At 45.6% G+C, this 71,496-nt stretch overlaps 3 protein-coding genes across 4 annotated transcripts in view; all 3 read left to right on the plus strand.

Moving 5' to 3' along the window:
- Positions 1 to 8,703: 8,703 nt before the first annotated feature.
- LOC135827972 (uncharacterized) lies at positions 8,704 to 17,539 on the plus strand. Its single transcript, XM_065340409.1, has 14 exons — positions 8,704 to 8,819; positions 9,628 to 9,780; positions 9,928 to 10,040; positions 10,254 to 10,449; positions 10,666 to 10,759; positions 11,054 to 11,164; positions 11,465 to 11,607; positions 11,844 to 12,061; positions 12,312 to 12,445; positions 14,910 to 15,055; positions 15,208 to 15,305; positions 15,559 to 15,896; positions 16,909 to 17,095; positions 17,325 to 17,539. Exons 1-14 carry the CDS (start codon positions 8,704 to 8,706, stop codon positions 17,537 to 17,539), a joined length of 2,262 nt encoding a protein of 753 aa, XP_065196481.1.
- Positions 17,540 to 30,884: 13,345 nt separating this feature from the next.
- On the plus strand, positions 30,885 to 43,070 carry LOC135828214 (E-selectin-like). Its single transcript, XM_065340668.1, has 8 exons — positions 30,885 to 31,090; positions 33,135 to 33,236; positions 33,915 to 34,211; positions 35,536 to 35,718; positions 35,867 to 36,022; positions 36,679 to 36,855; positions 38,709 to 38,885; positions 42,403 to 43,070. The coding sequence occupies exons 2-8, from the start codon at positions 33,149 to 33,151 to the stop codon at positions 42,687 to 42,689; spliced, it is 1,365 nt and encodes a 454-aa protein (XP_065196740.1). The 5' UTR covers positions 30,885 to 31,090; positions 33,135 to 33,148; the 3' UTR covers positions 42,690 to 43,070.
- A 2,254-nt stretch (positions 43,071 to 45,324) lies between these two features.
- The window catches only part of LOC135828315 (sushi, von Willebrand factor type A, EGF and pentraxin domain-containing protein 1-like), a 28,794-nt gene continuing 2,622 nt past the window's right edge, over positions 45,325 to 71,496 (plus strand). Inside the window, exons 1-17 of one of the 2 annotated variants that reach the window (XM_065340761.1) lie at positions 45,325 to 45,583; positions 47,824 to 47,924; positions 50,108 to 50,401; positions 50,968 to 51,150; positions 52,771 to 52,926; positions 53,484 to 53,660; positions 54,339 to 54,515; positions 54,977 to 55,153; positions 56,763 to 56,939; positions 62,754 to 62,930; positions 63,286 to 63,462; positions 63,889 to 64,065; positions 64,888 to 65,064; positions 65,905 to 66,081; positions 66,545 to 66,721; positions 69,078 to 69,254; positions 70,793 to 70,984. In XM_065340761.1, the coding sequence (XP_065196833.1) occupies positions 45,582 to 45,583; positions 47,824 to 47,924; positions 50,108 to 50,401; positions 50,968 to 51,150; positions 52,771 to 52,926; positions 53,484 to 53,660; positions 54,339 to 54,515; positions 54,977 to 55,153; positions 56,763 to 56,939; positions 62,754 to 62,930; positions 63,286 to 63,462; positions 63,889 to 64,065; positions 64,888 to 65,064; positions 65,905 to 66,081; positions 66,545 to 66,721; positions 69,078 to 69,254; positions 70,793 to 70,984 (2,875 nt within the window). In that variant the 5' untranslated portion in view covers positions 45,325 to 45,581. The remainder of the gene's footprint in view (positions 45,584 to 47,823; positions 47,925 to 50,107; positions 50,402 to 50,967; positions 51,151 to 52,770; positions 52,927 to 53,483; positions 53,661 to 54,338; positions 54,516 to 54,976; positions 55,154 to 56,762; positions 56,940 to 62,753; positions 62,931 to 63,285; positions 63,463 to 63,888; positions 64,066 to 64,887; positions 65,065 to 65,904; positions 66,082 to 66,544; positions 66,722 to 69,077; positions 69,255 to 70,792; positions 70,985 to 71,496) is intronic. The other variant, XM_065340762.1, reaches the window with a different exon arrangement.

Consider the following 71,496-nt stretch of genomic DNA (forward strand, 5'->3'; position numbering starts at 1 on the left):
CTGAGATTGCAGCAGAACTGTTACTACCGCCATTGGCACTGCTACTGCCACTGCCACTGATACTGCCACTACTGCTGCCACTACTGCTGCCACTGCTACTGCCACTGCTACTGCCACTGCTGATGCCACTGATACTGCCACTGATACTGCCACTACTGCCACTACTGCTGCCACTGCTGCTGCCACTGCTACTGCCACTGCTGCTGCCACTGGTGTTACCCACACCAGCCTGGGTGGACGCGTCAACGTCACTGGGACTACTATCCATTGTGTAAGGCCTTTAAGGAGTACGTGTTAACACCAGTGGACCGTTGAGACAAGAAACACACCGAGCGTCAACTCGAGGAGTGTGCGGTGAGCTAGCGATAGATGTGCTTCTTTGTTCGGGGTCCCCAATGTGGGATAATAGAGAGGTTCCGCACTACGTAAAGTTGAGCAACTTTACGTTAGTGGGCGGGAAAACCCCGTGAATTTGCAAGTTTGCACTCCACTTACCGGGAAAGTTGTCTACGGAGAGTACGTAGATAGGACTCTGATAACGTAGCTGGTCCGTAAGTGGATTGGGGTACAAATTTATGACTCTCTCCCCAGGTCGATCTGGTCGTACACTGCCGCGTTCGGAGTTGCCAAGGGCAGCTACGTGATTTGAAAACTCCGTATGACGGAACCCAGATCCGCATGCAGTTTCCGTAAGACTTTCCGTAGATCGACTACGTTTTTTACTAACGTAATTACGTTATGCAGAACCTCTCTAATGAGGTAACAAACCGGGAGTTTTAGACGGTTTCGCAACCTGAGACCACTAAATTCCAGAGGAGGAAAAGTATTGTTATTCTGGAAGGAATTCTTGAGTAACTGCCAGGGAAAAACTAGGACCGGGAGAGAAAACCAAAAAGAGGAGAGAAGAAAACGGCAACCGTAAAAGGGATGATGCGCTACGGTTTTTTATTTATTTTAAAATGCACTACGGTACAACGTTACCGTAAAATGTGTAGTAGTACCAGCGGTTGGCAGTTGGCACTTTGGGCAACTCATTAGTCCGGCGTGCAATGCAAATAAGGCAACGATAAATATAGTGAGAAAAGCAGTTGAAAACAATAAATTTGATTGCCGGGGTCCTGTGACTGAGTGGGTACGCCACACGAGTTACAATGAAATAGCGGTCGATCGCAAGACGCAGGTGCATAACTTAGAATATACGCGCAATGGCCTGATGTTGGGTGGTGCTATCATGTTTGTCAACCAGTGCCTTTCTGAAGGAAACTTCTCAGATTTCAGTATCGACTCTAACATCACTGCCGTTAGAAAGCAAATACAAACTTCACTATCTCGGCAACCCTACGGCTGGCCTGACTGTAAACGCAACGCACAAGGTGTAAACTTTGGCGAACTGCTGAAATCTAAGACCAGATTTCCACTGACTTGTACGTAAATGACAGAGCCCGATAGCAAATTCGAGATGTGCGTGTGTGTGCGTTTGGACGAGTGGGTGCATGTGTAGTTTATTGGCCTAGTGTGATATGTACGTAGGGAGGTGTGTGTGTGTGTGTGTGTGTGTGTGTGTGTGTGTCTGTGTCTGTGTCTGTGTCTGTGTCTGTGTGTGTGTGTGTGTGTGTGTATGTGTGGCGAGCGGGAGCGCTCCTGCGAGTGTGCGCGAGAGAGAGGGAGAAAGGGAGAAAGGAGAGAGAGAGAGAGAGAGAGAGAGAGAGAGAGAGAGAGAGAGAGAGAGAGAGAGAGAGAGAGAGAGAGAGAGAGAGAGAGAGAGAGAGAGAGAGAGAGAGAGAGAGAGAGAGAGAGAGAGAGAGAGAGAGAGAGAGAGAGAGAGAGAGAGAGAGGGAGAGAGAGGAAAGAGAGAGGGAGAGAGAGGAAAGAGAGAGGGAGAGAGGGGAAAGAGAGAGGGAGAGAGAGAGAGAGAGAGAGAGAGAGAGGGGGGGGGGGGGGTAACACCTTTTTGTATTACTTTGTTATTTGAATTCTCTCTAAGATGTGAAGAAGTATTTATCATTGTAAAGATATTATTATTATTATTATTATTATTTAAATAACCGACGAGGAGACAACAGTCGTAAAATAGCAATGAAAAATATCAATTGTGCACTCATAATCATGTATAAACAATTAAAATGAAACAATTCCAGAACGTTTTCGTGTGACCATCATCAGTGGAACATCGTCACATAGCAAGAATCACTAAAACAACCAGTTATATAGCTAGAGTAACATGAAAAGAAGCGTGAGAATGCAGCACAGCTAGCGGTTATGCATAACGCGTGTAGTGTGAACCTTTGCAGTGTATCTGAGAATGGTAGCAGTAGATGAATGTGGCAGCTGTGAGTGCGTGTGAACAAAAACTGGTGAGTGTGTATTATTTAAAAAGTGTGAGTGCTACAACATTTTCTTTTTGCTTGCATAGAACAGGGTCACGTGTGCGAATATATACAGCTTCCAACACCTGCAACTGCTTAAAGAAACGCGCGCGACAAATAACACTAAACCAGGAATCGTCAAACAACTTACGACAATCCGGACTGGACACCAAATGCTTGTAGATGGCAGACTTGCTCTTGTCGATGTCGAACTCCTCCTCGTCCGTATCACTCTCATCCTCCACTTCCTGCTCCCGCTCACCCTTGCTTTCCTCCTGACCATCCTGTTCATCCCCATCATCATCCTCCATCTCCATCTCCTCATGCCATCGCTTCTTTCTCCTTGACGTGTTCACTGCTGCGCCCGTACTTTCACCTGCCACTACTGGTTCCGCCTTCTCCATTTTTCTCAGTCGTGTCTCCGCTAGTCTCTGGCTTCTCCTCAGATTCGTTTTTCCTCCATTTTCATTTCGTTCTCCTGGTGATCTTTCCGTTACCGCCGTCAGGTTTGTTAACGAACGATCGTCCGGTGGTCTCCCATGCCGTGTTGTTGTCGTCAAGAGTGACACCAGATTCGTGTGTTGCGCTACTGTTGAGTCCGGTGTTGTATCCGTTTCCGGTTGTGTTGTAATACTGACAGGCGTAGTAGTAGGCAACGGGTGTTTTCTCGGCCTCCCACGCTTTGGCCTGCCTGCCCTGGCCGCTTTTGACAACAAGGACAATGGGACGTGTTGTTTGATACGTTCGGACAAGTGTTGAAGCGTCCTGCCAACATACCGACTACCGCACTGTCGGCATTCAAAATGATAAATGAGGTGACTCAAATGATGGGTCGGCAGGACGTCCTTCAACACCGTGAACGAACGTATCGTGGTGAAGACAGTTACTACATTCACTGCATAGTACGTCTTCTGGACAATAGACTTGACAATACGACTGACCTTTGTCGACTCCGCGCCTTTCCAAGGCAGGCACAGGAAGACACGACAAGGAGCCGGGCCGATTGTCAGTTCCTTACGGGGCGCATTGTTCAATGATGATGACATTGATCTTCCATGGTTACCGGAGACAGCATTTCGACGTTTGATGCTGATGGTGACGAGTGGCGTAGAGTTCTCGTTTGGTGATGTTATGTATAAGCAGACAGACGGTGTGGCGATGGGGTCTCCGTTGGGCCCGGTACTGGCAAATGTCTTCGTTGGATATTGCGAATCGAGAATGGACAAAATAAAGTGGCCTCAGTTGTACGTTCGATTTGTGGACGACTCATTTACCTATTTCGAAACAAGACGTGACAGTGAAGCCTTTCTAGATGAGTTGAATGATGTCCACCCTGCATTACGCTTCACATGTGAACACGAGGATTGCAACAAATTGTCGTTTTTAGATGTACTCGTGGAAAAGACATGTGAGGGTGTTGTGACATCGGTGTATCGTAAGCCTACATTCACTGGTCAGTATATTATGTACGATTCATATTGCTCTTCGCAATACAAGACCAATCTAGTCCGAAACTTAGCTGACAGGGCAAGACGCATTTGCTCCGAGAGTAAACTGCAAGCAGAACTTGATTTCCTTCGCTCTGTCTTTCTTAAGAACGGGTATCCAGGATCACTGTTAGCGAAACTACTCACGAACAATGCGCCCCGTAAGGAACTGACAATCGGCCCGGCTCCTTGTCGTGTCTTCCTGTGCCTGCCTTGGAAAGGCGCGGAGTCGACAAAGGTCAGTCGTATTGTCAAGTCTATTGTCCAGAAGACGTACTATGCAGTGAATGTAGTAACTGTCTTCACCACGATACGTTCGTTCACGGTGTTGAAGGACGTCCTGCCGACCCATCATTTGAGTCACCTCATTTATCATTTTGAATGCCGACAGTGCGGTAGTCGGTATGTTGGCAGGACGCTTCAACACTTGTCCGAACGTATCAAACAACACGTCCCATTGTCCTTGTTGTCAAAAGCGGCCAGGGCAGGCAGGCCAAAGCGTGGGAGGCCGAGAAAACACCCGTTGCCTACTACTACGCCTGTCAGTATTACAACACAACCGGAAACGGATACAACACCGGACTCAACAGTAGCGCAACACACGAATCTGGTGTCACTCTTGACGACAACAACACGGCATGGGAGACCACCGGACGATCGTTCGTTAACAAACCTGACGGCGGTAACGGAAAGATCACCAGGAGAACGAAATGAAAATGGAGGAAAAACGAATCTGAGGAGAAGCCAGAGACTAGCGGAGACACGACTGAGAAAAATGGAGAAGGCGGAACCAGTAGTGGCAGGTGAAAGTACGGGCGCAGCAGTGAACACGTCAAGGAGAAAGAAGCGATGGCATGAGGAGATGGAGATGGAGGATGATGATGGGGATGAACAGGATGGTCAGGAGGAAAGCAAGGGTGAGCGGGAGCAGGAAGTGGAGGATGAGAGTGATACGGACGAGGAGGAGTTCGACATCGACAAGAGCAAGTCTGCCATCTACAAGCATTTGGTGTCCAGTCCGGATTGTCGTAAGTTGTTTGACGATTCCTGGTTTAGTGTTATTTGTCGCGCGCGTTTCTTTAAGCAGTTGCAGGTGTTGGAAGCTGTATATATTCGCACACGTGACCCTGTTCTATGCAAGCAAAAAGAAAATGTTGTAGCACTCACACTTTTTAAATAATACACACTCACCAGTTTTTGTTCACACGCACTCACAGCTGCCACATTCATCTACTGCTACCATTCTCAGATACACTGCAAAGGTTCACACTACACGCGTTATGCATAACCGCTAGCTGTGCTGCATTCTCACGCTTCTTTTCATGTTACTCTAGCTATATAACTGGTTGTTTTAGTGATTCTTGCTATGTGACGATGTTCCACTGATGATGGTCACACGAAAACGTTCTGGAATTGTTTCATTTTAATTGTTTATACATGATTATGAGTGCACAATTGATATTTTTCATTGCTATTATTATTATTATTATTATTATTATTATTATTATTATTATGGTGTAGCGATTATTATTATTACTTTTATTATTATATATGAGTTACGAAGTCTGAAGAAAATGTTGAACGGCCTCTGCTGGGATGACGACTACACCATAGCTCAGTGGTTAGAGCATCGCTGGCTACAAGCGAGAGTCCCTGGTTCGAGTCCTGGTGGTGACAGTCAATTTTTTCTTCAGACTTTTCCCGTTTGTCTCTTTCCCTCAAACCAGTTAATATTTTATGACTTGGGGCTCCCCGCGTGCTAGTTTGTACGTGAAGTGTGTGGGTTACAGTGAGGGCTGCGTCCCACCCGCCTGTGTGGATTCACAGGAAGTGTGAGTTACGAAGTCTGAAGAAAATGTTGAACGGCCTCTGCTGGGATGACGACTACACCATAGCTCAGGGGTTAGAGCATCGCTGGCTACAAGCGAGGGTCCCTGGTTCGAGTCCTGGTGGTGACAGTCAATTCTTTCTTCAGACTTTTCCCGTTTGTCTCTTTCCCTCAAAATAGTGAAGATTTTATGACTTGGGGCTCCCCGCGTGCTAGAGTGTACGTGAAGTGTGTGGGTACAGTGAGGGCTGCGTCCCACCCGCCTGTGTGGATTCACAGGAAGTGTGAGTTACGAAGTCTGAAGAAAATGTTGAACAGTCTCTGCTGGTATGACGACTACACCATAGCTCAGTGGTTAGAGCATCGCTGGCTACAAGCGAATGTCCCTGGTTCGAGTCCTGGTGGTGACAGTCAATTTTTTCTTCAGACGTTTCCCGTTTGTCTCTTTCCCTCAAACCAGTTAATAATATTATTATTATTGTTATTATTATTATTATTATTATTATTGTAGATAGACTCCAATACACGCAAATACCTTTGACTACGTGAACGAGACCAAACAGAAAAACAATCATCAGCATAACTAGAACGACAATCACTATTCTGAACAAGATGGTTGGCAACAGAAGATTCATACACCCTAACATCTTGTTCAGAATAGTGATTGTCGTTCTAGTTATGCTGATGATTGCTTTTCTGTTTGGTCTCGTTCACGTAGTCAAAGGTATTTGCGTGTATTGGAGTCTATCATTCTACATTTTTACCACCAAGCCGATTTTGTGTAGGCAGAAAAAGAATTATTATTATTATGTCTCCTTTATTCACTTCTTTCGAAGGCGATAAGCCAGACCCACCCGTTGGTCCGAAGCCGTGCCCATTCCCGATGCTACCGCAGCGACCACTGCCATGGCATTTGTGTCGACATGGGTTGCTCGTTTTGGCGTGCCGTCTGTCATCACGACTGACTGTGGTTCGAATTTCGAATCGGCTCTCTTCCAGCAGCTAATGCATCTTCTTGGTACTCATCGCTGTCGTACTACTGCCTATCATCCGCAGGCTAACGGCTTAGTCGAGCGCTTCCACCGCCAACTGAAGGCCAGCATCAAAGCGCAACCACAGCCGCACCAGTGGGTCGCTGCACTGCCTCTCGTTCTCCTCGGTGTCCGGTCATCTCTCCGGACTGATCTCAGCTGCAGCTCTGCCGAGCTCGTTTATGGTTCAACGCTCCGTCTCCCAGGCGACTTCCTCGCTCCCGCTCCCAACGACGACTGGGTGCCTACTGCTGAATATGTTGCGCGTCTTCGGGACACGATGTCTTCTATCCGACCAGCTCAGCTTGACACTCGCCTTCAGGCCCGACCGGTCCCTTTTGTCTGTGCGGACCTCTCCGCATGCACTCATGTTTACGTCCGCGTTGATGGACACCGTCAGCCACTCCAAGCTCTATATACCGGTCCTCATCGTGTTCTTTCCTGTTCGGCCAAGTCTCTGGTGGTTGAGTTGAATGGTCGAGAGGACACCATCTCCATTGACCGCGTGAAACCCGCGTATGGAGCTGCCAGTCTCAGTGCTGCGGTTGCTTCTTCCATTGCTGCTCCTAACTCTCCCCTTTCAGCTGCTGCTAAACTATTTGTTCGGCGCGTTCATTTTTCTGTTTAATGTTTTCTCGGCTTTTCCTTTTCCGTGTCGTTCCTTTTCTTATCGTGTACCGCTACTGCTTGTACACTGGCGGTGGAGTATCTGTAGTGCCTGCACGGATTTCTTGCGATTTATCTTTCGTTCCGCGATTTTGTAGTTTTGTACATTTCTCAAGCTTCTGCGCGGCAACATTTTATTTACAGGATGTAGCCTTTATCATGTTGCCATTGTCGGCTACGTAGAGTACCATGCTACACATGACCCTCGGAACGTTGCGCAGATGTACCACTTCCTGCGAACTCTGCTACATGCTTATGTACTCTACCATATTTGTATACATTTGCACGTGTATTGTTGTTCCACCAAGTATCCTTTACGAGGATCTAGCTCTGGCATTGAAAGTCGGCTCAGGCTTTCTTCTTCTTGCTTTTCCACTTCTGGACTTCTGGCAGTAGTTTGTGGTTTGTCTCTGCACGTAGAGTTCTTCCCTTTTTGGACTATCTCCTTGCCATTTCCTGTGTGCAATATACCGATTCTCGCTGACTCGATACTGGGAGTTAATTGTTAAAAGAACATTGTCTGCTGTACGCGTGATTAGAGGCACGTTTCCAAACCCTCTAAAATACTGTATTTTATTTCGTATGATTCCTTCAAACCGACTCAGCAGACACAAGGTAAGACGTTCGAATTGCACCGTGCCGGTTGCGCTTGGTCTGACCCCCGGGACCCCCCTGGGTTTGACGTTTGACCCTGCCATGACATAAATATCAGGAGACCCGCGCGTCGCACCACTCTCAGACACAAGGTACCCCGGACCCCCCAGGGTTTGACTTTTGACCCTCCCATGCCATAAATGTCATCCTTAAGGTTCTTGTGCACGTTCGGTGCGTTCGTTGTATTTGCGCATGCTACTGTAGCATACATGGAAATCCAGTCGATTGGCCAGGCCGCCGGGCCGGCGCTCTCAGAAGTCAGCGCGTACAGAACGCTGGGTGCACACGGCTGTTTCGCGGGCGAAAGGCTAAAGGGACAAGCTTATCTATTTTTGCGGATTTTCCATCATAAAAAAATAAACGTCACAGCCAAGCCTTCGTACGTGGCCGTGTCGCACGACCGCGATACCGATCGGAAGCTCCGGGACACTTGGCCGTGGCCATTGCAGGGTCGGACAGATGACGGATACATTTCAGCTTGCAGTCGCGTACACGTACATACATACATTGTACAACAATACACATTGTTTTATGACCTGAAACTTGAAAGGTCATTGCGGCGGGAAGGGAAGAATACCGGTAGTGACAGACAACGTTTTGGTTTTTTGGTTTTGTTTTTTTAGATGGACACGTTTTGGTTTTGGTTTTTGTCCTGATCATGATCCGATATGATGGCAAACGAGGTTAGAGTATTAGATGGAGCGGAGGAATTGGAGGATTTCCTGAAAGTTGCCCTACCACGCGCTAGCTTTGTAACGAGGACCACAGAAAAACCGTTCTCAAACAGGTAAGACCCACCAAAACGAAGCACGAAAATGCTGTCTTCATCGTGTTTATGTTGGTTCCAAAGGAGCAGTGAGTCGTATAATTCATAGGTTTTGAAGAGAAGAATATGCAGTGTGCATTGCCCTACAGTAGTGCACAGTGCGTTACAGCCCTGCTAGCGGATAGACGTAAATGCATTCACACTTGCATAGAGCGGGACGATTATAAATTAGTTTTGATATTCACTGCACCCATCCCACATACTGTAGTGTCGCGTATAAAAGGCATGACCTGTATCGAAGCATGACTCGAATAGAAGCCGATTTTTTTGAAGCCCGCTGTAACACAGTTGGTTTGAATAGAAGCCGCTCCCTGTAAAGTACATGTGCGAGTACATGCGTGGCAGTATCCACTGCACAGTGCAGAATGATGTTGACGTAGAAGCATATTTCGAATAGAAGCATAACTTGAATAGAAGCATGGTTTGAACCCCGGTTTGCTGTTATACGCGACATTACGGTATTAGAAACATTGGAACGAAATATGGCAAGGATGCATCAAAAAATTGATGGTCATGCTGCCTGTTAGTTCGTTCAGCAGGGTACGAAACCTTACACCCAGGGTGCTGAATCATGTTTTGGGAATCAGGCTCTAATTTGATTCCCTGTTGAGCAAGAAGACCTCACATCCACTGTATTCCAACACATAACTAACCATATTCCAACGCATATCTGTGCAGTGTACATAGCGTCGTCACTGGATTAACAGTAATGACTGCTGGTATATATTGTCTCGTACATGTATGTGTGCTATGTCCACAAATGTTGCAGTGTTGAAGAGATCTTCAAGGAGGCCATTCTGCGTCCAAAGGCCTTCATATGGAGCCAGGAACGTGGCACGAGCTGTGCACCGATTCCTTTTGATGGAGCTCCGTTCGTCTGCTGTGGCTTTCGCATACTAGAATGTCAATTTGGGAAGCACAGGTAATGGAATTAAATGGGCAGGAAGAATCTGAATGTGATCTATTTCATGCAATTGCTAGTTATCAATGAGAACAGTTGTACTATCTCTTCATTCTTTTGCATCACCTTTGTCAGTGACCAAGTGTTGTTGTGTCGGTAACATTACAGGTGCCACACCACAAAATCCACCGAGTCCTCTGATGATGTAACGAGTTCAGCATCTGATCATTCTTACCCCAAAGCCTCAGCTGATAAGAAGAAGAAGAGAATAAAACTCCAAGGTCAGAAGCATACCCAGAGTCATGGTTATCTTTTTGGTGCACATTGCTGTAAAGCTAGGCATCGGTTTTTTTTAAATTGTTCTACATGTCATCATGTCAACTGCTATACAAATGTACGAATAAGCAATCTTTGCCACTATCCAGCTGTAATGCACCCAGCTTATAGTTTACCGCATGTTGATGTCACTGTGGTATGCCCTGTAATTCTTATAGGGACAAGAAAAATTGGATGTGAGGCATCGTGCAACATTCGTCGCATTCTGCGACTCCCCGCTTATTCGGTTGACTCAACTGGTCTTTCTGCTTCCGCCTTGGTAAAAGCAAAAGCGGGTAAAGTGAAGGAGCTTAAGATATCTATTTTGGCTGCTCTCGATGCTGGCGACGTGTCCAAACTCAATGTGTGCGATCGGTGAGTTATACTAACATTATAACATACCTTTTTATGTCATAGTGCGAAAGTAATTGATTGTGTACAGTGATCGGTAGTTCATGTATGAATGCCACACTTGCCATGTAAGGTACGTAGGCCAATTAACCCAGTTCTATGGTACCATAGTATGTGTAATGTACGTAGCTCTGCAGAATCACCAATAAAATGTCTTTCACGTACGTGCATGCCCACTAGGTTTGTCGTGAGCTACCCAACTGAGGGTAGTCACAGTGGTCATGATGTCATTACCGAGAAAGGTAAACTCGCCAGCGAGCTCAGCCATAACTCAGTCAGTCGGTTATCGACCGAATTCTCCAACTCGTCGAGAGTGGTCTAGGAGATGCCCGGGCTATCCAGACCATGTTCAAAGTGGAGTATAGGCATATAAGTACTTCCATAGAGAACAATCTTCAGTGCTCAATCACCCAATAGTCACTTGATAGCTTTCTGTACACATTCTTGTTGCTGTGCACTGACCATTGTGGTTAGACGGTAGTTTATGCACGTGATAACTTTCTGTGATAAAAGGAAGGCAATCTCCTTTAATACGACCTATGTCGGATATGCATTGTCTACTGCCTAGGAATTTGGCCGGGCGTACCACCCAGAGCTAAAGGACATCCGCTCCCACATAGCCCTGGCTACCCATAAGCTGCAGCAATCTAGGCTGGACCAGACTCAGATGGCCCACAAGGTGAGTATGGACACGAAGAGAAACGGTGTTCGTGCATTCTGTTATCAATTCTAACCTGCTTGGGTTTCATCAGACATTTCCCAATTCAAGCGATACTACAATATTTTGGCGAAGAATAAAATCAATACTGGAAGACCTGATATTTTAACGTCAATTAAAGTTAGCGATCTCTGGATTTTGTTGGTCAACGAGGTGAAATGTAATGACTGCATACGTACATTTTTGCACATAACCTTAAGTGTTCGTTAACATTAGTGGTCTTACAGGAGTACCGATCCACCTGTTTTCTTTTCCTTCCAGGTGAAGGCATGGTCTGAGTCCCCCCGCCCACCTGCGCTTCTGCAGTTCCGGCCATATGTGCCAGATTCAGAACCATCAGAGTGCAGTGCTGCACCAGCTCTTTCCTTGGAAGCTGAAAGTGACTTGGAAGCCAGTGATGGAAGGTACATTATAATAATTATATGCTATTTTATATGCTATTTAGTATCTATTTAATATGCCTGCAACTGCTCCTTGCAAGTGCTGATTGTAAGTGCGTGGGCTCGGAGCAGTACCAAAATTAACAACAGCCGGAATGCCCTAACAAAGCTTTGTTGGCCACTGACATTGGTAAACGACTTTTCCCTTTCTAACAGAGACTTGTTGTAAACCTTGTGATGTTGTAAATTTTCTGACACAGATATAAGGGCAGCGGCGGCGGTGATGACGAACCGCTAGTGGATCCCGTGCCAGCCTCTTCACGCCTCCTGGTAATACACCAGGAGGTATGGCAAAGAGAGCTTCTAGTAAAGTATGGCGAGCTCGTTCTTATGGACGCTACATACCGCACAACGTGCTATGACCTGGCCTTGTTTTTCCTGGTTGTGCACACTAATACAGGCTACATCGTTGTGGCAGGTAAGTGGCTTGGAATGATGGCGAATACAAGACTTCAATTACTGTTCACGATTCATGGTTTCTCTCAGTTGTCTTTTTGGCTTGGAATGATGGAGAGCACAAGACTTCAATTACTGTTCATGATTCATGGTTCCTCTCAGTTGTCTTTTTGGGCTTGGCACCCTCAAAGAACATGAGTCTTCTTTCACCATTTTTAAGTCTTGCAAAGGAATAGCAGTTTTCCTGTCTGGTTTAATTTCACTGTGTGTAGAATTCTGTGTGCAATCGAAGAAACACGCTGATATAGCTGAAGCTCTCACTATAATCAAGCAACGGACTCCGTCTTGGAAACCTAAATTTTTTATGACGGATTATTCCCAGGCTGAGATGCTTGCACTGGAGGAGGTAATTAGATTGATTTATTTAGAACTTTTGGAGGTGTGTGCATAATTAAAGGGGAAGTTAAGGCAAAAATTAAAATTTCACCAGTTGTAGTCTTCGGGGTGCTGAGTCGAATGGTCTTGGTCCGAGGAAGCTGAGACGCTCCCTTCCTACTTGAATCCCAATCGAACTCGCGCACTTCCACCGAAACTGGGTGACTGCGCCCTACGAGATGGGGATTTGTATGCAAAATGTCACTAAAAGCGCCATTTCGTTCTTATAAAAGCACGGATGACCGCGATTGGCCCATATGTTGTAGTCTTTTGGACGCCGAGTCGACTGGTTTTGGTCCGAAAAGGCTGCGATGTAGCGTTCCTCCTTTATTCCCAATCGAACATGGTTGAACAAGCGGTCACGTGCTCCTGCGTACACCAGTCACCTGGTCACCGTGCCTGCAGGGTACAACTTACTAGCCTGTTTGACCTTTTTTGGGTGCACTCCTGTCACTCGAGTTGAACTCGAGTTGAACCTTGGTGTGAAATTTGTCGCCTGCTGGCGTGGTGACCAGGTGATTTGGGCACCCAGGAGCACGTGACCGCTTGTTCAACCATGTTCGATTGGGAATAAAGGAGGAACGCTGCATCGCAGACTTTTCGGACCAAAACCAGTCGACTCAGCGTCCAAAAGACTACAACATATGGGCCAATTGCGGTCATCCGTGCTTTTATAAGAACGAAATGGCGCTTTTAGTGACATTTTGCATACAAATCCCCATCTAGTAGGGCGCAGTCACCCAGTTTCGGTGGAAGTGCGCGAGTTCGATTGGGATTCAAGTAGGAAGGGAGCGTCTCAGCTTTCTCGGACCAAGACCATTCGACTCAGCACCCCGAAGACTACAACTGGTGAAATTTTGATTTTTGCCTTAACTTCCCCTTTAATATACCGGCTCACCTTTGTGCATAGTTCAGTACGGTTATTGTTTTCATTATTATAAGCTTGTTCGCGTTGGCATCACCAAGCAAGCTATGGTTGTTGGTTAGGTATGATTACCATATGAGAATTTAAAAAATAAATGAGTAGGAGGTCCTCGTGGTGACAGCCATTTTTCTTCTGACTTTTCCCGCTTGCATCTTTCCCTCAAACCAATGATTAAGTAATATTAGAAGTTTGTAACATGGAATTGTGGGCACGAGTTATGCGATCGAGTCCACCAACTAAACCAGATTTTTAACAGTCAGATGTGCACAATCTAGCACAAAACTGACAAGTGCCCACACTTTCCATGTTCCAAATTTTTCCTTGGCTCACCATCAGAGTTCTTAAAATAGTAGTAGAAGGTCATTATTTTTCCCGTTCTGCTGCAATCTTATTTTCCGCATGTATTCGCATGTTTCTACGTATCTTTGTGTGCTTGATGGAACTATAGGTTTTCCCTGGAGGGAGGATATTTCTCTGTGACTTCCACAGAGAGCAGGCTTGGCAGCGCTGGACCAAAGACCGTTCCCACGGCCTAAGTGATGATGAAGCCGTAACACTGCTAGAAAGCTTGCGACAATTGGCTTATGCTTCACCATGTCGAGAGGCGGGACAATCTCCAGAAAAGTATGAGATTGAACATCCTGAGCCTTTGCATTTGTAGAGTTTTTCGTTAATTCAAGTTTTGAGTTCCCCTGATGTTGCAAATGCTTTGTGGTATGTGCGTATAATACCATGGATTTTTTCCTGTGTTTCAGACACTACCGTGAAGCGGAATCAAAGCTGCGTAGTCTTGATGTGTGGTGCGCCAATAAGCACGTGCGAAATTGGCTGAATGCCAAATGGCTCTCAATCCCAGAGGTACATTTGTGTTATTATTATTATATTAGAGATCCTGCAGCGCAAATGCGACATTACTATTGCATAACTAAGCTCTGGCTGCTTCTCGACAATGTGCTGAACAATGTTCTTTAGAGCACGGGAACATTCGGAAGCGCACATACCATTTGGTTTTCAGTTTCTTCTTTCTGACACCCGGTTTGTTTTCTAATAAAGGCGAAGATCAGCAGTAGTAGTAGTAGCAGTAGTAGTAGTCGCAGTAGGAGTAGTTATTAAATTTTGATTGATTAGTTTTTACTGATTAGTGTGTCCGGAGTTGGATGGCTCGGAGGGCAGAATGTACTTGGCTGTATCTGAGAGTGTTCGGTATTGTGTTCTATTTCATACAGCGGTGGGCCAGGGCATGGACAGAGCGTGAATACCACCACAACGTGTTTACGAACAATGGAGTCGAGGCCCAAAACAAGGTTCGCATATTTGGCATAGCGGATTAAGCCGGACTGTACACATGCACATGTCCCTGTGTTTTATCTAGTTACATCCGATATTGACTACTAGTATGTCGCCGAGTGTTTGTTTCTTAGATGTAAGGCAATTATTCGTGTCAATACAAACATGTTCTCTTTTCTCACAATTATAATATCTATTCTTATCTGATTGTCTTCTTTGAAAGGTCCTCAAATATGCCTTCCTGAAATCTAACAACGGCAAGAAAAGGACGCTTAGGGATACCTTCACCATCATTATTGAGCAGTTCCTACCTGAGCAGCGAGATAAGTACCTGAAGAAGAATATCATGCGGCTGAGCTCCTTCCGAAGGTAAACGTCTTCACTGTTATGACCATATCCACGTTTCACGTCACTGGCATCTAAATTGTACACCCCAACTCCTCTGTTTGGACACCCAATGTACAGTACATGTACTGCTTTACCTCTGTACGGGAACTGTTATTTGCGTTGTGTTTCTTCAGGTACAACGACTACGTACCAGTATACCTACGCGACCGGCCCAGGAATGTCATCCTGCACTGCATGGAACGCGAGCAGTCTTCTCAGGAGTACATGCCAGGTAGGTCTTTCCTAGTAGGCTTTGGTTTGAAATATTGTCCATAATCTGTACTGCATATGCATCTCCTTGATCTCAGAGTTGCAACAAACAAGCCTCGCTCCACTTTTGTGCTGTGCAGGTCATGGATGTATGAAATCTGTCACGGTTTCACATGTATTCTAGCAAAAGGAACTTAAGAAAGTCCATATTGAGTCACCCATCCACCAATCCCTTTGAGAACTACTTATCATCATTTTCTCCTCTTTCCCTGTAGAGAATGGTGAAGCTGCTGGGGATCACCAGTATAATGTCAAGTCATTTGGGAGGACTCGTCTCGTTTGCTTTGAAACACCCTCATGTTCTTGCGAGGACTGGAATCTGAGAGCCCTACCGTGCAAACATATGTTTGCCGTATTCAAGAACGTACCCGGCTGCAGCTGGGAGTCGCTACCCGAGACGTACCGCTCCAGCCCCAAAATGACACTAGACATCGATCTTGGAGATGGTGAGGTTCATTCAGAAGATTTGGAAGTGCCCGAGCAGGTGAACAACTCGCATGAAGTTGGAGCCCAGCTGTCAGATCCAGTTTCAAATGAAATTCCTTTACACAGGGTAAGTTTGTTTATAGCTTGTTGTGCTTTTTGAGCCTTTTTCCCTTGCATATAATCGCCTGAAAGAAAATCATTGCGTAACATTTTTACAAAGGCTACGTGGAGACAATAATCTTAAAATAATAATGCAATGCGTGAAACTATAGGCGAGCTATGATAGCATGGGACATTATATCCGTTGCTATGACTGTGATATGAGTGCGCCCATTCATTGCATTATTAACGTTTGAAAACATGTACATTATATTCTCCGACAATTCTGATCAATTCTACACCATAGCTCAGTGGTTAGAGCATCGCTGGCTACAAGCGAGGGTCCCTGGTTCGAGTCCTGGTGGTGACAGTCAATTTTTTCTTCAGACTTTTCCCGTTTGTCTCTTTCCCTCAAAACCAGTTAATATTTTATGACTTGGGGCTCCCCGCGTGCTAGTTTGTACGTGAAGTGTGTGGGTACAGTGAGGGCTGCGTCCCACCCGCCTGTGTGGATTCACAGGAAGTGTGAGTTACGAAGTCTGAAGAAAACGTTGAACGGTCTCTGCTTGGATGACGACTACACCATAGCTCAGTGGTTAGAGCATCGCTGGCTACAAGCGAGGGTCCCTGGTTCGAGTCCTGGTGGTGACAGTCAATTTTTTCTTCAGACTTTTCCCGTTTGTCTCTTTCCCTCAAAACCAGTTAATATTTTATGACTTGGGGCTCCCCGCGTGCTAGTTTGTACGTGAAGTGTGTGGGTACAGTGAGGGCTGCGTCCCACCCGCCTGTGTGGATTCACAGGAAGTGTGAGTTACGAAGTCTGAAGAAAACGTTGAACGGTCTCTGCTTGGATGACGACTACACCATAGCTCAGTGGTTAGAGCATCGCTGGCTACAAGCGAGGGTCCCTGGTTCGAGTCCTGGTGGTGACAGTCAATTTTTTCTTCAGACTTTTCCCGTTTGTCTCTTTCCCTCAAAACCAGTTAATTCTGATCTTTCTATTATTTTTTTTAATTTGCGACTACTTTCCTTTTGTACAGACACAACAGCAACAAAACCAACTCTCTGCAAGGCAAGCACGAAACATGCTCAAAGTAATCGATGCACAGACCTTCGTCTGTACAGACTCAAGTGCTCTAAAAAATCTCTGCGCTCAACTGGAGAAGCTGTCAGAAGAACTTGCGAAAACTCTGCCCACTGATGAGTCTGGCTTGGTTATCCAAGAGGGTATGTATAGTGTCGTTAATCAAGATAAAAAAATTGTCGATTCCGCAGATATGGATCTTGTGTGTGCTAGTGAGCTGGTTTCATAAAGGTTTGTTGTTCGCTAGACTTTGATGTAATAGGCCTGGCCAGTCACTTGAGTTCCGCAAATGCCACCTAACAAATCTAAATAGCTAGCTATCCAAAGCCGATAGAGTAATGTTTGTGCTATTCTGTATGATTTCCTGCACAGCGTCTTCATTCACCTTGAACCAACACTTTAGCGCCAGGCGCAGACTGCACGAAACACATAGCACTGCTGTCCCTGATCCAGCCTTGGAGTCAGGGCATGCCAAGCGTGGTCGACCTGCAGTCGAAAGACACCTCAGGTGTCGTGTCGGAGTTTCCGGAGAGACTGAGCGGAGGCAGTTCCTACAAGCTCAACAGAGTGAGAAAGGTGTGTGGTAGGCTTTCCTTTCCCCAGTTAATTTCATTTACTTCCTTCCCCACTTAATTACATTTTCTTGTAAGTTCTAGATGTACGTTTCTCTCCTATTATAATTCACGCGTTATTTTCCTTGCCAATTTCATGCCTCAAACATTTCTTACAGCCTCGACAAGACCCGGTTCCGTCACATTGACAGCATTGACGGGAAGCAGTTCAATACAACAGGCTGCAGCTCCCGAACGTAAGTGGCGATGTCTTCAGTGTGCATCTCTACACTGTACAGCCATTGGTGTTGCTCGGTGTGATCCACTCCAATAATCTATAATAAGTATCTGTTCATCCATATCATGTTTTGATTTTGTGTCCAGCTGCCCCATGAGAGCAAAATCATGCTAATGTGTTTGTGTGGGTGGGTGTGTATGTATGTGTGTGTGTGTGTGTGTGTGTGTGTGTGTGTGTGTTTGTGTGTGTACGTATGTGCTTGCGTGTTCGTGTGTGTCAACATATTACAGCTCCGCGTTTACTTCACTCTGCAGGAGCCACGTTGTATCCAATGCCTGCTACCTCTGTACCAGTATTCGCAACAGATGGGCTACAGCAAAGGACAAGATGCAATACAGGTATGCTGGTTTTTGTTTGCAGTATCCTCACGATTTTCCCTATTTCAGTTTTAAATCGGCAGCGAGGTGACAAGAGTTCATCGTTCATTTGTTAAATAATCAAATAAAGCTTTCGGGTTTGTTCATGTCCTGTAGCTTGTAATTTATTTTTCTTCGCATATGTTGCACCTGCAGAATGGTAGAAATTGTGTTCTCTTGCATTAGTAATATTATGCTAGGCTACAACACTGTGTGTGCATGTTTGTGTGTGTGTGTGTGTGTGTGTGTGTGCATGTTTGTGTGTGTGTGTGTGTATTTGTATTTATGTGTGTTGTAGGTCCGCAGCAGCCTAAGTGCTGTAACCCCAGCTGCGCATTTCCGCAGCTACCGGCCAAGCCGTGCCGCAACAACAACTGCTCTCATGTGTTTCACCATGTTTGCAGTACGCACGACATGGGAACATACTGCAGGCATTGTCGTGTGAACGATTGGTGATGCATGCTTGGGCGTTTGTGCGTATGCCGTATCCATGCCATCGACACGTGGACTTATGTCCCCACGTGACTAGATTGCAGCAAAGAGGCCTTGTTATTTACTTGCCTTGTTATTTATTTGCTTTCCTGGAACCTTAGCTGGTACGCTCTCTTTGGCTTTTGTCTGTCACATTATTTAAAAGACTGGTGCATGGGGGTGCGTCAACCTCGTGGCTGCGACTGGATATCACTATATGCCTCCGTGTGTGTGTGTGTGTGTGTGTGTGTGTGCGTGTGTGTGTGTGTGAGAGAGAGAGAGAGAGAGAGAGAGAGAGAGAGAGAGAGAGAGAGAGAGAGAGAGAGAGAGAGAGAGTATGTCTAGGTATACGTGCGGGCATGCGTAAGGCTAATTGTTAGAAGTATGTGCATGCATGCTGAAGATTGTGTTGGTGCTTCTCTCTGCTCCAGTAACTGTATGTAGCTGGACTTGTCACGTTGTCTGTGTTGTGTACGCATCACTTTGTCTGCACTGGTGCCGTGACAGTCGATTGCTTTGATCCATGCTGGCTGGCTCTTTATATAGTTCCGTTGTACCGGCGCTGCAGCTAGCGTAGGCTGTGTGTGCAGCCCTATATGCACGTGCTGAGCTTACAGTCTTCTCTCGAGTGGTAATTATTATTAACACTAATTCTGTTCGTGGACTCTGAGAATGAATACTTCAACAATGATCACTCCACAAAACTGCGTTCTGGTGTGCTATTGAGTTAAGAGGACATATTGTTCTGAGAGCTACCGAGAGAGAAAGAGAGAGAGAGAGAGAGAGAGAGAGAGAGAGAGAGAGAGAGAGAGAGACAAGCAAGATTTGACTGATTGATACTAATGTATTAGCGATTCGACGGTTGTCTTCTTCAGAATGATAATGAAGAGAGATAAAGACGAAGACATCGTTTCTTTCCTTCTTGACTGCTAGTACTGTATACATCTAATGCTGATAGTGATGGGAGGGTACAATCCACAAACTGAGGGTTGGCGGTTCGTTAAATGTCTCCTGCAATCAAGTAGAATTGACGGTTCCAATACCCCTGCCATATCCCTTCAGTCGGCAGCTGGACACCAATAGAGGCTATGCGATTACAATTATCAATAATTGATATGTGTGGGCAAAGTCGCGGCATAGCGATGGACTAGCGACTCGCGCTGTATACTGACCATTCGTTCCACAAAACGCATATCCACTTGCGGCAAAGACGATCTTGGAAATATACTGTTGTGGAAGTCTGCAGGCGAAATTAATGTGCCTATCATTTCGCACATCTCCTCTTGCTTCACGGCCCTATTATGTCTGGCCACAAATCACGACAGTCATGATGATATGTTGCTATGCTCTCTTGCACAGCATCGAGTAGACCAATTCTCAAGCAGCACGAGTTAAAATACTCAGATATCAGGCACATGAATTGAGGTGATTCTCTGGCAATGGGACAATTCTGGTACGTTTACATGTTCAGCATGGTCCCTTCTCCAGGAGACGTGTCTGACGCCTCGCGCCTATTCATACAATGATTTCCCTGCATATAGTTCATGTACTGGTGCGTCACGGCCACACATATCTTGCATCAAAAACTTCCGCCGCTCCATAACACCAGTCACCTGGTCACCGGGCCTGCAGGGTACAACTTACTAGCCTGTTTGACCTTTTTTGGGTGCAGTCCTGTCACTCGAGTTGAACTCGAGTTGAACCTTGGTGTGAAAGTTGTCGCCTGCTGGCGCGGTGACCAGGTGATTTGGGCACCCAGGAGCACGTGACCGCTTGTTCAACCATGTTCGATTGGGAATAAAGGAGGAACGCTGCATCGCAGCCTTTTCGGACCAAAACCAGTCGACTCAGCGTCCAAAAGACTACAACATATGGGCCAATCGCGGTCATCCGTGCTTTTATAAGAACGAAATGGCGCTTTTAGTGACATTTTGCATACACATCCCCATCTAGTAGGGCGCAGTCACCCAGTTTCGGTGGAAGTGCGCGAGTTCGATTGGGATTCAAGTAGGAAGGGAGCGTCGCAGCTTCCTCGGACCAAGACCATTCAACTCAGCACCCCGAAGACTACAACTGGTGAAAATTTGATTTTAGGGTATACTTCCCCTTTAAGGACTGAGTTGGGATACCGTCAGTGTAATGAATATATCGGCGAAAATGCTGATAGAGAGAATGCTTGAATCCTGGGAGGCTGGTTATAGAGGTAAGAGAAGGCGGTAGGCAATTCCATAGCATTGCAGCTTTGTTGGAAAAGAGGAAAGAAAAACGCCTACCGTGATAAACTGATAATTGATGTTAAGTTTGTTTGGTCTTCTTGGACTTGAAGACAGTGAAAGGTGACCATGTTGGAGGTGTTCTGGAGATATGTATAAGTTTAAATAGAGTAACAAGAGCTGATACTTGTCTGCGAAAGTGCAAGGACTCTAAGTCACAAAGGGCGTTTAACTGGCATTTCGTTTCGCATCTATCTACATTGACCTTTTTACGTAGCAAATACTTCCTAGCTACTCTGGCTTGTAAAATATTTAAACGCTCCAGCTCAGCTTTGGTGATGGCATAGGACCAGGCCGAGGTGGCGTGTTCCAGGGCGGGTCGGACAAAACCTTTATATAGAAGTAGCTGTATCCTGGTTCCTTATCCATAGCTGAGACTAGATCTTCCATGCAGTTTTCTCCGGAAGTCCACATTTGATCCCGAGTACACATTCTATACATTTTAATGGCATTATAAACATGAAAGAGCACAGTGTCAAGAAGCATAATTTGAGCATAATTTAGTGATTTTCAGAGCATATTGCCAGCATACTGAAAAGCATAATCCGTGGGATTTTCGAGCATTATCCGCCGACGTCTACTCAGGCGGGATGGACGAGACAGAGAGAGTACAGAGGAAGCGGAGGATGGAACGGACGGCGGAGGGAGCAGTGAGCCGGAAAGCAGTGATGGGAGTGATGGTGAGAGTGTTAGTGTTGTGCGTAGGTTTCGTGGTGGCAAGTCTTCAGTGTACAATCATCTGCTAGCTAGTCCTGATTGTTGCAATTCGTAAAACGTCTTTCTTGTTGTTTTTCCTTCTCCATGTAGCTGCTTCCAGCATAGTAAACGACAGTACTATGGCCTTTTCAGATTTTCATTGTACCTATTTGTAGTACCTCCCGGGATCAGTATTTCCACTTGAAATAATATCCACCCCAATGCCTCATTCTTAGCATTCTTTTATTCGCTTCCATGTTATTGGGCTTATTGCCCGTTTGGTATTGCGAATTCAAATAAAAAACAACAACAACAACAACAATAACAACAACAACAACAACAACAACAACAACAACAACAACAACAACAACAACAACAACAACAACAACAACAACAACAACAACAACAACAACAACAACAACAACAACAACAACAACAACAACAACAACAACAACAACAACAACAACAACAACAACAACAACAACAACAACAACAACAACAACAACAACAACAACAACAACAACAACAACAACAACAACAACAACAACAACAACAACAGTTACCAACGAGAAGGAAGAAAGTCGGGACTTGTCGTAAAGACGAAAGTTGAGAGAGAGAGAGAGAGAGAGAAAAGGAAGATGATAGCAATAATATCTAGTTGCGGCCATGGAAGTCCATGGCCACGAGATTGATGGTCCCGCATGCAATAGCGTATTAAACCTTAGCAATAATGTGTGCAAACTATTGCATAAAGAGGGGGAAATAAGAGGGTATACCAACTAAGGAAGGCCCCAGGCCTTGTGTGAAGACATAAAATAAAGACGATTATGAACCCGTTCACGGGAGATAGATAATTAATTAGCCACCTAAATAAGGCAGACTTGTCCCGTAGTGGCCTAAAAGGCAAGTGTCGATAAAGTGTCGATATATAATTGCCGGTCGACAACGGTGTCATGCATGAAGCTGGCTAGATCCAGTTCGGAAAATTTTGCATCTGAACCCGTCCGGCTTCGTCCGGAGACTTGACGTTGCAAATCAACCTTCTCAGTGGATTGTTTCAGACAAAATTAATGCTCACTGCTGTTTAACCTACGCTTTGGCCTTGATCCAAGACGGCATTCTTAAATCGACTTTTCCAACTTTCAAACTGCCATTATGGAGTAGTGTGAGCATTATAAGTGGCATTATATCCTCATAATATTATGAGCATTGCCTTTAGCATTATCGCAGCAAATAACTAGCATTACCCGCTCGTGCCTAACCACCCCTTTCTATACATATCGGATCGGCTATAGTACAAATCGGCTATAGTAATATATCGGCTATAATGATACGATTTCTTTGTCAAAATGATTTCATTGCATACATTTTTCAGCGGCTATAGTGATGATCATAAAAAATTATACATCGTACATGGCGAGATCTGATCGCGGCAGTCAGGAAGCGCTGGTACGACTATGATATCCCTCGGAGGAAATTCGAAATGTTTGGCGTTGGCTGTGCTTGTTGTTCCGGGGCATCCTCGAGCGAGAGCGGAGGCAGTAATGAGTACCAGCGCTGAAGCGCTACCGTGGTCTCCGCCGAGATGCTGGAGAAGGCATTCAGGTAACAGCGAAGACGATCAGGGACGCGGAGAAGCTTCTCCGTGACATACGACATCACGCGTCGATCGACCTGCCACTTGGAACGTTTTGAGCGGTGATGAGTCGAGCGATGGCGACCCAGACTGAGACTCTACTCCCACTAATCGATCCTGTAGATATTGTTGATATGTCGCTTGAATGTGTTGAAGTGTTTCTCTTCCAAAAGAACACATTTGTTGAGCACAACAACTCCTTGAAAACGCATGTCAAAAAGTCACGAAGTTTTTTGTTTCCGCAGGAAGTAGTTCTGCACTGCGCGTACTCTGAGTGCAGAGTCACATGCACAGCACGCTTCTGCACGCTGCACTGGTTCGAATGACACCATACACGCATGTGTCAGGCATACCTAAGTATGCAGATCGCCTACCGTATTATCTCTAATATAAGCACGGTCCTTTATTTTTTCAATGTACCTCCGCCCCGTGCTATTAATGGAGACGTTCCTTTATTGGAGACTGTTCCATTATTATTTCAACCTCATTTCAGAGGCATGTTGCCATGCCAAATTCATGTATGACACACACATTTCAGGGGTTTTTTCGCCAGTACAGATAATGAATTTACACAGTGTGCTTATAATGGAGACTGAGCACTTTATTTTTTGAATGCCGCCCCAAGGTGTTCTATTATTGGAGACGTGCTATTATTGGAGACTGTGCTTATATTAGAGATAATACGGTATTAATAATCGCCTGTAGTGATATTATTTTCACGAAAATCAAACACCAACGCTATACATGTAGCCGATCCGTACTGTACTATACTAGTACATGTACAAATTTTTTTTACAATGATCACAGCTCACAGGCAAAGACAAAAATTGCATAGTGGGAGCATAGTGATGGCGAGGCTTTTTGCCCTCAGCCGACCTGAGGTCTCGACGTCATGGGGATATAAAACGCACCAAAAAAAAGAAGAAAAATGAAAGGAGTGACACTGAGGTACATGATACGAAATGTTAGGAGGAGAGACAGTGCATTATTATTACAATGTCATGGTATTGTCACTGTTTCCGAACACAGCGTCCTCCACCTTGTTTCATGCTGTCAATCTAACAATAAATAATGTATGTACATGTACTATTGCATGACATACATGTATGTTGTACATTGTTAGATTTCTCAGCATGAAACAAGGTGGAGGACACTGTGTTCGGAAACAGTGACCTTACAACAACCTTCCGCGGTTGGCAGAGCCCCGGTCCCTGCGGACCATTTGAACCATAATGGGTGATGAACCCGGTTCTGACCCTCATTATGCTAAGGGGGTTGGAGACTACTCCTTATGTCCGTCGTGTATTCTTTGATCGTTCCTTCAAACCACATGTACTCCTTCGTACACTGGAGTTCTCAGCTGAACAGCTGCTGCGTCTGGATGACACGGTCACGGAGCACTGCCTTCCGGCTCTGACAGGGAAACGCACGTTCACGGCGGATGACCTCTCTCGTCTGCGGCTACCTTGTCGGCTCGGTGGAATCGGTCTGCCATACTTCAAAGAAATAGCTACCTCTCAACTGCAGGCTTCCCAAGTCATCACGTGCAGCCAGGTTGACGAGATCATCCACCAGCACGATAGAGAGTGGCAGCATCGTTCCTGCGACTTTGTGGATCAGCTAGCCCGACGTGAGAGAGCATCTGCTGCCAAGTCCTCCAAGAAAGCTAGTGCTGCCTCTTTCGCTGCTCCAAGAAGCTGCGGACCGCCCCTTGGCCCGTCGTATGGATGAGTGTCCCGCAAAGGCCCCTCTTTCTGGCTCACTGCTCTTCCTCTCAAGTAACATGGTTTCCACCTCTGGAAGCAGGAGTTCAGGGACGGCCTTGCATTGCGGTATGACTGGCCTCTCCTCGATATACCCACGAAGTATGCCTGCGGAGTTCTGTTCTCCACTGCTAATTCCATGTGTTGTCTCCGGGGTGGCTTCCCTACATTCCGCCATTACGAAGTCCGTGACATGGTAGGGGAGCTACTCACGGAGGTCTGCCACGCAGTTGCAATCGAGCCTCAGCTAGCCCCACTCTCTGAAGAGGTGTTTACTGCTGCATCGGCAAACACCGCTGAGGATGCGCGCTCTGATGTCCGTGCCCGTGACTTCTGGACCCGAGCACAGGATGCTTTCTTTGACGTTCGCGTCTTCCATCCTGATGCGGCGTCTTACTCGGCCCAACCACTGGATGCCCTACTGCTTCAGCACGAGCGCCAGAAGAAGCTGCAGTACGGAGAGCGAATGATCAATGTGGATCGTGGCACATTCTGCTCGCTGGTGTTGTCAACTTCTGGTGTTGCCTCCCCTGAATGTGAAAGGTTCTTTAAGCGTCTCTGTGGCTTGCTTGCCAGGGCTGATTCCAGCATGCCCTATGCACACCATGTTGCATAATTATGTGTGCTGCAGGCTGTCTTTCGCGCCGCTCCTGTCCGCTGTCATGTGTATCCGTGGGTCTCGGTCGGCATACCATCGTCCAGCTAACGAGCTCAGGGAGCTGGCGGTGGTTGAAAGCCGGATCTAAACCAGTTGTGTTTTTACTGTAAAACTCTCGCCACTCAGGAGACATAATTATTTTTCACACCTGTGTACTTTTAGTATAGCTATGAATAGGATGAAGGCCGCAGACATCACGCAACTACGTTACTTGTTTGACAGTGACCACTCTGCAATACTTGCCAGGCTGCCAATTTCAGCAAGTCCCCACTTGAAGGGACAGCATCTGCGCAAGACTGGCTGTTTGCACAAAGTGGATTGGAATATGTTTACATGTGACCTGGAGAAGACGCTAACTACCTGTGACTCTGTCTGTGTGGATGTGCTTGCGTCGTCACTCACTGCGGGAATCCAGACCACTCTAGACAAACATGCTCCACTTCGGAAACGGCGCGCAAATCTCGACGTCCTTGCCCCTGGATTACAGATGAGTTAGTGGCAAGTGTTCGTGAACGGAACCGGGCGCATCGTCTCTGGCTCCGAGACAAAACCGATCAGAACCTTCAAGAAGCACACCAATCAGCTCGCTCCAAAGCACGGAAGTTGGACAGGAGTCTGCGCAACTTGTACTTCACTAAGAGATGTGATACATCAGATCAACGGCAACTTTGGGCTGTCATGAACGATGTCACAGGCCGACAGAAGACACGGAAAGAACCTGAAGCGCCGCTTGAGTCACTCAGTAAATTGTTTGGAGACATTGTGCATGACCCTATGCGACCACCTGAGCTGCATATACCACATGGTCCAGCCTCTGCATCTAGCTTCTCAACATTTCAGCCGGTAAGCGTGTCTGATGTTGCACAATGCTTGCAAACTGTGAGTCCTCACAAAGCATCTGGGAGTGACAACATTCCTGGAATTGTACTGCAGCAGTGTTCAGATGCCCTGGCACCTCCATTTACCACCCTAGTCAATGCATCCTTGACATCAGGTACTGTGCCAGTGTGTTTTAAAACATCACACATTAGTCCACTGTTCAAGAGTGGCGATGCAACATCCCCTACTAACTATAGACCAGTGTCATTGCTCCCTATTCTGTCCCAGATTTTGGAGTTCTTTGTAAAGAAGCAACTCACAGCATACCTCACGCAACATAGCATATTACCTAGCAGTCAGTTTGCCTACAGGAAAATGCACTCTACCGAAGATGCATTAGTTCTAGCCGCCAACCGTTGGCTGTTGGCCAAACAAGAGCGAAAATACACAGATATTGTGATGGTTGACATGTCAAAAGCATTTGACCGTGTCCAACATCAACGTCTGATTGATAAACTATTCACCCTGGGAGTCAATGGCAGAGTATTGTTATGGTTGGCTAGCTATCTGTCTGGTCGTACTCAGCGTGTCAAGGTGTGTGAGGCTCTTTCTGATGCAGTCCCATGCTCAAGAGGTGTGCCCCAAGGCAGTGTTCTTGGGCCGCTTCTCTTTGTCCTTTACACGAGTGACATTTCCGACGTCATACCTTGCATTGTTGTTCATCAGGAGTTCGCGGACGACATCATCCTAGATTATTCTGATTCAGATCTGGACACTGTTTGCAAGACGTTGACTACGGCTGTGACACGTCTGTCTGATTGGCTCTCCGAAATTGGGCTTCTGCTGAATACCGGCAAAACCCAAGTCATGGTAATTCAACCTCGGGGACTCACTGGCGACATACCAGTCGTGAAATGTAAGGATCAAGCCTTAACTGTTACCTCCACTGCCAAATACCTTGGCGTAACCATTGATGACTAGCTATCCTGGCAGCCACATGTCTCCAGTGTTGTGCAGAAGGCGTCAGTCGCCATCAGCCGGCTATGGCGCCATGGGCGATCTCTGCCCATAAGAGCCCGAAGACTTTGGTACATTGGCATTGTGCAAGCACGACTAACGTACGCATCCAATGCATTCTTCCCGTCGCTGACACAGCAGCTGCAGAGTCGTTTAATCAAATCCAGCAAATCTGGAATTCGTGCAATTTTCCGACTCTTCAGCCGTGCATGCACAGCCCCCCTCCTCGTGCGCTTATCTATTCGATCCCTAACTCACATTTTTAACTACAAGGTTTTGTTTTTTGTTTTCCGTTGCCTACATGATCTTGCAAGTCCTCTTTTCTGCACCTACTTTCAGTTGATGGCTAACACAGGCCAAGCATCCCGGGATGATCGCCGAATTACTCGAGGACAGGAGCAGCAGCTACTGCAAGTGCCTTTCCTTCCTGGACCTTCCGGTCGTCAGTCATTGACATTTGTGGGAAGCACTCTTTGGAATGCCTTTCCCAGCGATATTCGCCTCCACAGTGCGGCGGTTGCCTTTAAACTGGCTCTGAACAGAATTAATTGTAATTTGTAACCACCTTGCTCGGCATCCCTACACATTACTGCATGTTTTCTCGGTGTTTTCTTCACTGCATGCTTACACATACACACACCCATTTGAATTATATACAAACTTTGTGCTTTGGAATTATCATGTTATGATTCTTTTTAATATTTCCTTCTCTCATAATATTATATTCGTTCTTAGCAGAAACCGGAGGTTTTTCCTCTGGTGAGAAGGCAGAATTGCCTGTGCTCTAAACGAATTCAAATAAAAGAAACAAACAAACAAACATGTATTACTGTGTATTTTATAACAAAAATATTATTGAAAACCCAGAATCGATTTTCTCGTTCCTATCATCAGTGGGAAAAACGGAACTAAGGATACAACCAAAGAAACTGAAGTTACTGTAAATAGAAAGGTGTTAGAAATAACATCAAGATACAAGTGCAATAAAACCACTAGAGGAAACGCAAAAAAGGTAACAAGATTACATAACCAAAGGCGAGAAGGCACTGAACGAAGTGTCAACCTACGAATACAACTTCAGTGCAACAACGTGCTCTTTCTGCTTACACAAAACAGATGTGTATGATGGTGTTATTTCTAACACCTTTCTATTTACAGTACTTAACTTCAGTTTCTTTGGTTGTATCCTTAGTTCCGTTTTTCCACTGATGATAACGTTAGGAACGAGAAAATCGATCCTGGGTTTTCAATAATATTTTTTGTTATAAAATACACAGTAATACATCTCAAACAAGTAACGTAGTTGCGTGATGTCTGCGGCCTTCATCCTATTCATAGCTATATTAAAATGATTATCTCCATATATATATTATATTAGAACGAGGTCTGTCTCGTTGTCCAGGAAACGACCAATCAGCGACATTCCCGCCAAGGGCCTTATCAGAGTTTAAAGCCCGCTCAATCGTTATTTTACTACTCTTGATGACGCGTCGAGGGCCTTGGATTAGTTTAAAGCCCGCTGAATATACTCTAAACTGGTGCGTACAACTCCCTGTATGCATTATAGTACGGTGCAGATAATGAACTCTGCATAAAATGTACGGTGTACTACTAAAAGCTACGCATTTCAGAAGTGTGTACGGTTTTTGCCTCCCGTATTCTTTCATCTGTACGAATTTCCTTTGTCAACAGCTTGCGGAAACCTATAAAAACCGAAGATCGAAGTCATTAGAGGTATCGACAAGGGGCTCTCAAATCCCCTAAATAGCTCCACAAGCTATGAATAAGAATGAAGCTCGCAATAAGAGCCCAGCATTTCCTTTGCTTCTATTCTACTTTTAGTAGTCCTAAGTGGTGCTGAGTTACCATAACTTACCAGAAGAAAATATTCTTTCATACCACACCAAGTCTCTCTGCACACAAACCACAAACTAGCCAATATAATGGTACACAAGCATGATGGAAGTGAGATAATGCATGTAACCTCGTTCTAAAATAGTTAGTGCATGGCAGGGAGGGTCTTATGGCTTGTTTGTGCCCTTCAGGGTAGCCCTCGGGCCTACGGCCCTCAGGCTAACCTGTCGGGCACTAACAAGCCATAAGGCCCTCCCTGCCATGCACTAACCTATAATTAGGTTATCTGTGTACTTTTATTTTATATTACCTTCCTATCATACCCTGGTTTCTCATCATTGTTTTGCTGTTGCCCGTAAAAGAGGCTGTTTTCACTACACCAGTACATGTCCATTGTAATATTTAATCTGCGGACAGCATGCTGTTTCTTTCTTTGTGAAATCATCAGCGCAGCACAGAGAAAATGAGGCCGAACCTGATACCAGTGAAATTATAATACTTTGAATCCATGTGCATGACACGTGTCCTTGTATTTTACAAGCTGTCATCCTTCACCTTTTCTCAGCCAACTAGACACACCTGCAGTTGCATGAACCCGATATGTTCCCAGTGGCATGCAAAGCAGATGCACTGGCGCTTGGGCCAGGGGCTATGTCGCAGGCTTGGGAGGTGACACAATGTCAGGTGTAAACATCTGGTGAAGGTCTGCTGATCAGATGAGCAGAGACAAGAACGTGCAGCGAAGCTGATAGGTCGTGCCCTACAACTAACTTTGAGATTTGAGATCAGTTCAGCGCTGGCTTTCCTTACTTGTTGACATGACAGCCATCGTGACTGTCTTTGTCGTATACTGTCACAAGGGCGGAGCGGTTGTAGACACAGAGCAAAAACATGCGCAAAAGTCAGCGTGATTAATACTGTTCTCCTGTCGTGGACATGGAAATCCAGTCGGTTGACTGTGGCCGGCGTTATCAGCGCGTACAGAGCGTTGCATGCTGTGCACAGTCATGTTGATCCGATGCGACCAGCGCTGCAGCGCATACATGTACATGTACGTGCTTGTGTCTAGACTACTGGGTACCGCTTATCCACGGCTGCATGGCTAACGCCCTGGGGCCGCTAGACTTGCAACCGGATTTCCATGTCCACGGCAGTAGTAGTACAGGCATCTTGACTTTTGCGCATGTTTTTGCTAGGACTGCATGTGTGTCGCCCCCCCCCGCCCCTGTTTCTAATAATGACTATCATTGCACAATATACATTATACATGACTGTATGTTTGCATGTCGTGCCCCGCATTCCAACACTAATGCTGACAGCTTGATGGGTGTCCATACTTCGCTACCCACACGTGCATGTAGATGTACATGTGCTCGTACATGATAATGCGAGCTCAGACTACAGTCATTTGCCTTACCGTAATGGATCACATCACGTCCACGCTCGAGAAAATCAGAAAATACAGTATCGTGAAGGCAAAGATTTGCGAGCGGGATCGTGACAGGACAGCACATGACAAAATGGAGCATACAGTATTGGCGTTGGCGTGGTTGAATGAGCAATAATGGTCATTTTGAGAAAAGCCTACAGTATCCATTTACCGCCTTCATTCTTGTGAATTTTAATCCGGGCAGCAAGAACAGGTTGTTCTTGAGGATTTCATTCATTTCGTTGCATTCCGCTTCTCGCCGCTGTACGATCAGCTCAACCCCATCCTGAGCGTCGTGCGTGCGAAACGGAGCTGAGGTAAGTGATATGGACGGCGCAAAGACCAGATGACTGTATAGAATCGACTCGCATTACATAATTACATGTATGTGTTATTGGAAGTATTAGAGGATCCTAAGGTGTTATCTGGGAAAGCAGGGAAATCGTATTTCCATGTCTGGGAAGGGAAAGCTGCAACTTTACAGCAGCACCACGGTCTTGGGCTGTGTTTACATGAAGCGTTTCAACCCGGGTTGAGTTCGACCCGGGTCAGATTTCAACCCGCCATGTACACAAAGGGAATGGCGCGTTTACATGACGCACTGCGCTTGACCCGGGTTGAAATTTCGCCCCGGGCTGATTTCGCCCCGGGTTGAAATCAACCCGGGCCAAGAAAATCGTACAAACGTACTTCTGTGTGTATCTCGCGCCAGGTTTGAACAGCACTGCAGATGCAAATTTCGCGCGAACGGATTCACGTGATCATACAGGAATTTAGAAGTGGACTTTTGGCGGCATATCAGTATTTGACCCGGGTCAACTGTCTTCATGTAAACGCTCACCTCTTTTGTCTATCGTGCAGACTTTCAACCCGGGCTGAACTCGACCCGGGTTGAAAATTCTCATGTAAACACAGCCTTGGATGCGTCAAGGGTTTGCTGCGAGTGGATGTTGAGTCAACCAGATGATTCTCGAAGTAGTGATTTTTGCTCGAAGTCATTTGTATGGCTGTCCAGGGTCTGGATTGGTGGCAGTTGTTCAGTCTGGGAGATAAACCATCTGCAGCACGAGTCTTAAGAACATCGCAATCTCATTGATCACCTGCCCAGGATAGTAAAATATTCACACTTCGTCTAACACAATGAAAGATTCAACTCGGATGGTGAGCCAATTAAATTATGGTGAAAAAGGAGAAGGACAAAATATTACGAGTTATGACTGACTGTCCACCAACGTAACCAGATCTTATACAGCCCTCTTGGACCTTTCCGAACATGAGCCTTCCAAGTTGGAAGGTTGTTAGTTTGCGCCTTGGAGAAGTGTTGGAACTAGGTGTCAGGTCACCAAATGTCTGAGTACTCCTTGTCAGGTTTGTGCCATTTTGTCGCACTCGCTGATTGTATAGGATCTGGTTACGTTGGTGGACAGTTAGTTATAACTCGTAACATTTTGTCCTTCTCCTTTTTCACCACAATGAAAGATGCACAAGCATTCCGGGATGTACATGACAAGTATAGAGACGATAAATGATTAAATGCTATGCCAAAGACCTTACGGAGGATGGCATTTGGCATAGCCAGGGTGCACAGCGCCTTATGCCCGAAGCTACATCATGATGCAAAAGGAATTCGCAGTAGCGTCTTGCGCGGCACAGCAGTCAGTACCTTTGGGTGTTTCTTTCCTCTGCGATGGACAGTGTCGAGAGTAGCTCGAACTACAGAATATTAATCCCGTGTTCGGGGTAGAAAAATGCTTTGTCTTTTTCGTCTAGACTCGGCTGCAGACTAGACTGAGCCAGAACACCTGAGCTAGCTCTTAAAATTGATATTTTCAAGAGGTCTGAACGGAGATGATTTTGTCGTAGTACATGTAGATATTGCTTTGGAGATTGGAGTTGGAAACCTGCATGAGACAGACCGGGTTGCTTTGTGGCTGAAGCTGAAGAGGAAGCGGAGCGGTATGGGTGATATAGGATTCGTAGATGTGATTTCCTGTATGTGGGCCAACTGTCCATTGGACGACTTCACAACAGCGCATCGACCTCACAGTCACATGCTGAGGGAAGAAAACAACTCAAAACTGGATTTCCACCGGATCTTCACAACTCCGAAGAAAAAAATAGTTTTCCGGTTGGCATTTCGATCATTAAGGTTTTTCTCTTTTTTCCTAACTTCATACATTTTCGGCCAAATCGGATGGCTTACTGGTTTGAAATTGAATATCATAAAATTGTTTGAGTTATTCGAAGTAAGGCTATTATTTTAAGAAGTGATGGGTGAGCAATCGAAATTCGATATATTATCGGTAATTGTTTTGTCCCTACGCTATTCACTCAACCAATTCTCAATTTCGTCCTGTCCAGTGACATCTTCAACCATGTTCAGTGGCCATGTTCTCCTACTTGCCTGTCTTGCGTGCGTGGCAAACTATCATCAATCTGCAGCTGTGGTATTTCCGTATGTCCGTAAGTGTTGCTTGATGCACTGCATAAGACTGTAGCCATGGATGTTGGAAGCGATCGATGGTCATCTCTCATGGAGGCCACACTGCATTGACACGGCTTCAGTGTGCTCAGAACTTCAGATTGTTTTTCTTTTTTTCTACAAAATCCACATATCTCCAGACACTGGGGTGAATAATGGAGTGTGGTGGTGGGTAGGGATGTCCACAAAATGTTTTCGATTTTTACATTTTGGGTAATTTTCACACTTTTTCAGCCAATTAGTCACAGTGTATTCTGTATTACCCTTGTGGCAGTGTCAAGTGCGTAGTGCCGAAGCTATGGGTCAAACGACTGTTGTGATAGCAATATCAAACTGATGAAGCACATACCGCACTTGCTGCTGTCATTACCCGGTCCGACGCTCCGTGTTTTGTCTGCTTTTTGGTCTGTCCCTCATTTTATCACTTTCTCACTACTCCTTCTCGAGTCTCTCTTTCTCTCTCTCTCTCTCTCACTCTCTCTCTCTTTCTCCCTCTCTATCTATCTCTCTCTCTCTTTCCTTACTCTCTTTCTTTCTCTCGCCCCTCTCTCCAGCACCAGCAGTTTATTTACTTGAAACAATTGGAAAGGCTATTCTGCAGGACTAAGGTCATAAAATGGCAAACATGTGTCCTGGGTTTTTCTCACTCTGATTTGCAGCGGTTTTCAACTGCTTCACTGCTGGTGGTTTGTACTATATCAGCTATGCGACACATATAGTCAATAGCAGTACAGCCCAGACCGCCTGCTCGCCAGGAGGCTACAGACTGGTCCTGCAAGCGTCAACCACCAGCGCTTGTTTCCGCCAGTACTATAATCACATGACAGCGGCCAGTGGTTCAAACATCACGCTTTGGATCAGAGGCCCCAGTGGAATGACTTGCTACCCGCACGCCTCGCCATGCCCAACCCTTTCGCCGTTCATATGCGAGGCATCGGATTCATCTGCGGTGCCAGGTTAGTGTTTGCTTCTTCAACACCACCGCTTCTGTTATGCAATGGAATTATCACTGTGCGCAGGAGGGTTTAGTCTCAATAGGTTGGGATTGCATCTAGTAGCCAGACACTGTTGATTGTGTTCGTTCGTTTATTTCTTTTGAATACTAATTACTCTCCATCAGTTTAATTGGATAAACCAACACAGTCGACTGCGAATGCACAAAATGATATTGTTTGTGACTTTCAGCGCACGCAGACACACAATGTCGTTGGCTACACAAATTTCCAATATCTTGCCCAAAAGGGTATCATAGCAGATTTGGCGTCCATATCACGTCAACATTACATCCAGGAAGAAGTCTCACGCAACTGCAATGGACCTGGGTTGGTTTCAGCCAACTGCAGTCAAGGGCGCCCTGTTTTCCATACAAAATCCAGTGGTTTACTAAGGTTTTGGTCATTAAACATCGGAATCCCTTCCCGAATTTTTTGCTACACCAACACCCATTTTAAGTGGAGTAAATGCATCAAACAAATGTTAACCCTTTCAGGGCCACTGCAGATTCCACGTATTCCCGCCAGGGCGCACGCTGACGCGTGCCTCAGCCCGAGTGCGCAGCTGCAAAATTTTACAATTTCACTCACCAGAGGCAGAATTTCTTCATCTTGGTCTTATCAGCAAGCTGCAGATCTCCTCTCTACAAATCATTCAACTAGATTTCCAGCAGGAGCAATAGAATCTCCTTCATGCCATTTGAGTGCTGCCCTATTGCGCCCGATTGAGATTCTGAGCCCACCTCGACAAATTTCTTCGGTCCATTTTGGGAAAAGAGCATGAACTCCGCTCGAGACAAATACCAAGAAAACGGATAAATTTCATTGAACCCAAAACATATTAGTACTCAGAATGTGAGGGCTTACATTAAAAATTCCTTTGAATCAGGGCTGATGATGTACTAAAGCAGCTATGTAGATAGGGCGTTGTGAACTCCACCGAGCAGAAGTCTCGGTATACTTCAGCATCAAGCGCATCCGGAGGAGGTGAGCGGGGGGAGGGGGGGGGGGAGAGTGGGGGTGGTTAAAAAGGTGGAAAGAGGAAAAATCCAATGCCATCGCCTAATACACGTCAGCTAATCTGCCGCAACGTGTGTTCTAGGAGGCGCTTGCATACACTTGCCTTATAGTGTTCCAACGTTGCTTGGTATGGCCCCGCATTCAGGATCCCAGTGGCCAGGCAAAACAGGGCTTAACAGCAGGCCAAATGGGAATAAACGGTGCAACTGCACTTACAAGGCATCACACAAAGGAAACATTGTGACTTGCCTTTATGTCTTTCCAACAGGAGGAAGCTCGGCTTGTCCTGCTCCCCCAACGATAGCTCACGCAACTGTGAGCATCCCGTCCGGTCTACAATTCCCTGCCGACATATTCTATCAATGCAACCTGGGCTACACAATCGTCAATTCCAACACCGCTCAGTGCCAAAAAGATGGGACATGGGTAAATCCGACGAAATCTTGCGACGGTAAGATTATGTATTCATTTTTCTCCAGTAGAAAAATAATCTCTTTGGAAGCAAGGAGTTTATTTATTACATGCGTACCGCTATGCTGGCACTGTCCGCTGCTTCTCTCTCAAAATTGGATGTGTGCTCATTCCGTATTGCTGCGCAGCAAATATTTGTCCAGCTCCATACATCACCAACGGATTCACGGCAGGCGCTGCCCCGTTTTTCACCATGTCCTGTTGCACTGGATACAAACTGGTTGGGAAGGGTGCAGTATCTTGCACAAGCAGTAATTCTACAACACCAGTTCCGACCTGTGAACGTAAGAATACTGACGCGTGAGCTGTATGGTATTGTATTGTGTTGCATTATGATTTTGACTCGGATGATTTATTCGATTTAATTGCCTTTATTTATATATTTCAATAGTACAATGTGCAACTTGGGAAGATCCGAATAACAATAATAGGATCACATAAACACAAAATTGGGATATTAATGTACTGTTATAAGTGCTACGTTCACTGCTTTGAGGAAAGACTACAGATAATAATTTTATCGCAAGTTGTGGGACTGAACTCAGTTGTGTTACTGCGTCGTATTGATGTGGACCGCGGCAAGGCACTTAACCGTTATCATCCCGACCCAAGGAATTGTCCTATCATTACGAAAATTTCCACACAAGTGCATTTTGGTTGTGTCAGGAAGGTCTTCGGAACTGCATAGGTCCTTAGGAGGAAAACAACACCAAGAGAACCGAGATGGACTTGCTATGCGTTCAAGGGAATAACCTACACAAGACATCATGATTGGCTACGAAGTTTTCACCAGCCCAGAAAGCTGAATGAAGCACCACCGATCATCAGGGAACAGGATGTATAGATATTGAGAACTGAATGTGTTCGATTGGCAAATGAGTCCATGTATGCAGGCTCAACAATAATTTTTTGATCTAATCCCGATCTCTTTTGTCTTCAGTCGTATCCTGCCCACAGGTCGAGCAGGGACTGGCGAATGGGACAGTGTCCAACAATCCTAACACTGTATATTCCGTTCAACACTTCACCTGTGATGTTGGCTTTAAGCTGGTCGGCTCACAGTCCACAACTTGTCAGCTAAATGGCAAGTGGTCTAGCGCACCACCTACATGCTCACGTAAGGATAAGTAGGAAGGAGCCCAAAGACCCTTTCTTCCTGTTTTAGATTATATGCTTTATGCTTTGCGTGTTGACAACAGTTTCCTTGGAGACAAGAATGCAATAATACTAAAAAGTAGACACACTTCAGGCCCTTCAAAAACTTCGTGAAAGTTTTCACACGTTTACTATCAAGCTTTCTCCTCGGGTGAAATACAAGCAAGAGCAAAGGAATCAGAACTACATTTCACGCTTGTTAGGTTTTCTCACACGTGCACCTTCGTCTTATTCGCTTTATTTGCAAAGGCCACGCATTTTTGTTTTGTTGTTTTGAGCATCCTCCTTCTTTTCTCCGTTCTATAACCACTATAAAAGTTCATTTCTGCATTCTCAACTGCTCACAAGTAGCGCTCTCAGCCGAACCACGAAGCATAAAAACACCAGCGCAGCAAGGACACTTCCTTTGGCAGATTATATTTCTCCACGCCTCTAGACAGCTGTTCGCTCCTTCCAGCTCATCAGTAGAGGATGATAATGATGAAAATGGAGTGTAAAGGAATAATCATTCTTAGCAGCAGAAATGACGCAAGTGCGCGTTTCACACAGAGCACAATGACATATGCAAGCTGTAGATGTAAAATGTGAGAACAGCGTGAAGAGCTGTTGTACGCGCTCATTGGTGGAGGAACACACTACACAGGCGCACAAGCGACGCAAATATTTCGCGGACATGACTCTATAACTGATCGTAATAGAGCGAGAATAATGAAGCCATTGCATGTTGTTCGTAGTGATATTATTATGATGGTGCATTGTCCCTCGTGTGGTTCATTGCACCATCATACTATCACTACGAACAGCATAAATGTACTTTCCAGTAGCATCATTATTCTCTCTTTATTGCAATCACTTCTGGGGTCATTCCTGCTTACGATTTGCGTCGCTTGTGCGCCTGTGTGGTGTGTTCTTCCACCAATGAGCGTGTACAATGGCTCTTCACGTTGTTCTCACATTTAGCATCTAGCAGCTTGCATATGCCACTATTGTATGTGGAGAACGCGCACGCCATTTCTGCTGTATAAGAATGATCATTCCTATACTCTCCATTTTCATCTTTGTCATCCTCCACTGATGAGCTCGAAAGAGCTGTCTAAAGGCGTGGAGAAAGATCATCTGTCAACGGAAGTGTCCTTGCTGTGCTGGTGTGTTTAAGCTTCGTGGTTCGGCTGAGAGCGTGTGATTGCGACAGGTTGGGAATGCAGTAAATTAAAAATTGGAGTATGCCCAATCCACTGTTCTTGTTCCTTTGCTTTTGCTTGAACTTCACCTGACGAGAATGATTGCATAAGGTCGGCAGAGCATCCCAGACCACGCCACCACTCCCCTTATTCATGGCTCACACATGACGGGTTTACGTGGTCCTAGTAAAAAAGAAAAGAAAAAAATACTAGTGAAAATTCTTTCAGAGGTTGTTCAAGAGCCTGAAGTGTGTAATTCCTCCTAGCAACACTTTAAAATATTAACACAATTGATAGTGATGGTGAAGAATAGTTTGAGTTGTGTAGTGTTTCTTTCCCCGATACGCTTCTTGTCTACAGGAAAGGTATATAATTACAATTCGTTGGGTATTTCTAGAATATTTCGTACGTACTTTATGAGCATAACGTGTACTTGTATGTATTTCAAAACTCGAAGACATCTTCCACTAATTGTGCAACTAAATTGTATGTGGAGCACAGGGGTACTGATACTGAACCGGTTTGCTTGCACGCGTTTTAACTAGAGCAGAACACGAAATGTCCACCATTGCGAAGGTGTTCGTTAAAGCATTTTGGTGTCCACATGCCACTGTGTCGGGTATCCTTACTACAGGAATTATGTGCAATCAAGTCTTGTCTTCTCCAGCGGATGGAACATTAGCAACCGGTCCTAGAACAGCTCTGAGCATTCTTCAGTACTCGTGCAATGAAGGATTTATGTTGCAAGGAGCCGCATACACAATGTGCCAGCTGGATGGGACTTGGTCGAACGCGTCTACAACATGCAAGCGTATGTTGTTGGATGTTGTTGTTGTTGAATCTTACGTATAGTCGCAACACAAACAGGCGATAGCGCCTTATTTTTACGTGTGAGCGATATAACAAATTCAATGATTACACTAATGAGAAGGTGAGGAGAAAAAATCACAAGTGAAAGAGGCCACCGAAGGTAGCTGACTATGTTACAGATAGAGCGGCGGGAAAAAAATTGTTGAAAAACCGAATACACGGAGTGTAAATGACTGCTGAGATGTCGAAGCAGTGCATTTCCTATCACCCTTGCAAAACACTATGTACCAATAGGATAGGATTTGATCAGATGAAATCTTACACAGAAATTGAAAGGATGTGTAGTATCCCTGCCCGACCAATACGGAAGCAGTACGGAACTAATACGGAGCTTTGCCTGATGTATATTTAGTGTATCTCCGTATGTAAGCGTACGGCGTCTGCTGCATAAAAGCGGCTGCGCATTTCTGTTTCGATGAGAAGATTAGATTAGATTAGATAAGATAGCAATGAAAGCTAACTGGAAGATGAGATTTTGATAATAACGAGCTATTCAACCTCCAGGTGTGCACCGGAGAGAAAGTCAGTTATTTTGCCGCTTCTTCTTTCACTAACAATTATATCTCAGGTGTGTACCTGAAAGAAGTAGAATAAAAGTAACTCTTGTTGATTTCACCGCGCCTACCACTCGGCTACCCATTACAGATGTACTCTTCGTGAACAGATAAAAATGGGATATACTTTGAATACTTTGACGCTTTCGAGAAAGCATCGAAATGTGCGTGACAAAGCTCGGAAGCGCATGGGCTGTAGTTTGTTCCAAAGAATGGCACCGATTATTGTACTTCTGCCCAGAGGACCGGGGTAAGGAGGGTACGTGAAATAGGTGTTGATCAGCTCCTCGGGTGCGATCACTCTGACGTAAAAATTCCAAAACAGGACACTCGAACGGCCATATCTGAAGCGACAAACGAATATTAGAATTTTCGCTGCCAGCAGGGCGCCCTCGAGGGTTGGAAGAAAGCGTCTCTCGAAGAGCCCTGCAGCGGAGGTCCGCGGCGGGATGCCAAACATGGCACGGATCGCAGCTTTCGTCATCCGAATTTGGGCGTTCATGTTTCTGGCCATCAGGGTTGAATAGAATTCATTGGACGCGTAAGTTACCGGTAGTTTGGACATAATCATTGCATGTTCCAGGAGACTGGAGAGGTTAAGATGCAGTTATTTCCGACGTGACGCGCAATTTCATGTCAAATTAGGCGTAAAACTACAAATTTCGACGTGAACTGCAGGTCGTTCGGGTTGTTTTTCGACGCTCGAGCCAAATAACGGTAGTTAAACTTTCGCGTCACATCAGAAATAACGTGCCTCTTAACCTTTCTGCTGTCAAGCTTTGACGTGAGCGCCATACCTCAGCAATCGAGCGTCGAACTTGACGAATGGTCTGCTCAACGTGACCCTCCCAGGAGATTTCATTATCAACAGTAACTCGCATGTGGCTAGCCTGTGACACAATCATTAGCAGTTTCCCATCGCAACGGATCTGGAACGGTTCTGCACTCTGTTGCCCACCATGAGGTGTTACATATGTAAGATCTGTGTCTTCATCTGGCTCAGCTTAAGGCCGCGGTCCTCAAGCCAAATTGCCAGATTGGTGACTACGGTGCTTAGGGAGGTGCACACCACTGCTCGACCCGCAGAGGCCTCGATAACGATATCGTCCGCAGAGTCTTGATGGACGACAGTACGTGGGTTGCAACTGTGTACATCGCGAATATACAATCATAGTGAAGAGCAGCGGACCGAGAACAGAACCCTGTGGCACGTATCCACTGTACAGTGTGCAGCTTTACATACTCTCGGCCATAACTACACGCTGGCACCGATCGCGTAGGTGACTAGAAAGCCAGGAATTCACAGTGCCTGTCACACCAATGTTGGAGATTTCTTCCAGCAGAAAATTGTGCTTGACAGAGTCGAACGCTTTGGACATATCCACAAATGCTACGGCTGTTTCTTTCCGCACATACTTCGCTTTTAAAAAGGTTGCGAGCAACGAAAATTCTTAGCGCCGTAACAAACATTTTTAACAAAAAAAGCTAACGAAAATTCGTAAGCCGTGAGGTTGCGCACAATGTTTGACCTTTTTCGTAGTAGTTCGACGCGGCGCGCGTGCGGGTATGGAAAGTCAAGGCAGAGAGTTGTAATAGATCAGTATTTTAGTGCCGGTACTCCAGGTTACAAAACATATTTTCGTAGATCTGATCTGCTTCGATCGCGTTTGGACGGATCTTCGCGGCAACTTCCGTCATTTCAACCCGGACGGTCGAAATCTTACAAATTTTCGTTACACGACACCTCTCTACGAACCCGCCGTTTACCGCTAGGACAAGGGGAAGAGATAGTAGGGAGGATATATTTTTTTCCATTATGTACTGTAAACCGTGAAATTATTTCGATGGTCTAATTTCTGCGAAATTCACGACCGCGTGGAAATCGCGAAATTTAGACAGCGCGAAAAGGAGATCCATGAAAGGTTTAGCAATAATGCCACAGGTTTAGCAAGAATGCCATTCTGAAATCGCAACATTAAAACCTCGCAAACCTGTCCGGACTCTGAAAACGCGAACTAAAAACGCCGCGAAAATGTCACGCTTTACAGTATGAAATGAGCTCGACTTTCACGTACATGTATGTCAGTATTGCTTTCGGTGTTTTAGGGAAGTGCAATTCTAACTAATTGCTAAGAAACCTGGAAATCCCACAAATCCCTCAAAACCCGCCATGACACATGTATCATAAACAATTTCTCTTTCATGATTCTAACCGCTTGACCTTGCCAACAATACCCTGTTTTCGACTACGCATTTTACATGCGATCATAAAGCATGGTACGTCATGAGGGTGATTTGGGGGGCAGATTTGTTTGCTTCATTGCTGTGTGATCATTGTAGTGAGTGCAATACCGGTATATGGATGTATTGAGTGTGTATGGGCACTCTTCACAGCCGCCCTGATCGTGTCATATTTTTGTTATTGTACACCAGTGTTTGTTGCCACCGAGGGTATTCTAACATACGGGAGGGCAAATAAGGTCTTAATGCCATTAATTACATGTAGATGCACATGTTTATGTGCGTATTGAGCCCTGGAGCGTTGCAAGCCATAATCAACAGACCGTTAGAGACGCACAGCATGAGCGCGTATGAACCAGCTGTGCTCCAAGGCAGCTGCAGCCCGCTATAGGAACCCACATGCTTTTACAGCAGCAAGATGGTTTCTGTTGAATTAACGTCTCAATGTCTGCAGCTAAAGAGTAGACAGCTTGACGGGTTATTGAACTGCGGTAAATTGTTTCGCAGATTCTAAGTTACAATTTCATGCTGGCTTTACTGATCTTTTGCTGGTTTTCAGCTATGTGTTCAGCGGAACAAAGAGAGAGAGGTTAGATAACAACATTGTATCGTAGCACTTGCGGAATAAACTTGTTCTCATCATCATTTTGTTTCACTGTCCAGAGACTCAGTCACAAAACTTCTCGAACTTCGCTGCCGGTGGAATTGGTCTAGGCATCGGTCTTGCGATTATGGGGATTGTCCTTCTCATCGTGGTGAAGCGGATGGAGAAGGCAAGACCTTTGCCCGCAGCTCCCAGCTTGGCCATGAAGGACACACGTAAGCTAGCAGCCTCGGAGTCGATGATGATGTCCAACGACGCATATGCTGGAAGGCCGTTCCACACACAGCCGGAGGCCGAGACAGTTTATGAGCAGCCCGGCCAGGTTAAAACCGCTCATCTCTACTAACATTTTGTCATTAGTAGCATGCTCATTTCCTGTAGGAGCCTGTGCATGTACCGCACATTTTACAGAGTATTAAGTATTGTGTTCATTGCCTGCACTGCCCTTTGTAATTTGTAAATGCACAGTAATACTGCACCGGGAAAGGTGTATTTTTACGTTTATTTACATGATCTATAAAAAAGGACCTTGTCTATTGATGTTGGCACACAAACTCTGTCCCACGACTGTTTTTGTTGACCAAAATTTCATTCTTCCAAGATGTTGGCCTGCAAGATCTTATGCAGTTCTTCAGCTTCTATGACAACCATAATGTTTGGTGTGCTCTTTTTCCCATTGTTGTTTCTTGAATTTTGTACGTACCCAGGTCTAGTAAAGGGGGTCTGCGATGAATTGCCGTAAACCCGTTCCCAGAACGACAGTTCCCGGAACGGCTCTAAGTAGAAAGGCGGTTCTCAGTACGACATTTCACTGAAACGCATGCCAGACCGAAAAGACAATTCACGAAAATCACATTCGCGGAGAGCTTCCCAAAACGAAAGACATTTCACAGCTACATGTATCTCCTTTAACGTCTGATCAGTTCACAGGGTAAAGCCTCGGCACACTTTTGCTGGTGTTGGAGCTCAGAATTTCAATTTATCATTAGTGTATGAAATGGAAATGGAAAAATATCATGAAAAGACGTTAACTAAAACGACTTTCAGCATAAAGCATCAAATATAAAAGAATACGCAGGGCCAAATCATGCGCCATCTTCACAAGAAATCGGGTGGGGGGGGGGGGGGGTGGAGTAGTTACGAGGTTGCAGAATCATACGTTGTGGGTGCTAACACAGCGCTGCCGCAGCCTTTGTACAGTATAGCCCGCACCCGGTCGTCCAAGCCTTTCAAGCACGCTCCGCTCATTTCCACCAACCAACTACTCCCTTGCAGTCTATTTAATTGGCTCACCATCCGAGTTACCATTTTATTTGTTCATCATAATCTAGGAGCTGTGGCATCATTCATGATCCACAGCAAGGATAGGGAGCAATGCCTGTGCCTATGGTGACGTAAAAATAATGACAACAACAACAGTCAACACTGCGTATTGAGCCGGGAGTGGAGATTTCTTGAAGGTTTGCCGAGTGGAAAGTTCGATGGACTTCCCGTGTGCTTTGGATGGCAGTCGTGAGTCAGACAAGTGAGAATTCAAGTCCGCAGGACAAGCGCGACCTCCCACGTTGGGAGCAACACACAATTCCCCAAGTATCACCGAAGTCGCACCAACCTATTCTTAGCAACATTCGAGGTAAAGAATGTGAGAGCACACTACTCCACATGCATTGAGTTCAGTCGGTAAATGGTAAAACGCCGTACCATATGCATGTGGCCAGAGGAAGAGGGTTTTAGTGGCAGGTTGTCTTTACGTAGAGGTATGTAATGCACAACCGTATATACATGTATGTGAGACCGTCCGTGCCTGGCGGAGAGGTCTGTAGGTCGCTAATCGCGGTGGTCTTCAGTTACAGGTTTTACTTTACTGTATGTAAAAAAATCAATATCGAACACGGAACTATCGGAACTACCAATTGATAATGCAATACCTGCAAAAAAAGAAAAGAAAAAGATCCTGTGTCAGTGATGGATCTCCGCTAACAGATCAACATGCAGAGACCACTCAAGCAGCCTTGGTACTACACATGCTTAGAACCCGCTCTCCGAAATGGCTAACTCCCTCATCACATTGGCTGGGGGATGGATGGCATGCCGAACGTGCACCACAAATTCACATTATTGCTGCCCTGACCAAAGCTTAAGCATGGGCTATACAATCATTATACATGTACATATAAAATAGTGATTTACATGATCGATGACCTGCAAACCATGGCAGGTGGTATGACATCTGTCATCTGCCTGCGAGTCAGGTGCATGCATCTCTTGCCCGAGGGCAAGCCCGCATTCTCAAAGGATGATAGGTAAAGTCTGTTTGGCGCTAAGCTTCTCCCCTACGATTATACATGTGCCATGCGCGGTGGAGAGTCGCATACTGCGGCATAGCATTGTCCCCATTTCTTCAGCTTCTGTAGTACAGTACAGGGCCATACTAGTACTGTATACCGAGTATAGTAGTAATAGTATGGGAATGAGATCGGATCCGATCGCGTGATTGTGAGTGCAGCAAGCGCCCAGCGCTGTGCAACCCTAGGCCCTGAAAGTGCGAACACTGAGTAGTGTAGATCGCTGGTTCGAATAAGTATCTGCCTGAGCACATTCCGTGAAGTAACTAATATACTGTCTTAGTTAGTTTGGCTGCTGACCCGCTCGCGATGGCTCCATACTCAACCCAGATGCACGCGCAAGTAACATTTAGTTCTCCTACTGTCGGGGACATGGAAATCCAGTCGATTGATGCAGGGCCGGCGGCCCGGCGCCCCCAGCGCGTACAGAACGCTGCGTGCAGTGCACATGTTGATCCGACGGCGATGCGACCAGCATGGAGCGCGCTGCAGCGCATAAATGCATGCGTGTACTGCTTGTCCACGGCTGCATGGCCAGCGCCCTGGGGCCGCTAGACGTGCGACCGGATTTCCATGTCCACAACAGTAGATGTGCATGACTGTATGTATAACGACAGAAGATCCAACAATCTAGACAGAAGCAAGCCGTGCAGTGCTCATCACAGCCTTGAAATGTACGTGGGGCATGACAGAGATCACTGAAGTGTCCAGACCTTTCATCAATTCTTTTAATTATTAACTTCATTTCTCTTTTCTCACAAGAACGTGCTTTGCAAACTTGTCCTGGCATCTCGACGCTCATGGCCTGATGTGTGTACAGGCGATTAGTTTTGGCTCTGTCGCTGATTGTGAACAAAACCTCCAGTTAGTCAACACACTGGCGATCGGTGTACATGTAAGTGATCCTGTGCCACTTGTTGTGTCAATGTCTCATTTATCTAGCATGCAGCAGGTTGTAACAGGGGGTATACACGAACATAATCAAGCTTGGTGCGTTCCGCGTTTACTTAAGCTGAGGTCAAACTGCGGCCTGAGACTTCGTGCGCACTTTCATTACCATTCAGCTGCACCTGATGATCTTCCTACTGTTTCGGCGTCAGATGAATGAAAATGTGTTCGCGTGCTCTCAACACATTGAGATTCTTTCTTTTTCTCAAAATGGATAACGTTACCTGAGCAGGGAGTGGTGCTTTCTTGCAGGCTAGCCTAATTGAAGGTTCGCTGGATTTCTGGTTCGCTCTGACTGGCAAACGATAGCGAATCAAGTGTGAAATCAAGTCCACAGGAAAAGCGCGATTTCCAGGGAGGGGAGAAATCAACTTTCTCTAATCTTATTGATATTTTCATAACCCCAAGATTGTACAACTCTGTACGTGATGATCCGCGCGGTGGAATTAAAACATTACGTCAGAATGACGTACATGTTCGTTGCGCTTATACTACTCCCTAGTTGCAAGCACCGCGAATGCAGAGTTTTGTCCTCTGTGCCTCAGCCGCATGACGTAATGTTGGATTTCCTCGGCGCAGTGGGCCTACAGCAGCCAGACCCCAGGTGCACACTCTTGGGGTAATGGACCCTTGATACTTTGTTTGAGGATATCTATCTATCAACATGAGCTTTCAACAGTTTTGTTGAAATGCTCAAGAGACTTACCTTGCACTGCCGATGGCTTTAATCTTCAGCATTGATCGCTTTTGATTTCACGACACTAATGATTCTAGTCGAACATGGTTGTATGCAACTGCGAAGTTCTTCTCCTCTTGGAGGTCGGGAACGTTTTTGTATATCTTCAATAAAAAAATTAGTGTTCATCCGTTTTCGGTTGGTTGTTTCATTTTAAAGTTATTTGCTCGAGCCCTATTTCAATTCAAATATATTCTACTATAGCGTGGATGGTGGCCTGAAAAGTATTGTAAACGTATTTTACTTCATGTGCCTGATAATAGAGAGGTTAAGATGCACGTTATTTCTGACGTGATGCGGAAGTCCAGCTCGCGTTATTTGGCTCGCACGTCGAAAAATCAACGCGAGTGACCTGCTGCTCACGTCGAAATTTGGAGTTTTACGCCAAATGTGACGTGAAATTGCGCGTCACGTCGGAAATAACGTGCATCTTAACCTCTCTATTGTTCGCCAAAACGTACGAATACAACCCCATTCACTGGTTTGAGGGAACGTGCAAACGAGAAAATCTGAAGAAAGCTCTCGCAGTGGTGGTCGTTGCACCAGGAGACAAAAGGGCCTTTCTACTTTAACAGGAGGCAGGACCGCCTTGCTTAGACCACAACTTTTGTCGATATTTGCTTCTTTTTCTTGTCTTCTTTCCTTATATTTCGATTTTATATTTTTGTCTTTGCTCGCCGTGGTTGGCTATCAAAACCTAGCAATCGCCACGCAAAGTTGTCATTGGCTGCTCCAGCCATGTATTGCTTGGAATCAAACTAAACTAAACTAACGGTACTGTGCTAGCAACTGAAATCCGACCCCTGAGCTGTGCGCTCACATCGCAAAGACCCAACACGGGATTGTAAAAATATTTAATTACAGAATAGAGACCGCTAGAATATGTACGCACTGCTCAGCAGTCGGATTTCAGTTGCCAGCACTGTACGGGGCAATCATGTACATGTATGGCTTGTTGGCACTGCAAGTGTTGAAAAAAAACACGCTGCACACCCAGACATTCATGGACCATGATCTCCATCAGACAGCTGTGCAGTTGTGATTTTCAACACGCACTGCCAGCAAACCTTCCATGACAGCGTGTACATGTACGTAAGCTAAACGGGACACGCGCGCAAAGAGTGAGCGGAGGGTGCAGCGTGGAGAGGGATGGCATGGCGTAGATGCCAGGTGGGCAGCTTGCATGACGGCTATATCAGTGCTGCGGTGCAGTATCCGGCAGTAACTATTACCTCTTTGCAGAAGTTCCTTTGATTTCACTATCAGTCTTTTAATATTAGCGCATCTTTTTAAAGGGGTTATCATTTCTGTTCCGGTCATCCAACAACGCAACCTTCTCTGATGAAGTGTAATTGACCGACAGAGCTGTAAGACCGAATAAAACGTTAATGCTCGAAGGCCGAATGCCACCGCTTACTCCCTATGTTTACTGCTCTTCCATCCTTGCATAGGTCACGTGGAATGATGTTCAGGAGCTACATGCTGCTGTTCACTTGCTTCGTGTATATCTTCAGCTGTCATCGCTCCGCTGCACAGATATTTCCTTATGCTCGTAAGTAGTTTGAGAAACTCGGCTCAGGAGTGCTAGAGCCTGTTGGTCACTCGTCATGACGAAAGCATTGAAAGTTTGTAACATTCCCCAATTTTCCATTCTTTCAAGAAGAAGTCAACAATCCCTAAAGACAACCCATCATAGGACGCGGCTAAACTTCTGCTTTTGCTAGAACTGGGCGTATTTATTCCTTGGGTAAATTCATCTCCGAATGTTCTAGAGGCCGTCCCGAATGATATAGATCCGACTCTTCCACAGGTGCAATGAATTAAGACACCAAAGCAGAAGTCACAACTTCTCACTAACACACAGGGGAGCGCAACAAACTTCGTTGTAATTTCGCACACTGACCCAAGTTGATATTGATCAGCGCTAAAAGAGTAATCCTGCGTTCACACAAGCGTTGATCAAGCCCTCGGAAATTGTCACGTCTGCCCTAGTCTTAGTGTTTCGTTATCATTGTCGAGCTGGGAATGTGAATATAGTAAAAAAGAAAAAAGAAAAATTTATAAATGGACTCGGGTGGAGAGCCAAGGATAAATTCTTAGTAAAGAAAAAGGACCAAGAAAATACAAGTTTTGCTATAATGTCCACTAACACCACCAGTTACTAAACAGTCAGCTCATCTTTACTGTAAATAGCAATAAGAGACAATATCTTTGTCTGTCTTTGTCTCTCTCCAATTTCACTGTGTCTCCCTTTGCTCTTTTCTCTGTCTCGCACCGACTCCCTGTCTCTGTAGCTGTCTCTCTGTCACGTCTCTCTGGATCTGTGCCTGTCTCTCTGTCTCTGACCCTGTTTCTGTCTCTGTCTATTGCTATGTCCTCTTTCATTTTGTATCTGTATTTGTCTCTCTTTTCCCCCCGCTCTGTCTCCCCATCTGCCTCTGTCTCTCTCGCTCTTTCTCTCTCTCATTATCTCCCTATCTGTCCATCTCTCCCCCTCTTTCTCTCTCTCTCTTTCTCTTTCTCTCTCTCTCTCTCTCTCTCTCTCTCTCTCTCTCTCTCTCTCTCTCTCTCTCTCTCCCTCTCTCTCGCTCTATGCCTCTCGCTCACTGTAACTCTGTATCTCTATTTGCCTCTCTACTTCCCTCTCTCTGCCTCTTTCGCTCTTTCTCTCTTACATTATCCCTATATCTCTCTCTATCTATTTCTCTTACTCGGGTATTTCTCTGTATGTTTTTTCTGTATCTTTGTCTCTCTGTGTCTCTTTATCTTTCTCTCTCCAACTACTGTACAAGCAGAAATATTCGTCTGGAATTTAATTTCGTCTTTTTCGTCCAAGGAGCTTTTGGACTAAATTAAATGTAGGACGAATATCGATTTGCCCAGCTTTTCTATACACTCTTATGATCCATGGACGAAATTTTCAACCGGACGAACTCCTTTTCTTTGGAGTTGGACGAAATTATTGACCGACGAAATTTTCTGCCTCTACAGTATCTGTCTACCGTAATTCCGCACATATAAGCCCGTGAGCCTATATCCGGATATAAGCCCACCTCCGTTTATAAGCCCATGGGCTAATAAACAGACACAAATGCAACTCACGTGTCAAGTAGAATTTTTCACAAAATGGACTCTTCCTAACATGGTACAGCAGGTCAGTGCAGTTTACCAGTAGGGTATGGTAGACTGACTATGAGCATGGACTTGTACTTTTTCGTGAACCTTAAAAATTCGAATATTGGCCCATGGGCTAAAAAACGAACATGTTTCTCTTGGGGTAATGGACTCTTGATACTTTGTTTGAGGATATCTATCTATTAACATGAGCTTTCAACAGTTTTGTTGAAATGCTCAAGAGACTTACCTTGCACTGCCGATGGCTTTAATCTTCAGCATGTATCACTTTTGATTTCACAACACTAATGATTATAGTCGAACATGGTTGTGTGGAACTGCGAAGTTCGTCTCCTCTTGGAGCAATCACGTGACATACGGGAGTTGTTTTTCCTTCCTTCGTCATTCCATGAGAGCATGGACAATTAACCTGTACAAGCAAAAAGGTAGCTATGCCCGTTAAGTTGGGCGAAGTAAAATAATTATAATATTCCTACAAACCGTATCTACTGTATGGTTTTCAGAGGCTAGTGCCCATTCTACCTTATCTGGCTCATAACCCACGGAAATTGAATGAAGCATGGAAAATTGCACTCCTGTTCTGCCCACTGTCCTGTGCAGCTATTTTCAACTGCCTGGATTCAGCGGGCCTTTACTACGTTAGCTATGCAGCCAATATCAACGTAACTTCGGCACTAACCGCCTGCGCTAATGGAGGGTTTCAACACGTTCCTCAATCATCCACGACAGGTTCTTGTTTTCAGCGATACTACGCACATTTAGTTGCTGCTGGCAATGCCAACATCACACTCTGGATTCAAGGCTCCAGTGGACTGACGTGCTACCCACAATCTGCGCCGTGTCCTACACTTTCGTCATTCATCTGCGGGAAGACCGACATAGCTGCTGCTCCGGGTTAGTATTGGTGACCTGCTCACGTTTAATATGAAGAAAGTATTTTGCTTTTCAGGCATCAGCACAAATAGCAGTTGGGATCGAGCAGCTAATCATCATACTGGTGGTTGGGCACCAAAGCGGTTGAAGGACGGAGATTTACGGCTACAATCATACACAAAATACCACTGCATGAATAATCCCCAGTCTCTAACCTGCAGAGTTATTTTTGAAAAGCAAGTGCATATTGTAGCTCTGCGTGCAACGGTTTAAGTGGGCATTTCCTTCAAAGCAATAATAGGTGTAGTGCCTGCCCACAGTCCTAGTATAGTTGTAAAGCGCCCAATACAATATACTGCGTACTTGATCAAAGTCGCGAGATTAGTTGCCATTTTCTCGCTTCCCTCCCGTGCTTTTGTTGCTTATCGTGTTCTGGTTTGTATTCAATTTGATTTGTCCATTTTCTTCAACTTACTTTTGGGAATACAGTCCCATGCTGTGTGATCAGTGGTGTTGAGTAAAAAAACTACACGCCCTCCCAAAAATATTGATCAAAGTCTGATTGTATGCTGCTGTTTCTCTGAAAGGTGGGAGCACACCATGTCCTGCACCGCCATCGATAGATAACGCCATGGTTATTGCTCCGTCTGGTAGGCAATTCCCGTCAGACGTTCTATACAAGTGTAACCCAGGCTACTCCATTGTAGGCAGTAACACTGCTCAATGCCAGAAAGATGGGATGTGGCACAACCCTGCGAAACATTGCCAACGTAAGTAGTGCCCATTTCCTGGTGATAAATACACTCCCTCGATTGAGGCTAAGGCCTGTGGAGAATTTATAAATACAAAAACAAATGCAAAACTGTCCCGAACCCGCGACGGTGAAAGACAGTTCAGTTCAATTTCTTTGGACTCTTGATCCTGATAGTGTCCAGAGGATGTATCGTTGCATTGAACGTAGCCTGAACATGGGCAAGATTGGGATGGGGGGAGGTCAAGTTTCGGTAGCTTTTCCACTTTTGTGACGATCCGCTGTATGGCATTTTCAGAATCCTGTGGAGTTTTACACGTTTATGTAGACGGAGTGCAATCACGCCAGTTTTGCAATATCCAGCATCTGAATTGTCAGTCCAATTCATCAGCTAATGCCTCACTGATTTCAACTGTAGACAAACACGGACTGCTTTTTTGGTACTGTCGGATATGTCATTGCTTGTAAACATTGTTGTTGTTGCTCTATACGTTCTTTATAGTGGAAATAAAAAACAGGCATAATGCCTAATAACAATGGACCCTCTGTGAATATATTTTTACAAGAAAGGAAAGAAAGTTGCCTCCCCAGCTTGCCCTTTCAAAACATCAAAGGCATGCTTCAAAAGAAAAAAGCGAACTCCTTCATATAGGCGGAAAGTGCGCTGAGAAAGTCTTACCTTCGAGTTGAGGGAGTTGATAATGGAGATAGACGAACGATTTCGGATAGCAATCCCTTTCATTCATGATGAACCTGAAATATAGTAACATGGAAATTGTGGGCACAGGTTATGCGATCGATCAATTTCCATGTTACAAATCTTTTCCTTGGCTCACCATCTGAACGAAATAGAGGTTGCGACTTCGGCGATGATTTTGTTTAGGAATGGGTTTGCTCCCACACTGGAGCTCGCGCTATTCCGCCGACGACTTGACACTTGACTGACTCACGACTGCCATCCAGAGAACACGAGAAGTCCATCGAACCTTCGACTCGGCAAACCTGCAAGAAAGCACCACTCCCTGCTCAATACACAGTGTTTCGGGGAATTCACCCCTCATCAGTTGAGCTTGAGTAGGCTGAGGAAGATTGTGCCTGAAGAGCACCACTTATATAGTGCTGTCCAGGCACAAACATCACCAGGGATACAAACTTACAGAGACACTCCGTTTCTTGAAGTTTTTTGAAATGCACACCTGAAGACCCGTCATGAACAACACAGCGAAACTATCGTCGCGTGAGGCTACTGAAGTGAATTCTGTGTCTACGTTCAACAGCATTCTCGTTCCGGGGAAACCGTTTACACAATCCTTTGGCCTGGAAATTATGTTTTTGCTGACCAATCGATCAGCAGGCTCTGGGCTCGATTTCCGGCATGTGGCACCTCTTTTTCCCGCTCCAATTGGTGGTGTGTTTCCATGCGAAATTTCGTCGAGTAACATAATATTCTGTTGCTCAGTGCCGTGCGATGGTATTGCATGAGCTGATTGTGAAGTAACTGGTGGCCTTAGTGGACATTATAGAGTAATTTGTAGGTCTCTTGGCCTTGTCGTTGCTATCAACATATTTTACCCTTCCTCAAAACAGTTCCCAGCAATACCTCTTATTGTATTGGTCCTGATTTATTTTGCATCTGCAGAAGAAGTTTGTAACACGCCGTATATTGCCAATGGATTTACGGCTGGTACTGCACCAATGTTCAACATCTCTTGTTGCACGGGTTACAAGCTCGTAGGACAGAATACGGTTTCATGTACCAGTAATACTTCAACGACCAAGCTCCCAATATGTGAACGTAAGAAGAATGATAAATCATATACTGATACGGGGCTAACATCTACTTATGTGTGCTTCTGATTCACTGTTGCGGAGATTTTCTGCTGAAATGCTTTTGACGGAAACAGCCATAAGTACAAATGCAGTGCCTGAGGAAAGCAAAAATTACAACAACGGATTTCTTGGGAGGTACCGTTTCATCTGAGTCCTTACTACTCGAGATTCATAGACCTTTTAGAGGTGTTGCAATGATTAATCAGTTCGAGCACTCTGGAAAGGGGTATCCAGGCGTCGTTTATTTCTGGTCTTGGGAACTATAATTATTGTCACTGATAGTAGGCTCGGGGATGTGCTAATGAGACCGCCCAGAGCTCAACGCTTCTCTCCGCAGATGCTGTAAAAGGTCGTACACATAATTATGACTATCCAGAAAGCTGTAAGAAGCGGCTTGGAATGGTTAGAGGGAAGGGCATACCGACCATGTACTTGAAACAACCAATCATCCTCGAGAAGATAATAATGGCTGGCTATTCCAGTTTATTCCACGTAGATCAACCCAGTGCCTGTTGTCTTCAGTTGTGTCCTGCCCACAGATCGTTCAGGCACTGGCGAATGGAACAGTGTCCAACAATCCTAACACTGTATATTCCGTTCAACACTTCACATGTGATGTTGGCTTTAAGCTGGTTGGCTCACTGTCCACAACTTGTCAGCTAAATGGTACCTGGTCGAGTGTACCACCGACTTGTTCACGTAAGCACGGATAGTGAGGCCCGAGGTTGACCAGGTTCTGCAATACTGGGCTTTGCAAGGCCGGTTCCCTTAACAAAATACTTAGTACATGTAATGATATTGAATCGAAGAGCAATGTTTGTGAAACAAACAAAACCGTTTAGAACAACGTTTAGTGAAAGGGCTATATTTCTCATAGCGCTAGCCGCAGTGATTGCAGGTGGCATCATCTGAAGTGACCACAATGCTAGGGTTTTAGGGAATGGGTTTTCAAGACGTTCATTTTGAGAGCTGGTGGTGCACATCAATGGGAATGGTCGAGACGCATGCACTTGCCAGTAAACCATAATAAGGCGAGGTCGGTTTCAGACAAAATTGTGAATGGATGCAATTTCTAAGTTGAAAAACAAAACACTTTCCCAAAGCCAGATTTCTGCTGGTACATTGTGATCTCATGTGTGTTTCCTCACTTGTCTCAAGCACTAGAGGCAGAGAACACCTACAAAATGGTCTCAGAAAGCAAACATTTTAGTACCGTTGCTCCACATTCCCTCGAGCCGATCTATTGTTATTAGGCAATTGTCTGTAGTCGCCACTGTAAATAAAATCCAATCCAATCCAATCCAATCCACAGTAACATTTCCAACAGCAGTTGCATTCGGGCCCGTAAAACAATTTGTGCTGCTTCGTTTCCTCCAGGTATCACATGCGACAATTTATTGTCAGCTCCAGCCAATGGCACACTATCAATTGGACCAAGAACCGCCCTGAGCATACTTGAGTTCTCGTGCAATGAGAGGTATGCGCTGCAGGGATCAAGGTCTTCCCTTTGCCAGTTGGATGGGACCTGGTCAACTGGGACTCCAACATGCACACGTGCGTTTCACATTGACCTATTTGTGTTTTCTCTTAAAACAAACAATAAGATGACAGAGAAAGTGTTTTAACTCCGAGGTTCTCGCACGAAGCGATCATCAGAAAACAGAAATCGGTGGATCTTGCGTTTTCTCAGTATTTACGGTTTCCAAATGTATGCAATTGCTTATGTCACCGCCTTAACAGAGTGGTTGTTCCCTTTTAAGCATGCAGTATGAATCTATGGTTGATATTTCTATCACTATGGAACGAAGTTGGGCCTGAATCTTTTTCATTGGTTTGAGGGAAAGGAGCAAGTGGGAAAAGTCTGAAGAAGAAAGTGCCTATCACCACCAGGACTTAAACGAAGGACGTATCGCTTCTGGTCAGCGATGCTTTATACCCACTAAGCTATGGTAGCGACCATTTAACATTCTCTTCAGACTTTCTTCGTCTCTTTCATACTTTTTTCCTCCAAAAAGGTGTGATGTGCAGCCAGGTACTGTCTGCTCCAGGCAATGGGACAATCTCCACTGGACCAAACACAGCATTAAGCATACTGGAGTTCTCATGCAACCAGGGATACACTCTGCAAGGATCCACTTACACACTTTGTCAACTGAACGGTGCATGGTCACATGGAACTCCCATTTGCAACCGTAAGTTTCACCCGTTGGAGTCCATAACTTTTTTGATTCCTCAGAATTTCTGGCAGTCACGAAAATGCGTACCCAATTTCCAACATAACGTTGGTTCTACTTCATCGATTTTGAAGATCTTGGCCTCGTTGGAAAGCACTTGACGAGAGACGTACAATGCCCACAAACTCGCCAAGAGCACTACTCATTGTCCGCCACAACGCGCTCCAAACCCGCTCTTCTTTTGTGAGTTTTTCCTATTTTTTTTGCAACGTCTGCTTGAATGGTACCGGTATGTGGTATATGGATATGGTGTAAACACCACTTCTCCTGTTTCCCCCATACCATTTGCGGTTTGAAGGAAGATGGATTTAGCGGATTCTGGGAAGACTTTACTCGACAATAGTATAAGAACCGATATGGATTTCAAGCCCAATTTTGGTAGTGCTATCTAATGTGTTGTTTTTTTGAATTTCTTTTTATTTAATTCGGATACTGAGCCAATAAATATAATTAAAAATTAAAAATAGAACAAAATCACATGGAAACGAATTATGAAGCAACTATCACGACTGTAATAAGATAATAAAACAGGGCACACAACTGACATGTTACTGTTATCGCATTTTCTGACTGCTTATTATCTTATTACAGTCGTGGATATGGTTGCTTCATAACTCGTGTCCATGTCATTTCTTCTATTTTTTAAAGTTTTCTTCTTCCGCTTTTTGCAAAAGAATGGTGGGTCCTGCTTCTTTTGAGACCAAAATGGTGCAGATCCGAAAAAAATGAGTGATTTACAGCTTGTTGAAGTCATCGACGGATACTCGTCCATTGTTGACTGGCCGACCGGATAAGGGGTTCCCCAAAGGCTTTCCCAACTCGAGGGGATTTCCAAACTTTCCGGAATTCATCATCATCATCATAAGCCCATTGCCCTAAGGCCGTCGGGGCGTCACAGAGCAAGTATGAACAAGCGAGCGCCATAAAAATCCGGAATTACCTCCTCTTTGAAAGAAGTGACGAGCCATAAGTGAGCAAAGAAGAGATAAATACCGTCATAGTCTAGAGCAGAGCTCTGCGCTTGAATATTTTCCAAGCAACACGTGACTGAAATGGCGACCTGACCTATAGTGGTAATGCGATTACATCAGTAGTTGAGATACTTTCGCGCAGTCGTGGACTCGCAGCACAGCGCTCCACTTGCATTGGCGACTCACGCCGCACACATAGCGCCAATAAGCGAATCCGCTGACTGGCGCTGTAAATTTAGCGCCTCTGAGCGAATCCACTGACTAACAGAGAATATACCAATGCATATTTCCCGTTGGCTGAGAGAAGCGAAAGAAACGAGAAATTTTGTTCTCTGCAAAATAATTTGCACGCGCTGAATGGGTATGAGGGCTTGCATACTTTATTGACGAAGTTGGGCCTGTATCGCTTTCATTGGTCCGAGGGAAAGGAGCAAGTGGGAAAAGTCTGAAGAAGAAAGTGCCTATCACCACCAGGACTTAAACCAGGGACTTATCGCTTCTGGTCAGCGATGCTTTACCACTAAGCTATGGTAGCGACCATTCAACATTCTCTTCAGATTTTCTTCGTCTCTTTCATACTTTTTTTCCTCCAAAAGGTGTAATGTGCAGCCAGGTACTGTCTGCTCCAGGCAATGGGACAATCTCCACTGGACCAAATACAGCACTAAGCATACTGGAATTCTCATGCAACCAGGGATACACTCTGCAAGGATCCACTTACACACTTTGTCAACTGAACGGTGCATGGTCACATGGAACTCCCATTTGCAACCGTAAGTTTCACCCGTTGGAGTCCATAACCTTTTTGATACCTCAGGATTTCTGGAAGTCACGAAAATGCGTACTCAATTTCCAACATAACTTTGGTTCTACTTCACCGATTTTCAAGATCTTGGGCTCGTTGGAAAGATCTTGACGAGAGACGTACAATGCCCACAAACTCGGCAAGAGCACAAGCTTTCATCACTCGAGCGGGTATCCAAACTTTCCAGAATTACCTCGTCTGTAAAAATTAATAAGTCACGAGCCATAGGTGAGCAAAGAAGAGATAAATACATAGTCTACAGCAGAGCTCTGCGCTTGAATATTTTCCAAGCAACACGTGACTGCAATGGCGACCTGACCTATAATGGTTATGCGATTACATCAGCAGTGGAGATACTTTCGTGGAGTCGTGGACTCGCAGCACAGCGCTCCACTTGCATTGGCGACTCACGCCGCACACATAGCGCCCATAAGCGAATCCGCTGACTCGCGCCGTATATCTAGCGCCCCTGAACGAATCCACTGAATAACAGAGAATATACAAATGCTTATTTCCCGTTGGCTGAGAGAAGCGAAAGAAACGAGAAATTTTGTTCTCTGCAAAATAATTTGCACGCGCTGAATGCGTATGAGGGCGTTGGTTGCTGCGAAAAAGTGTGCCTGCATAGATTTGCAGTTCAGTGGTTTTCTTCTTGTCAAGTGTGCAAATACTTAGTTTTCGTTGAGCGAGTTTTTTCCTCCCAAACATCGTCATGAGTCGTCGTGGTGCAAGTGCTGGTGCTCCTGGTAGAGGCAGGGGAAAAGCCAGAGGTCGAGGGGGGAAAGGAGGTGTTCGTGATATGTCCGCCTTCGATTTTCCCGATTCGGACAAGGTAAATACGTCGTCGTCCGAATATGAAACTGCCCTGGAGAGACAGGATGAAGAAGCGCCTTCATCCCGGATGCCAGGTTCCCAGCTCGAAGCAGAGAGGGACCTGCTGGGGATGAAGTTGAGGATGCTAGAGCGCAGCGTCAGCAAGCTGACGGAAAGAGGCAGATCACTGAAGAGGAGGAGGAGAGATTATTCAGACTCTAAATCGTCATCCTCTTCGTCATGGTCGTCGTCGTCCTCCTCCTCCTCGGATTCTAGGAGGTCTAGATCCTCGAAGCGCAGGAGAAAACCAGATGTTCCAGGCTGGAAGACAACGAGCTACGCGAAGCAGTTCGTGCTGAATACAGAACTGCTGGATCTGCCCCAAGCCAAGAAATCAAAATCGAAGACAAGGAGAAGGAAATCTGCAAAGAAAGGTGAGAGACTATTCAAGAAGAGGCAGGAATGGCTGCTGATAGCAGAGAAGCACGGCCACCAGATGGCAACACCTTATCTAAACGGGAGCCAAATTATGGCTGTGGTTGGGGACTCGAAAATGCAGAAACGCCTCCAAGCGGCTATCCAGGCCGAGGGAGCAAGAAAGAAAGCAGCTGGAGCCGTACAGGGGGCGAGCATGCAAGACATGAACATCCCCAAGGCACAGGGAGCCAGTTTGCCACTTAGGCAGTCATCCATGCCCATACAGCCTATGCAGGGTAATCTACGCGCTGGGGTTTGCCATAGATGTGGGCAGGTAGGTCACTATGTCAGCAGCTGCCCCCCACAACATATGAACGCCACTAGGCAAATGGGCCTGCAAACCATGCAAATCTTTATCCACTGACGATGTTGTTCAGAACAACGAAACGTCTGGAGAAGTATCATAAAAAAAAATCTATCGTTATTAAATGTTATCAAATTTACCACTCGGGAGAATGAAGTTGAAGACATCACTGCAGCTGTACTTATGGTTGATAAATATGGTGGTAAAGACACACCTGGCAATATGGCGGTAAACACACGCCTGCCCACACACGCTCTCTAGGCTGCAAAGTTCTGGCACAGAGCTCTCCTTCTCACCACCACCACCATCAGTTCGCGCCTGGCGCCTGGTCGATGCATGGCTGGCGGTATCCGGCATAGCAGGCTGGTACATCAAGTAGCGCATGGCACATAGATGATGACACAGCAACGACATAGCTCGATTGCGACGTAAGTTTCGTCCCCGCTGGACTCATCAGGCAATCTTCTTCTTGGATGTCTTCATACGGAGCTTGACTCGGGAGAATGAAGTTGAAGACATCACTGCAGCTGTACTTATGGTTGATAAATATGGTGGTAAAGACACACCTGGCAATATGGCGGTAAACACACGCCTGCCCACACACGCTCTCTAGGCTGCAAAGTTCTGGCACAGAGCTCTCCTTCTCACCACAACCACCATCAGTTCGCGCCTGGCGCCTGGTCGATGCATGGCTGGCGGTATCCGGCATAGCAGGCTGGTACATCAAGTAGCGCATGGCACATAGATGATGACACAGCAACGACATAGCTCGATTGCGACGTACGTTTCGTCACCGCTGGACTCATCAGGCAATCTTCTTCTTGGATGTCTTCATACGGAGCTTGACTCGGGAGAATGAAGTTGAAGACATCACTGCAGCTGTACTTATGGTTGATAAATATGGTGGTAAAGACACACCTGGCAATATGGCGGTAAACACACGCCTGCCCACACACGCTCTCTAGGCTGCAAAGTTCTGGACCAGAGCTCTCCTTCTCACCACCACCACCATCAGTTCGCGCCTGGCGCCTGGTCGATGCATGGCTGGCGGTATCCGGCATAGCAGGCTGGTACATCAAGTAGCGCATGGCACATAGATGATGACACAGCAACGACATAGCTCGATTGCGACGTAAGTTTCGTCCCCGCTGGACTCATCAGGCAATCTTCTTCTTGGATGTCTTCATACGGAGCTTGACTCGGGAGAATGAAGTTGAAGACATCACTGCCGCTGTACTTATGGTTGATAAATATGGTGGTAAAGACACACCTGGCAATATGGCGGTAAACACACGCCTGCTCACACACGCTCTCTAGGCTGCAAAGTTCTGGCACAGAGCTCTCCTTCTCACCACCACCACCATCAGTTCGCGCCAGCCATGCATCGACCAGGCGCCAGGCGCGAACTGATGGTGGTGGTGGTGAGAAGGAGAGCTCTGTGCCAGAACTTTGCAGCCTAGAGAGCGTGTGTGGGCAGGCGTGTGTTTACCGCCATATTGCCAGGTGTGTCTTTACCACCATATTTATCAACCATAAGTACAGCTGCAGTGATGTCTTCAACTTCATTCTCCCGAGTCAAGCTCCGTATGAAGACATCCAAGAAGAAGGAGTCAAGCTCCGTATGAAGACATCCAAGAAGAAGATTGCCTGATGAGTCCAGCGGGGACGAAACGTACGTCGCAATCGAGCTTTGTCGTTGCTGTGTCATCATCTATGTGCCAAGCGCTACTTGATGTACCAGCCTGCTATGCCGGATACCGCCAGCCATGCATCGACCAGGCGCCAGGCGCGAACTGATGGTGGTGGTGGTGAGAAGGAGAGCTCTGTGCCAGAACTTTGCAGCCTAGAGAGCGTGTGTGGGCAGGCGTGTGTTTACCGCCATATTGCCAGGTGTGTCTTTACCACCATATTTATCAACCATAAGTACAGCTGCAGTGATGTCTTCAACTTCATTCTCCCGAGTCAAGCTCCGTATGAAGACATCCAAGAAGAAGATTGCCTGATGAGTCCAGCGGGGACGAAACGTACGTCGCAATCGAGCTATGTCGTTGCTGTGTCATCATCTATGTGCCATGCGCTACTTGATGTACCAGCCTGCTATGCCGGATACCGCCAGCCATGCATCGACCAGGCGCCAGGCGCGAACTGATGGTGGTGGTGGTGAGAAGGAGAGCTCTGTGCCAGAACTTTGCAGCCTAGAGAGCGTGTGTGGGCAGGCGTGTGTTTACCGCCATATTGCCAGGTGTGTCTTTACCACCATATTTATCAAATATACCACTCTTTGGTCTAGAAAGAATACTTTTTGATATTACAATGAGAGTGAATAATCAACGGCTTGTCCACCAACTCTTAAACCATGCAGCATTGATTTACTGAGCGGATTCCTTTTTGTAGGGCTGCTGGGGTGCCTTGGTGCAGTGCATTATGTGTCAATTGCTGTTAGAGATCTTACACGTAATAAGATCTCCTGCCACTAATGCGGTGTCAAGCGGTGTCAAGCAATCTTTGCTATGCTTTGTGCAGCAGGCCTGCACACATCACATGTACGTAGTTTCCGTAAAAGCCCCTGTATACGCCCACCCGAAATTACGCCCACACTCCGTGTACACGCCCAGTCAAGGGTAGTCAACACTTTTGTTTCAAAATAGCGCCCATGCCCATGTATACGCCCAGGTATGCCGGCAACACCAGTACATGTACGGGTACTGATACCCAATACTTACTGCTATCCCTATTCCAAGTATACGCCCAGTTCCAAAATAACGCCCGTGCCCTTGTATACGCCCAGGAAATCGAGGCTGCTATTCTATACCCCCCGGGGCCTACTAGTATACACGGACTTTTACGGTATTGTGCCTTGTTGTGGCTCAGTGTGGGGGTTGATTCACGGGCAAACCATTTGAAACTGAGAAGCCTCTTTTACGGGCAAAAAGTAACAAAATGGATTAAAATGCAATAAAACATACACTGGAGAAGAAATCAGAAAAATGTACATGTACGTGTGAAATAAAGATTTTCAAACCCAAACCAAGAAACATTCAAATCAAATCCAATGACTGAAATTTTAACAAAAAGTAAATTATCGTGTCCATTCCCGAAGGGAATTCACGACGGCCGCTAACACCCGGTAAAACCTAGCCGTCGATGCAGCGCCTAACGGTGGGGTGAGTGGATAAGTCTCACAGCCACTGGCACAAGTGCCGAGAAAGACCCCGTCAGCCGCATCCATGTACATCATACATGATAGCGGAGTTCAGTGGGATGTTGACGTTTCGGTTTGTCACAATTCGTCTTCGCTTAGCTTCCCCTTTCTATGTTTATTACATAAACTTGAGCCTCCCAAGTTGGGTAGTCTGTTGCTTTGCGTCGTCGAGTTTTTGTAAGCCCGGTATGTCCAATAGTCTTACTAGTATCGTCATCAGCCAGTAACTTTCGGCATCCTTTGTTGCTGTGATGCGTAGCTCGTGCTCTTCTTCGTTGCGCTTTCCTTCCCCTCTTGGACCTTTCCGAACCTGAGCCTTCCAAGTTGGAAGGTTGCTGGTTTGCGCCTTGAAGAAGTGTTGGAGCTAGGTGTCAGGTCGCCGAATGTCTCAGTACTCCTTGTCAGTTTTGTGCCATTTTGTCGCACTCGCTGACTGTATAAGATCTGGTTACGTTGGTGGACAGTTAGTCATAACTCCTAACATTTTGTCCTTCTTCTTTTCACAATTATTTAATTGGCTCACCATCCGAGTTACATTATTATTATTAATATTAATATTGTAAAGCTTTCCTTTTGATCTTGTCTCTCATTGCTGTTGTGACCTTTCCACAATATTGTGTTGCATTGTTAAAAATAATAATTATCTCCAAGCATGGCCAAACAAGTGACGTCATAACAAGACTGTGCATAAACTAGTGCTACCGTTTTTGGCGACTGCTAGAAAAGCAGGCGGCGAAACGCACGTACAATGTAGGTCTTTTGTAGGGTTGCTAGTACATTTTCCTGTGTGATCTTCCTTGACCACACGACTGCCTGGTGGAACATGCATGCCAGGAGGTTACTGTCCCTCTTTTCGATTTGCTGTTTGCTTCGCCATACTTTCCTGCTTTCGTGGTTCGGCTTCTCTCTGAGTGCGAATTGTTTTGGTATTTTATCCTCCTTGGAAGTGACGGATCACTGTGTGGTGTTCTATTTCTACTATCCAGCCATTACTTGCAATCAAGTTCTCTCGGCTCCAGTGAATGGTGCAGTATCAGTGGGACCAAGAACAGCGCTGAGCGTTCTCGACTTCTCATGCAACCAGGGTTTTACCTTGCAGGGATCAAGATCAACCCTTTGCCAGCTAGATGGGACTTGGTCCAACAGTGCTCCCTCATGTAAAGGTACATAAGCCTTGTTAGAAAATACCTGATTCTGTCTCATGAACATTCTAACAACATGAAGTTGTAATACTGTATAACTATAAGTACTACTTCAGAAGTAATTTTCGTTCGCGAACGCTTTCGTCAGATCGCTCCGCCAGCAGGCTTGTTACGTACTAAATTTCGTTTTTGGTCGAGATCTGTCACCCGGAACGTTCAGAAAAAATTTAGTTTGGTACAAACTTTAGTTATTTCGTGCCCCTACCGAGTATAGCGAAAGTCTATTCCAAACGAAAATTTGTACTTACCTGTATACAGTAGTTTAGCCTGCATGCCACAAGCTTGCCAGATACCTGTTGTTTGGATTCTTGTACAGTGATAACGTGCAGTCAAGTTGTCTCTCCTCCGGCAAATGGTGCAGTATCAACAGGACCCGGAACAGCGCTGAGCGTCCTCGACTTTTCGTGCAACCAGGGCTACACCCTGCAAGGATCACAAACCACCATTTGCCAACTTAATGGTACCTGGTCAAGTGGAACGCCAACCTGCAAACGTATGTATTATTGGGTACCATTTCAAGTTGAATTCTTTCAGTGTAATTATAGGTATGATGACATCCCATTTCCAAGAGCAAGTCCGAGCAATCAAGGAAAGGTACTCGACTACAGTGCTGGAAACGGAAAACCGACCCCCACGCGATGCGTTCACATTCTATTGGTCTCTATGTTGTGGGTTTATTATCCCGTGTTGGGTCTTTGCGATGTGAGCGCACCGCTCAGTGGTCGGATTTCACTTAACAGCACTGGAGTAGTCAAATGCAGTCAGGCAAAAGAGCAGCAAGGATTCATCAGATTGTTGTTTTCTTGAGGCCCTTTTACATGTAATCAGTTCCCTCTTATAAGTTGCATCAGTGCTCGCTTCAAGTAACAAAATGCATCCATGGTCAGGTACACTGTTGTATTCTGTTTTTACTTTCCAGTCATCACTTGCAATCAGGTTCTCTCGGCTCCAGTGAACGGTGCAGTATCAGTTGGACCAAGAACAGCACTGAGCGTTCTCGACTTCTCATGCAACCAGGGTTTTACCTTGCAGGGATCAAGATCAACTGTTTGCCAGCTGGATGGAACTTGGTCAAGTGGAACTCCAACATGCAAACGTACGGGAAATATTTTTCGTTTCCATGTATCAATCAATGGTGGCGACACCCTTTTTGCGTTAAATGACGGCCTTCAATTTCTAAAATTTATTCTGAGTGTTTTGGAGCCATCAGTTGCCTTATGGCGACGACTTTACGTGAAACTCGGAGTCCATACACAGCTTCCTTTCTCTATTGTGTCACTTTATCCTGATACCGATCCAGTGTGCTATTGTTTTGAATATTAGCAAAATCCCGTCTCCTCTGCCACGAGGGCTTTCCCGTTTCCTCACAGATAAAGCGAGGAAGAATCCCAAGTTTTGAGAAGTATTTTTCCGATGTGGATTTTGCCTGTTAAAAAGCTAAGCAGTAGAGCAATCGCTTTCGCTTTGCCTGTGTGAGAGAGAAGCAGTCCTCTTGGAAGGGTATGGAAAGACCACTGTTTGTGGTGCTATTGAAACACTTGGTTAGTTCTTCTTTTGAGGAGCAAGCAACCGGTAATCTAGAGCACATATCCCGGTTCAAGTCTGTGATGTGTTCAACTTTGAGTAAGCATCTGATGGGTTCTTTGGTATTCAGTAAAAAAACTCTGCACCAAGTATTTCGAGGTTATATCATCGTTTCATTTTGTTTAGTTACATGAAAATTGTGACGTTCATACCGTGGAATGTCTCAGTACTCCTTGTCAGTTGTGTACTAGATTATGCACGTCGGACTGTTCAAAATCTGGTTTAGTTGGTGCACACGATCGCATCACTTGCCCACAATTTCCATGTTACAAATCTTTTTCCTTGGCATACCATCTGAGTTCTTATTTTGTATCTTTGTTCTTCTACTATCCAGTCATCACTTGCAATCAAGTTCTCTTGGCTCCAGTGAACGGTGCAATATCAGTTGGACCAAGAACAGCACTGAGCGTTCTCGACTTCTCATGCAACCAGGGTTTTACCTTGCAGGGATCAAGATCAACTATTTGCCAGCTAGATGGGACGTGGTCAAGTGGAACCCCAACATGCAAACGTATGGAATATAAAGTTTCTTTTCCCTTTACCTATCAGTGCCAATGACAACCGTTGTGTCGTTCTATGACAGCGTTCAATTTCTAAATTTATTCTGCCTTTTTGGAGCCATCAGTTACCTTTAAAAGACCAGGCCTTAACGTGGCATGACTCGGAGTCCCTACAAAGCTTCCTCTCTCTATCGTGTGGCTTTATCCTGATACCGATCCAGTGTGCAATTATTTTGAATATTGGCAAAATATTGTCTCCTCTGCCAAGGGGACTTCCCCTTTCCCCACAGATAAAGCGAGGATGAGTCTCAAAGTGTCAGAACCTTTTTTCTTATATGCATTTTCCCTGCTAAAAAGCTAAGCAGTAGCACAATCGCTTTCGCTTTGCCTGTGTGAGAGAGAAGCAGTCCTCTTGGAAGGATATGGAAAGACCACTGTTTGTTGTGGTATTGAAACATTTGGTTAGTTCTTGTTTTGAAGAGCAATCAACCGGTAATCGAGAGGACATATCCCCGTTCAAGTCTGTCATGTGTTAAACTTCGAGTAAGCATCTGATGTTTCTCTGGTATTGAGTAAAAAATAAAAATAAAAACACTATAACAAGTATTTCGACATTAAATCATCGTATTATTTTGTATTTGTAGCACAGAAATTGTGACTTTCATACCGTGGAATGTCTCACTACTCCTTGTCAGTTGTGTGCTAGATTGTGCACGTCGGACTGTTGAAAATCTGGTTTAATTGGTGGACTCGATCGCATAACTTGTGCCCACAATTTCCAGGTTACAACTTTGTTTCCTTGGCTCAACATCTGAGTTATTAATTTGTATCTTTGTTCTTCTCCTATCCAGTCGTCACTTGCAATCAAGTTCTCTTGGCTCCAGTGAATGGTGCAGTATCAGTGGGATCAAGAACAGCACTGAGCGTTCTCGACTTTTCATGCAACCAGGGTTTTACCTTGCAGGGATCAAGATCAACTATTTGCCAGCTAGATGGGAGTTGGTCAAGTGGAACTCCAATATGCAAACGTATGGATAGAGTAATTTATGCGTCTTTCATTTCCCACGAATGATGGTGGCGACTTTGGCGGGAAAATGTTATGAGAATGTTATGTAGTTTAAAACCTTAGTTTTGAGTTAGTGGTGGTGGCTTCTTTCAGGTTTGCTGAGATTAAGGTTCGATGACCTTCTCCTGTGCTTTTTATGACAGTCTCCAGTCAATCGAATGTCAACTCAAGTCTGCAGAAAGCGTGAAGTCCGAAGTGTAGAGCCATACACATTTCCTGCTCAATTTTTGGGCTGAAATGTACGCTGCCACTCGAATGGCAGGGATCAGAACAATCCTTTTATCATACGGCTGTTGATTGTGTTTTTGGCCGTTCAGATTATGGTTGATGATCATGTGAAATCTAGCGTGATGACTGCAACTATAAGTTATCACACATCGATCTGAATCATTGTATCCGTCGATTGTTCTTCCTTCACTGTCCAGTAATCACGTGCAATCTGGTTCTCTTGGCTCCAGTAAATGGTGCTGTAACAACTGGGCCAGGAACAGCACTAAGCGTGGTCGATTTTTCCTGCAACCAAGGCTATATCTTGCAAGGATCGCGATCAGCTATTTGCCAGCTAGATGGGACTTGGTCAAGTGCAACTCCATCATGCAAACGTACGTAATGACATAATGCCATAATTTTGTCAGATTGCTGTGTTCGCATCGTATGTCGTGGTCGTAGGTGGCCGGTTGCCACGGGCTTCCTACACAACTAGTCATTTTTGGACATGGTAGACAATGCTTGCGCACAGCTAGATAAGTCAATTTCTAGGAACGACTTGAAACGATAATCAACAATGCATCCAATTATGTTAAAAAGGCACCTAGCATTCCTTGGTTTTGCCAAAATATTAGTGCTGCGCTATCTTAAAAAACAAAAAAGTGGGGCTCTCAACGTCTACTTGGAGTAGTAGGAGACTGACACATTTTTCTCCTTATCCAAAGTATATGCGGATAGCTGTCTCCCCGAAACATCTCTTGTTTGCAATACGGCTATGATGCGCGTTTATCTTTTGCGACAATGCTGTAAGTGTGCTTTTGATGTAAATCCCTACAAGGCATTCCTCTTAACAATGCCTAGTAGGGACCTTTCACACCACACGAACGGATAGGAAACGAATGCTGATTCGTTTCCTGGGTTCGAGGATTCTTCAGAGTCCCTCATGAGAGCACGTTTTCACCAATGGAAGCGTCTTCATTCGTCGATCGCTCGAATCTCCAAATCCGTCAGGTTCACGATTGTGAGGTTTTGCATTCCGAATTTCGGGTCGGCATTCTTCGGTCATTTGTCGAACAAATGTAGAATTTTCGAACCAAGTTTGTTTTGCAAGTCGAAAATAATATGTTTTCATTTCGTGAACTCCAGCATCAGCAACGCCCTATCTCGTGGTCCTTTTCTTGCTGATTCCAACGAACTTTGATGGCCCATACTATAGAGTCAAGGGCCAAACCTGCCTCCTCAGTTGCCTCCGAAAAACAACTACATTGCCAAGTTATGCGTATCGCCATAGTCTTTTCAGCCACACAGATGACGGTGAGGACACTCCAGGCCAAGGGGAGTAGACAGCAATGGAGAGGAGCAATCAGAGGTGGCTGACAATGCTGATGACGCCCAAGATTCCTGCGAAGCCATGCCGAGATAAGAAACCTCTTGAATAATTCACGTGCTAGCGCTATTCTACAAGAAACCCCTTCCGAAAATATTTTCCAGAATGTGAGCTTTTTCCGAACAAATATGCTGAATCTTCGTGTGCATTTTCGACCTCGCTCCCGCGTGCCAAATCTTTTGCCGAATTTCGGAATGCAAAACCTCACTGTTTGGCCGGGTACACATTTTTCCTTGATTCGAGGTGCAGAAATAAATACATAAATAAATAAATTCCATAAAGCCTAGTTCACATTCGACGGGGCGCGACGGAACGCGACGTAAAGATCGACGGGAAGCGACGTGACAGTCAGACAGCGTCCAATGTGAACACGAGAAACGGGAATGCAACTGTGCTGCCGTTCGGATCGGGAAGCGACGGGAAGAGTTGGATCAATCCATCTTTTCATACCGTAGACGGGCGTAGACGGGGACGCAAGCGTACAAAACAGTTGGATTTTGAGTGTGAACAGGAGACGGTGTGTTGCGCCGACTACTCCCGATTCGTACTTGGCAATTTTTAGCATTTCGAACCCTGCGCTTCCCATAATAACTCGCAGAATGGCTAACACAACTTCAGTTGAATATTAGCAAGATAAGGTCTGATGTCACTTTTGGTATTTAGGGATAGTTCAAGAGCGTGACAGACAAACTGTTTTATCATTTCCTGGAGCTATTATTTGAATGGCACGCCTTTCGAAGCAACTTGTTTAGAGTTCATGAAAAACTGGTATTGTGAACTTGATTCCACTTCATCCAAGAAGAAATAATTGAAAAGAAATCCCAAAAAACAAGAAATTAGGTCCGTAAGTGACCCTGTTACTTACCGTGCCTTATGGCTGGCGCCGTTCGCTGTTGAAGGACGCAACGACTGCAACATGTCGTGTCGTACGAATCGTACAAGATTTTACAGGTCAGTCCTGCCTTCCCGACAGGCCTACCATCAGCGTTCCATTGAACTAGGCTTAAGGTACGGGACGTAAGGCTTAATCCATGCACGTGTATGTGTAAACATGCGTATGCCAAGCTACCGCTCGTATTCGTACTTCGAAGTAGCTGCCATGGAAAATAGCATGACGACTTGCGAAACCTGAATCTGTTTTCAAGGAAACGATGACGAGAGGAATCAAACTTTCGTTTCACCTTCGATTTGCAGCAGATGCGTAAGATCCCTCGTGCGTTGAAGGAACATCCAAGTGTTAAATTTGAGTATCTACACGTCATGAACGAAATCCAAATAATTATAGGTGTTTCCCCACTAAATTTCCTTAAAATGCCCTGCTAAAGCAGATATTAATTAGTTGCACTCTGTGTTGTGATCTCTAGGTATTACCTGTGATCACGTTTTACCCGCTCCTGGAAATGGCACTGTCTCGAATGGATCCAGAACAGCATTCAGCATTCTCTATTTCTCCTGTAATGAAGGATTCAACCTGCAGGGCTCCAAGTCTACTCTTTGCCAGGCTAATGGAACTTGGTCAAGTGAGACGCCAGCCTGCAACCGTACGTAGTAACCCAATGTTTCCAGGTTGGATAGATTGCCTCCGGGATTCACCAATAATTGACTCCTCATCATTTTGTCGGAACTAGGTCTCCGGACCTGGTGAGAAGGCAGAAATGCCTGTTCACATTCCTAGGGTTCCCAGTAAAAAGGCAACGCCTGTTGGGAGTTCCCTGGTAAAATAATAAATTCTACTACTACTACTACTACTACTACTACCACTACCACTACCACTACCACTACCACTACCACTACCACTACCACTACCACTACCACTACCACTACCACTACCACTACCACTACCACTACCACTACCACTACCACTACCACTACCACTACCACTACCACTACTACTACTACTACTACTACTACTACTACTACTACTACTAGGGATGTCAGCGAACGCACTGCGCAGGCCTCTGCGCATGCATTGCGTCATCGATTTTTTGAACGTGATCGCGGCCGACAGAGAAAACATGGCCGCGGTCTGTTTGCACCGCTGGGAGTCGTAAAATTACTGTTCTTCTGTCCCCGCGACCATTCAAATCATACGCGATACAGGAGGACCCACGAGCTCACCACGTTCTCCCCGGTCGATTTCTCTGAAAGTTTGCACATCGTGAAACACCAGTATGAGAGGTGTTCAGGCCAATTTTCAAGGGATTACCCTGGTTGGATCGTACCAAAATCGGACTTGCATTTCTCGCTCGCGGCCATTTCTTGCGCGATGGAAGCGCCCTGCCCTGGTGAGTAACCAGCGTCGCGCTTGGTAGAGAGTTGCTGAAATCAGCTCCCCGATGTCTTCGCTGCCATTGTCAGAAGCGATGGGCCCTGAATTTGTTTGAGAGTCTCTGGATGCTACTTTTCCTCAGCCTAGTTTTCAGCCATTCCGTGCATCTTCTTCGCACGATTTATTTTGCAAAAAAATGAAAGGGTTCATGAGTTTTTTTGTCGGCCACGCGTAGATGGGCCAGGCTGACCTGCGCAGATGGGCTGCGCAGTGCGTTCGCTGATATCCCTACTACTACTCACTTGGCGAATATAAAATATAAAAACAAGCAAAAAACATTTGACCCACAGATGTGTCAAACTAGCTGCGAATGCCATGGCATTGCATATCCCCAAACTATTTGTTAGATAAAATCGCTAGACATGACGTTCAACCTATGCAACGCTAGATTGCCCCTGACATGAGTGCTGGAATAGAACTACAGAAAAGTAAGAGTGGATCTGGTGTAGGCACCGGCGGATTATGCTCGAAAAGTTGCCAGATTCTGCTAAGAAAAGCAGTAAAATTGGCAGAACCATACAAACCTTATTGCGGGCAATTGCTCGAATTCTGCTCCATTTCTTTATCCACATACCAAACATGCATAAAACTTACCAGAAAAAGTACCGAATTTGCCAATTTGTCTGCCGGCAGAATCCGCCGGTCCCTAATATTCTGGTGTAACCTTCATGTGCACCAGCCAGATGTGCATGTATGGTGTAGGTCAACAGTGAAACTTCGAACGGTGTATTTGCTGTTCTGTTCCCCCAGGCATTGCGTGTAGTGCCGTGATCACACCACCAGAGAATGGCATGGTTCTGGAGGGCTCTATCCTCTTCGGCAGCATACGCGGGTTCTCGTGCAACCAGGGCTATGAACTGCGAGGTTTCCATTACGCCCGTTGTCAGGAGAATGGAACTTGGTCAGCTTCTTCGCCTACCTGTGTTCAACAAGAGCCGTCGTGTAAGTACTGAGATATAACACCGATTCTCAATGTCTAATACACTTCCCCTTGGACAGTCAGGGATATTTCTCGCCAAGTACTAATCGTTTGTGTAGCTTGCTGCTTCGCAGGCAGGCATAGTGGGATGGTCTAAGAATGATCATGATTGAGAATCGGAGGGTACCGGTTCAAGTCCTGCTTGGAAGCGGAAGGATTTTTCCAACCGTGATGGAACCCGCAATTCATTGGGAACTCGTGGCCCGGCATGAGGGAGACATAGATGCAGTGAATTGGATTTTCCGTCTTTGACCACTTTGTGGTGGGTCTGATCTACTCACCTCCCACTGCTTAGAAGCTGCATATGCGCCTTGATCCACGAGGATGGCGGCGTTCCCGCGGATGCGGAAAACTGGGCCTTTGGCCGAGTTTCATGCGAACCGTGAAATTAATATTATTTCAAGGAAGTGTGAGTTACGAAGCTAGTCTGAAGAAAATGTTGAACGGTCTCTGCTGGGATGATGACTACACCATA

This window comes from Sycon ciliatum, chromosome 12 (genome assembly GCF_964019385.1).
Source record: "Sycon ciliatum chromosome 12, ocSycCili1.1, whole genome shotgun sequence".
Classification (NCBI taxonomy): domain Eukaryota; kingdom Metazoa; phylum Porifera; class Calcarea; order Leucosolenida; family Sycettidae; genus Sycon; species Sycon ciliatum.

Coding starts and splice junctions, on each gene's coding strand:
- LOC135827972 (XM_065340409.1), top strand. CDS start 8,704: ATGGCAAACGAGGTTAGAGTATTAGATGGAGCGGAGGAATTGGAGGAT. Junction 8,820..9,627: donor GAAAAACCGTTCTCAAACAG/GTAAGACCCACC, acceptor CAAATGTTGCAG/TGTTGAAGAGATCTTCAAGG. Junction 15,056..15,207: donor CGGCTGAGCTCCTTCCGAAG/GTAAACGTCTTC, acceptor GTGTTTCTTCAG/GTACAACGACTACGTACCAG.
- LOC135828214 (XM_065340668.1), top strand. CDS start 33,149: ATGTTCAGTGGCCATGTTCTCCTACTTGCCTGTCTTGCGTGCGTGGCA. Junction 36,023..36,678: donor ACCAGTTCCGACCTGTGAAC/GTAAGAATACTG, acceptor TTTTGTCTTCAG/TCGTATCCTGCCCACAGGTC. Junction 36,856..38,708: donor CGCACCACCTACATGCTCAC/GTAAGGATAAGT, acceptor TCCTTACTACAG/GAATTATGTGCAATCAAGTC.